The sequence below is a fragment of the Humulus lupulus genome, chromosome 2 (assembly GCF_963169125.1).
Source record: "Humulus lupulus chromosome 2, drHumLupu1.1, whole genome shotgun sequence".
Classification (NCBI taxonomy): domain Eukaryota; kingdom Viridiplantae; phylum Streptophyta; class Magnoliopsida; order Rosales; family Cannabaceae; genus Humulus; species Humulus lupulus.
In genome coordinates, this window is record NC_084794.1 from 288,377,851 (window position 1) to 288,446,831 (window position 68,981).

At 32.7% G+C, this 68,981-nt stretch overlaps 3 protein-coding genes, 1 long non-coding RNA gene and 2 other non-coding genes across 6 annotated transcripts; 3 read left to right on the top strand and 3 right to left on the bottom strand.

Moving 5' to 3' along the window:
* Positions 1 to 20,978: 20,978 nt before the first annotated feature.
* On the bottom strand, positions 20,979 to 22,176 carry LOC133819691 (uncharacterized). The gene is made up of 2 exons (XR_009886415.1): positions 22,055 to 22,176; positions 20,979 to 21,428 (listed from the first exon to the last, which is right to left on the bottom strand). It is a non-coding gene; the product is annotated as an uncharacterized LOC133819691 (long non-coding RNA).
* Positions 21,422 to 22,916, top strand: LOC133819690 (myb-related protein 305-like). Its single transcript, XM_062252992.1, has 3 exons — positions 21,422 to 21,639; positions 21,857 to 21,986; positions 22,079 to 22,916. The coding sequence occupies exons 1-3, from the start codon at positions 21,483 to 21,485 to the stop codon at positions 22,611 to 22,613; spliced, it is 822 nt and encodes a 273-aa protein (XP_062108976.1). The 5' UTR covers positions 21,422 to 21,482; the 3' UTR covers positions 22,614 to 22,916.
* Positions 22,917 to 27,213: 4,297 nt separating this feature from the next.
* Positions 27,214 to 29,454, top strand: LOC133819692 (pentatricopeptide repeat-containing protein At3g12770-like). The gene has a single exon (XM_062252993.1). It carries the CDS (start codon positions 27,434 to 27,436, stop codon positions 29,294 to 29,296), a length of 1,863 nt encoding a protein of 620 aa, XP_062108977.1. The 5' UTR covers positions 27,214 to 27,433; the 3' UTR covers positions 29,297 to 29,454.
* A 26,361-nt stretch (positions 29,455 to 55,815) lies between these two features.
* Positions 55,816 to 58,144, top strand: LOC133819693 (haloacid dehalogenase-like hydrolase domain-containing protein At2g33255). Its single transcript, XM_062252994.1, has 5 exons — positions 55,816 to 56,353; positions 56,511 to 56,553; positions 56,811 to 56,871; positions 56,950 to 57,084; positions 57,725 to 58,144. Exons 1-5 carry the CDS (start codon positions 55,906 to 55,908, stop codon positions 57,887 to 57,889), a joined length of 852 nt encoding a protein of 283 aa, XP_062108978.1. The 5' UTR covers positions 55,816 to 55,905; the 3' UTR covers positions 57,890 to 58,144.
* On the bottom strand, positions 57,543 to 57,615 carry TRNAK-CUU (transfer RNA lysine (anticodon CUU)). The gene has a single exon. It is a non-coding gene; the product is annotated as a tRNA-Lys (tRNA).
* A 99-nt stretch (positions 58,145 to 58,243) lies between the features above and the next one.
* On the bottom strand, positions 58,244 to 58,316 carry TRNAK-CUU (transfer RNA lysine (anticodon CUU)). The gene has a single exon. It is a non-coding gene; the product is annotated as a tRNA-Lys (tRNA).
* Positions 58,317 to 68,981: the final 10,665 nt, after the last annotated feature.

The following is a 68,981-nucleotide window of genomic DNA, read 5'->3' on the forward strand; positions in this document are numbered from 1 at the left end:
TTAAACAATGCTTAACTCGCTAAACGAGTCATTTGGTTATAAACGTGCATCTAGGTGTTATTAATAGGCTAAGATGAAAATCTTGATTAAAATGAATGGATATATTTTATTTAAAACATTAAACTGTACATGAGCCCATAAAAGTGTTTACAAAGTTATTTACAATCCAAAATGGTCATTACAGTGTAAAAATTACAACACGCCGACCTAAGCGGCAAAAATAGGGTTAACCCCTAGTTCCTTTGAGAAACATCTTGCCCGTGGTGGTCAAGCGATTGCATATGTACACATCACCACCTAAGATCTCCACTCAAGGCCGGGTGAGCTTTTCTTTCCTTTTACCTGCACCACATAGCACCCGTGAGCTAAGGCTCAGCAAGAAAACTTATTACTGCATGTATGTAATATCAATAAATGATTCTTGTAATCATTCTGGGGCTTGTAGCCCTAATCAGATAGTGAGTCACACTTTGGACTCCGCACCCTAATCAAATAAGTGACTATTAAGTCATACTCTGAATAGATGACTAATAAGTCTATCTCTGGATAGATGACTAATAAGTTTATCTCTGAATAGATGACTAATAAGTCTTTCTCTAGGGATCTGCACCCTAAGCCATGTGACGTTCAGTCACCTGAGCCTTTTTGTAACGCCCTAAACTCCAGGAACCGTTACGGTGCACATTGCAAACAGTGCTAAACTCGCTAATCGAGTTATTTGGCCATAAGCGTGTAACTAAGTATGATTAGCGGTTTAGGGATTAAAAATTTCGGTTAAGATTTAACGTTTCACTAGAGCGTTTATTATATACAATGGGATCCCAAAAATATAATTTAAAGGTTTATTACAACAAAATATTTACAACCAGCCGATATAAGCGGCAAAACAGGGTTTAACCCTAGTTCCTCTCCTTACAAACCTCGGCCGTGGCGGACGAGCAGCTGCATATGTACACATCGTCACCTAAGCTCTCCAACTCAAGGATGGTCCAGCTTTCTTTTGCCTTTACCTGCACCACATAGCACCCATGAGCCGAAGCCCGACAAGAAAACTTAATATGCTCATAAACAATCATATCATGATATCAAATCATATTTGACATGCCTAGCAACATAGTTTTATTCAAGCATGCAAATAAGTTCAAACAATGCTGGGGAATCAAGGATAAGAAATCCTGCCCTCCTGATTGGATGACTATCAAGTCAATCCTAATCAGATGAGTGTTTCAACACTTGAGGTTCTGGTAAACCATACCGAGTGACCAACAAGCAAGTCACTACAGGACTCAGTACCCAAAGCCATGCAAATGATGATCAGAATGATCATACAGAGCTCATAGTTCTGAACAGATGAGTGAATATCACTTGGAGGTTCTGTTAACCATACTGAGTGACTAACAAGCAAGTCACTATGGGGCTCGGTGCCCATAGCCATGTAACGAAACCGCTACCTGGGCTTTCCTGCAATGGCTCTAATCAGATGAGTGACTGATGGGTAGTCACTAGCTTAAATAGATGAGTGACTAATGGATAGTCATTAGCTTAAACAGATGAGTGACTGATGGGTAAGTCACACAAGCGCTTTTAGTTTTCATCGAACTTGAGGTCGGTCCGGCATTAATGCTCTCCTGAGTCATTTAATGCAGATGTCGATTAGATCTAATCTTTATTGGCTTGCGTTGAACACGCTAAGGCCGTCCTGACTTATGAGTCAGCACTGTGTGACCAGTGCCCAGTACCACTACCGAACTTGACTAATGAGTCACAGCTTCACATTTGATACTGACACCTTTGCCAATTCTGACTAATTAGTCAGTGCCATGCACAAGTAAGCAATGCTACCAAACATATGTCATATGTCGAATATTCAGACGTAGGGCATTCAGCATGCTTACTTAACAGTTGCTAGCACAACTATGATCATGCACAAACACAGAGACTCAAGCTCTGATCAATCTCACAGTCAATATTCATGGCATGCCCTAATCACATGTTTCGCGTGCATCACATGCATCACACTTAATCATCCAGCATGCCTCAATAATAACCCTATGCAAATGAGCAAGATTGCTAAGCAATCCATATGCTATCAATGTTTACATTTAAACATCCAACATGCATCAAGAATAACCATGCATGTCATTTATGGGGTGCAATTTTCTTACCTTTGATCCAAGCACAGGTTACCAACAAACAAGCCACAAGCACGATCCCGATTCCAAGCCTCTAGTGATAACCTAGTCACAACCATAAATGGTGATCCAATGAGTTAAAGTTCTAAAACCAATCCCAGAACCAAGACCTAGCCTCCAAGACATCAAACCCCACTAATCCAGGTAGTAGGAATGATCCCGAGCCCTAAAACCAAGTTCCCGAGGTCAAAACACTCAAACGGGCTAAAAACCAACCAATGGCTGCGACCCTAGAACCTTGAGCCGCGGCCCCTAACCTCATCAGGAGTAAGGGCCGCAGCACCCCACACACAAGGCTGCGGCGCCCAACAAGGCCCCACCAGCTTCTTCGAACTAGGGCCGCAGCCCAACTTCGGGCCAGCCATTTTTCTTCGTTTTCAACCTTTTAAAACCTCCCAAAAACATACCTAAACACCCCCAAATCCAAAAATCAAAGTTCCCAAACATCCTCATGATCCAAAACCCATAAAACCCAAGCTTCAAACCTAACAAAAACTCATCAAAATACAAAATCCAATTCAAGCTTAAAAACTTTAAAAACTTAAAACTTGAATTACCTTCAATTGAGTTGTTTCCAACTAAATCCTCCGGCTAAAAAGCTTCTAATCTTCCCTAGGATTGCTATGCCTTGATCCTCGCTTGAATCTGAGTCCTAGAACTCAAGTTACCTTCGAAAATGTGATCGGGAAACGAAAAGGAAACTTAGAGGGAGAGAGAACATACAGAACGCTCTTTTATTCTTTTAAAAGGTTACTTCAAGCTTAAGTAGCCTCAACCAAATCCTAAGCTCGGGGTCCCGAAAACACCCCCGAGGACAAAATAGTCAAAACCTCTAGAATTTTCCCATGATCTTACTAACTCCCAATTTATCACAAAATATTTATTCCCATTACCCAATAACCCGGTAATACTCTAAATACCCCTTGACTTACTCTGAGTCAATAATAAATCTCGTTGTGAATTTCCCACTAGCTTACCTCCTAGGATCGTCTTGTGCTGAGTAACCCTAGCATAACCAAACAATAATAAAGCACCACACACATATCACATATATGTCAAATATGCCCAAAATGGCCAAAATATGAAAATCAGCCAATTACTAAAAAATGTGTTCACATGCATATTTAATACACCTAAACATGCATATTATCATTTAATAACACAATAAATCAATTATGGCTCTCCCGCCTCCTAATCAAGGTCCTAAACCTTATTAGGAAATTCGGGGCATTACACTTTTGGCCCTGACTCAATGTAACTAGCCTTTAGACTAGACAAGTGCTTTTAGTTTTCATCGAACTTGGGGTCGGTCAAGCATTTCATGCTCACGGTGATTAGATCTAATCATTTCGGCCTTGTTAAACACATTAATGTCGTTCTTGACTCTTAAGTCAATACCATACGACCAGTGCTCATATCACCGTTGAACTTGACTGATAAGTCACAACTTCACGATCAATACTAAACACCATTGTCGTTTTCTGACTAATAAGTCAATGCCATACATAGATAAGCAAAGTTGTTATGCATTTACTATGCAATCAATGTCAATTTATAAAGCACTCAACATGCTTCATCAATAGTCATGTATGTCACATACTGGGTGCAGTTTTCTTACCTCTGGTTTGAGCTTCAAATAATAAAAGAACGACAATTGAGAATGATCGGTCCTTAAGTCCCTTCACCTAGTCATAACCAATATAAAATTCCATTAATAAAATAAATAATAAAAGGTTTATAATCTAAAACCTTGCTCCCGGGGTCTCGAATCGTACTAAAACAGTTAGTAGATTCGATCCTGAGCCTTAGGAAAAGAAACCCCGAGCCTAAACCGTTGAAAAACTCATCCTTGGCTCAAAAGGAAGGGGCGGGCCACGACTTGGCCTAGTAAGTCGCGGTGCGCCCCCAAGACAGAGAGCATCTTTCTGGGGTACCAGGGGCGGGCCGCAACTTGGCCTAGTGGGTCGCAGCACGCCTGCTTAACAGAGCCCAGGGGAGGCTCTGGCTTGGGTCTAAGTCGCGACTTACATGAACTCGGTCGCGAATTGACCCAGCCAACCCAGCTGCCCTGCCCATTTTCTCAATTCGAACCAGTTCAAACCTTCACCAATTAAATCTCAAAATCACACCAAAGCATTACCACAACATATCCATCAATCAACCAACAAAACCTAAGATTTATAACACTTAAAACCTCATAAAATTCCCAACTACAAAATCCAAAATATCAACTAAAAAACAGAGCAAAAACCAGGAATTATGGCTGGAATCTTACCTTAAACTCATAATTTAATCCCCTTAAATGGTTGAACTAAGGTCGTAAGTCTCCAAACATTGATCTCCTAGCTTGAATCCTCAGGTTAAGCTTCAAAATTCCAAAGGAAAGGAGAGAAAGAGAGATGATCGAGAGGTAGAAGGAAGCTACTCTGTTTTGGCTGCTTAACCCTTCTACAACCAGCCACTTAAGTCTATCTCATGGTCAAAAGACCAAATGCCCTTCAGCCCAATTAACACCTATACAGCCACCTAAGGGCAAAACAGTCATTTCCCACTTATCCCGCTAATCATAATTAACGTCATCCAATTCTCGTTATTCACAATATTCTCAAATAATAATTAAATCATATTCCATTACCCATTCATTCCCGGTAATGTACTAAACATCAAATTACCCCCAGACTTACCCCGAGCCTGAAAATTAATCTCGTTGTGACCAAACTGCTAATCTTGCGTTCTAGGATCGTCTCATGCTGAATAGCTCGAACATATCCACATTATAATGTGGTCTCATCCATAAATCATAAACATGTACATAAATATACAGATATGTAATTATCATCATATAATCATGCATTTAATCACGTAATTGCATAATAAATCAATTATTGTCCTCCTGGCCCCCTAATCCAACCATTAAGCCACATTAGGGAATTTGGGACATTACAATACGATTCCATTAAAGCCCTAGAAAAAGTAAATTTGTTCATCATATCACAAATCATGGTTTGGAATAAAAAAAAGATGAAATAAAGAGGAATAAGAAAAAAAAAAGGGTGAAACTAAGACTGATGATCCATCTTCAATATTCAAAATCCAATCTCTCTTGTATTTTTTTTTCTCTAAAAACTTGTTCTCCACGTTCATATTTACGAAAAATAGGAATTCTCCTTTAATTGGCTTTTAAAAAAAATCATTTATATAGGTAAAATTCGCAACACCACGCTGGATCGTGAAAATTTCACTCTGGCATGCAAAACATTATGCCCAAAGCATTTTTCTCCTAATCTGGCATTACTCAGAAAAACATGCATAACTTTCTCATTTGAACCCCAAATACATCGATTCAAAATGGTATAGAAATATAAGAAAGATATCTACAACTCTTATTGCAAGAGTTATCCCCAAAAAATGACGAGATAATAGTCAAAAACAAGGTTGAAGTTCCAGATTTGTATAAAAATTTACAAACCGAGTCAATATGAGACTTAAACATGAAATGTTAGCTTAACCAAAAACTTCATATTTCTCTTGATATTTTTCATTATAAACATCAAGTTAGTTATTAACAATAAAACTTAAAGAAAATAAACCTAAATCGCACTAAACTAATGCAAATACTAAGAAAAAGTAATGGAAAAAACTCTATTTCATTGAGTTGACAAAGCACATTAGGAGAGAGAGAGAATGAGGAGGGTAAAGGGGATCTTTGATATAAAAAAAGAGGATATTTCAGTATCAATATTGTATAGACTAAGATTTTATGTCTAATAATTTCAAATCTCCTAAGAGTTAGTTTTGCTATTGATATTTTTGTATTTCTCGAAATTTTATTAAGAGATTTTATATTTTTAGACAAATATCTATGATATTAGTAAAAAAAAATCAAATTTCTATTAATATTGAAAATTTCTCATTTAAAAAAAATAGATCTATGGATATACCGATATTTTCAACGCTTGCTCTTAATACAATGTCAAATTAAACATAATATATATAAAAATAATACAATATAATATTATATAATACACTAGAATGTACCAAACATCATCAAAAGTAATTAATTTATAAAAAGAAATTTGCATGTTACATCATTGATCTTCATCTTCCTAACTAGTAGTTTTCATTTGTTATTAATACTTTTGGTCAAGCAAATGAACAAAAGTTGGGGGTGAAGCTTGAAATTACAAGAGAATATTATATATAATTGAAAGATATTTACCATAACAAATATTAGGCCATCTCTTTTGAAAGTAAACAAAATGATTAAGCGCATTAATTTGTATGAGACATAAACACACAAACATATATATAAATATATATTTATCCATATATATAAGCTTAAAGTAGTGAGAACGAAATATGCCAAACTATGTCTACTTCGAACTTTTGGATATTTCGTCACCCCTTATTAATCCAATAAAGTGATATTATACCAAAATAATGACCCCAGAATACTAAAAGAAATTATAATTAAACAAACGTGAAAGATAATAATATACTGGTTAGTCAAACTATATACAAATAGTCAACTTTGATATAGTGTATTTTTTTTTCAACTTCGGTTTTGTGTTTTGTGAATATGAAAACCCTAGATTTTCTTTGCGTTATAATAACTCAAGTACTGTATTATTGTTCATCCAACAAGCAAAAATGTGTGTAATAATTATAATGATTAAGTATGAATAATGTTTACTTATCATTTGACTTTTGAACAACAGTATAATGTGAATAACATTATTAATTATTTAGTCTTTAAAGGGATACATTGCTACTTTCAAACAACAATATTGTACTAAAAAGACTTGTTTGCATACTTTTTATCTATGATCCATTTATAGAAAATAATAAAAATAAGTGTGGTAATCTGTGATTGTTACCGATAATTATTTAATATGAACTTCACATGAATTTAACCGTGTGAAGGGATACAAAAATTTCTTTGTATAAACTTGTTTATGATTTCAATCAAAAAAAAAAAAAAAAAAAACCTCTTCAAACAGAAATAAAAAGAAAAAAAATCAACAAGATTATTTCAATAATCATTAATTATGGATTTCTTAGTCTTATTTATGATCAATTGTTCTTAATATTTTGATGAATTTAGTGTATAAGGATCAATATATATAATATTAATAAATAAATTGGCAACACTTAGGCCATCTCCAATATAATTTTATTTTAAAGTTATTATTTCAACTTAAAATTAAAATAACTTCAACTTAATTGGACTTTATTTGTTATTGTGTATTTGAAGTGGTGTACAGTGCTAGCTCCTTCATATATGAAGTATTATTCATTTGTGTAGTATAAATTCGAAAAATACCATGCTTTATATAGTTAATTAATTTAATTTTTTATTTATTAATTTTTTGTTGGGAATTTTTATTTATTATTTATTTAATTTCATGATTATTAATATATTAATATTTATAATAAAATAAAATTATATATATTACAAGTAACACTAGCTAACAATATTTACATACAAATTACATTTTATTACAAAAATAAATAGTACTAATTAATTAACCAATTAAACAAATATATTAATTTTTTATTTATAATTACTAGTTAAATATAATAATTTGTGAAATAAATTTATTGTTGAGAATTAGTAAAAGTGAAAGAAAAAAATAGAATATATATTTAAAGAAAATTAAATAATGTTATGAGGTAAGTTATGGTATAACACCACTTGATGCGACATACCCGTCAATATTAAATTGTTACATCAATGGCGATATGTAATGTTGGAAACCATATAAGATGCTCATAGCAATAATAAAAAAAAATTGATGAGCAACCAATAAAAAATACATCAACTCAGCTCATGATGTTATCTCGCTTGGAATTCTAAGGGTCTGATTGGTTTGCGATTTGAAAACTGTATTTTTTAAAAGTGAGATTCTGAAATAAAAATCTGAATTTAGTGACTAAAAACATGTTTCTGAAAATGTGATTGGTTCAATGTCTGTAAACTGTTTTTGAGTTTTAAAAAATTGAATCTGTGATTGGTTCAAGTGAATCTGAATATTATTTTAATTTTATATATTCTATATGCATAGGTTGTATGATTTTAAATTTTTCAATAGATTTAATTAAGTAAAATTTAATAATAGTGCATTGATTATATTCATAAAATTGCTTCAGTATATAAGTGTTTTATTGCTTAAGTGTATATATATAGAAGATTTCTCAATGGTTACTACCCATAGAAGAGTACTAACAATTATGATGATGTGACAACACAGTGACTTGGTATAACAAGTCACTAATAGGTAAATATTTTTTTTCTATATTAATTTCAAATTTAGTTATTTTTTATAATAATTAATGTTGTTTCCAACTGATGAGAGATACTAACTATATTTAGAAATTGACATGCATTTGAAAAATGAAAAATTTACAATATTATATTTTTATAATAAATACACGTTTTTCATTAGGTAACCCTTCCAAAAATTTGAAAAAATCAAAATTTATTTTTAGAAATATTAATTAACAATTATAAATATGAACCTTTGATTTTAATTCAATAATTAATATTACCCATATATTTATATATATATACTCGAACAGTAGAGTCAAGTCTTACTAAAAAAATTAGAAAATAGAGAAAACATATATACAGATAAAACATAAAATGATGTTTTATCGTTTTCAAATGTATAGGCAAAATTTTAAAATCAGATTTAGATTTTGTTTTAAAAAATGACTAACCAATCACATGATTATTGTGGGTCCTACATACTTTTAGTATTTGGAAACATAAAATTGATTCCTAACCTGATACCAATCAGGCCCTAAGTTTTTATTTCGAAATATATTTTTTTGGTTGTAGCAATAAGTATAATAGTATTTTAATAATAAAATTGAATCATTCATTTTAATTAATGAATTGAGGATGGTCATTTTTCACTTCATTAAAAATTTTACAACCCGCCCAACTCGAATAAACCGCCCAAACCAACCCGAAAAAACTGCTAAAAAACGCAACCCGAATAAACCGACCAAAATTTAAACCGCCCAATTATTACATTGGTCGGGTTGAAAATAATTATCAACCCGCCCAATATAACACAACCCGCCCAATTAAGAATTTATTATTTTTAATATATTCAAATAAATATATAAATTAATTAAGTTTTGTTTTAATTTTTTTACTATAAATTTAAAATATTGTTTTAAGCTTAAAAATATAAACTTCACACTATTAGTACTAGTATTTAAAAGAAAAAAATTACAAAAATGTTAAAAAAAAAATACCACTTTTGTTTGGGCGGGTTGACCCGACCAACCCACCAAAAAAAAATACCATTTCGATTTGGGCGGGTTAACCCGACCAACCCGCCCAAATTATTGGACGGGTTAAAAAAAACAAATTTCTTAATTGGGCAAGTTACGGGTCACTTTTGCTAACCCGATTATGACATTGGACGGGTAAAAATGTCTTGTAACCCGACCAACCCGCTCAATACTCAGTCCTACTTTAAAGAAGTCAATATGTAAAAAAAGTAGGTAAATAGTTTAAAATCTACATTGGATGCTCTAAATGCATAGGTAAAATACATTTGTACAAACACCAATAATTACAAAGTTAAATGTAGCTAAACTTTAAAGGTGAATGTTAATATTTTTTTTCATCTTTTTTCTTTTCTCTCTCCATTAACTTTTTTTTTTTTTAAATTTCATTGATTTTAACTAAGGGTATTTGCAGCATAAATACATAATATTTCACATTTGTTATATATAAATACTTAATCTTTTATTTTTACTGTAAAAATACTCAATATTCAATATATGCTAAAGATAAATACCTAATATTTTTTCTTTGCGAAAAAAATACATAAAGTTGCTAAAATATTGCTTCAGTAAGTACCTCATTTGTTAAAGCTGTTAAACATGTTAACAAAGCAGAAATTTGTCACTCTGTAATCAGTCAATTTCATCATTTTTTTTTTAAAAAAAGTAATTTAAATTAGAAAAATGAATTAAAAAGACATTTTAAACTAATTCAAATTAAAAAAAAATACATGTTTTGAGGATAAAAATACTCAAATTACGGAGTGATACATATATGGTGAGCCAATACTGAACAACTCTAACAGATGAGATATTGACAAAAGCAATATTTTAGCAACTTTGGGTATTTTTATTGCAAAGGAAAAAGATTAGGTATTTATCTTTAATATATATTGAACATTTGATATTTTTGCCGTAAAAATAAAATATTAAGTATTTAATTGTAACAAGTGTGAAATATTGGTTAGGTATTTATGCCGCAAATACTATTTTAACTAATAAATAATATTTATAAATATAATATTTAAATGATGTAAAAAAATATAGATAAGTTGATATACAGTGTAATATAAAAGTGTGAGGTAAAATAAATAAAAAATAAGATTTTAATAAAATATTTTGGGAGAGGGAGTAAAGGATCCGTTAATATTAATCTAGATCGGATAGAAATCAGCTCTCCTTATCAATATCATATTATCATACATATATAGCACTACACTAAGTTTTATGACATCATGATAAGGTGATAATTACAACATTCAATATAGAAATGCAATATTATATTGTATAGAAATTGTATTATTTTGTATAATATTACTGCGCAACAGAATGATCTATCAAAGGATATCATTTTAATATGCAACATAACTTTTTTTCCAGAAAGAACAATTAAAATATATGAAAAGAGAAATTAAAAAAAAAATCGAAAACAACATGCATGTAGATGAAGAAGAAGAAAAAAGAAGCACATTATAACGAGGTGAGGAGTTGATATGGTATTGATGGTAATGTGTGCCTACCCAAGCGTGTGGCAAGCGTGTACTTAGAAAGTGATGAAAGTAGTAATGAGAAGACTACGCTGAATCCAAAAGAAAGATCGAGATTTAGTTACCCATTTGTTTATATATTTATCTATGTATTTATAGGGCCCTAAAATATAGATGTATAGCATAATAATAATAATCTAAAATCCTTAATCACAGGGTCAAAAAGTTATTAGCACAGAAAGTTGTTTGGATAAATGGTGGTCAAAGTCAAGAGCAAGTACTTGGCTCGAACAAGGCACTGCTGAAAATTAATATTAATTGATCAGTGGTGATCATAGGGAAAGAAAAAAAAAGATAAGGATTAAATTAATGAAGGAATGAAATGTAACACTTATCTAATTGTATAGGAGTAGTTTTGATTAATTACTATATTATTATTATTATGATATCATATATGTTTAAGTATAACCCGACATGATCAGCTGAATTTAGTCGGTTGTAAGTGCATTACAGCCTTATTTGCAATTAATTAGTGCCAAAGATGAGTTAGACGACCATAAGTTTGGCTTGCACTTTTCTCTTCGATCGATCTAAAAGTTGTTGACGTCGATACGACAAGGAGACTTGATCATGTGAAAATAATGGATTATACATATGATGATCATGTGTTTTCGGCTTTGAATCGAATAAAAAAAAAAGGAAATTTTAGTTTCTATGCATCATATTAAGTGTTAATTAAACAATATGCTAGGCATATTAAGTATTTCAAAATTATGTCACTTTTTGTCACTCTACTAAAAATATATTTATCTCTTCCCCTTTCTCTATTCGCATTTCTCTCTTTCCTCTCTCTTTCTTTCGGTTCACTCTCTCTCACCTCACGCCACCACCAACACCACACTAAATATTGCATTTCGAACAGATCTGGGCATAATTTTTTAGTTATTTTTGTAATTTTTTTTAGATCTAAAACTCTGAAATCCGCAGAAAATCGACATTGCTCGATGGGGCCTTCAAAATTAAGATTTTCATGAAGAAAAAAAATGATTTTGCTCGATGGTGGTCGATAGTGGTTCGATGATGCTTGATGCCAGCTTGATGGACTCGATGCAATTCTTGCTTGCAAGAGATATAATTTTTCACTCGGGTGTCTGTTTGGATTTTTTTTTTTTTTGTATTTTTTTCAAGATCTACACGTTTTACATGCTCATATGCATATCTGTAAAGGGTAACACTTGAAAAAAAATACAAAAATCCAAACATACCTCATGTTTAAGACATGTTTTGGTATATTTTCAAGTTTTAAACTTCAAATATGTGAATATGAGAATGTCAAACGTGTAGATGTTGAAAAAAAAAACCCAAAATAAAAAATAAAAAAGTACCTCAAACGGACACTCAAGTGAAAAATTATGTCTATTGCAAGAATCGCATCGAATCCATTGAGCTGGCAGCGAACCACCATCAAACCATCATCGAAACACCATTAAGCAAAGTAGTTTTTTTCTTGAAAATCTTGATTTTGAAGGCCCCATCGATCTGGCATTGAACCACCATCGAGCAATGTCAATTTTCTATAGATTTCAGAGTTTTAGATCTGAAAAAAATCGCAAAAAAAAACTCAAAAATCATGCACAGATTTGTTCGAAATGCAGTATTTATTGTGGTGGTGATGTTGGTGGTGCCGCGAGGAGAGAGAGAATGAACCGAGAGAGAGAGGGAAGAGAAAAGTGAGAAGAGAGAAGAGATAAGAGTATTTTTGGTAGAGTGCCAAAAAGTAGCATTTTTTTTAAATCTTTAATATGTCTAGCATATATTTTAATTGACACTCAATATTAAGGATAGAATGTGAAATTTCCCAAACAAAAATGGCAAAATGTTATAAAAAATTTGACTTTCTCTTCTTACTAATTTTGGAGCACAATATCTCCGTTACAAAATTATTGGAAAACTATGCTCCAAAGTTGAATGTTAACAAAATTGCCCTTGCAGTTTTTACTTTTCCTTCTCTCTCTCTTTTTTCCTTCTCTCTAACCACCACACTTGACACTTCTCCTTCTCTCTCTCCTCTCCATTTTAACGTCAATCAAAATCTCTACCGTTAAAAATACTAACTTCGAGTCTAATAAATCTACGAAAATCTCATTATGTGCTTGATTTTTTGGTTTTATCTAGTAAATTTACAAAAATCTTCAGTCAAAGCACTAATTTATATATTTCAAACGCACAACAAAATGATGCCAAAAAAAAAAAACGAACAAAAAAAAATCTTACTCAAAATTGTTCAAAATATATTAATTAGTGTCTCAAATAAATACACACATAAATATTAGCTTCACAAGACTCTTACCCATAATTTGTCTACTTTAAATAACAACAAGGATGAGAATTTTGTGGGTTTAGGCATGGGACTCAAACTATGTGTTTTTAACTAAAGATTTTGATTGAATCTAGTTGACTAGAGTGAGAGTCCCTAGTGTGGTTGAAGATAGCTAGGGAAGTGTTGTGGGTTGAGAGAAGGAGAAAGGAAAAGGGAAAAGGGAAAATGGCAATGGCAATAATTTTGTTCAAATTTAACTTTGGAGCATAATTTTCCAATAATTTTATAAGGAGTTATGTAATAAATTTGATATATTAATATAATTACTTAATTATTATCTAATTTTGTATTATATATTATTTTGATAATGATATTTTATAATATTTAAATTTATATTATTATAATTATTAAATATCTAGTTTTGTATTAAATATTATTATAATATTTAAATTTATATTAATATAATTAATAAATATTTATTTTCAATTAATTTTAAAGGTATATTTCGTTAAATATTTGTAATATTCCATTAAAGTTAACAAAAAAAAACCGTTAAAACCAATCAAAACCGTTAAATACACACTTTTTATATAGAATATATATTTATATAATTAGAGTGTCCCATATAAAAAATATGTGAATCATTTATAAGAACAAGAGTTATTATAGTAGAAAAATTATGGGTAAGTATCTTATCAACTTATATATGATGTGTACATGTTTAAGACACTAGTTTATATATTTCTAATACTTTTGTGCATGATTTTTTTTCACATTTTTTTGGCATCGTGTTGCGTTATACAAAGTCTTCAAAATACATAAATTAGTGTCTTAAGTCGTAACCAAATTAATTTTCGTGGATTTATTAGACAAAATTAAACAATCATGCCAAAAGTGTTCGAAATTGTGAGAATTTCGTAAGTTTATTGGACTCAAACTTTGTATTTTAGGAGAAGGAAAAGTAAAAATGGCAAGGGAAATTTTGTTCAAATTAATTTTTGGAGCATAATTTCCCAATAATTTTGTAAGGGGATATGTAATGAATTTGGGGTATTGTTATGGATAGAAAGTCAAATTTCCCAATGCTAATTATATCATTTTGTGTTTTTGATGCTAGCTTAGCATAGACATTAGAATTAAGAGTAGGTAAGAATCCATCTAAAAATTAATTAGTGATATATAAATGGGTTAACTAATGTTCTTATAATAAATGACTAACATATTTTTCATATCTTATTAAAAAAAAAAACATATTTTTCATATGGGACACTTTAACAATATAAATATAAAAATTAAACTTTTGAGTACTTCATGATAAAGAAAGATGGGTTTTACTTCAATTTTAGTTCAATTCTAAATTTAAATATATATATTTTTTTAGAAATATAATAATAACTTTTATGTTACAAAAAAAGTTAATCATATATTTGATTTTGATTAAAAAAAATTCTAGCTATATTGTGACAGTCAAAATCCCGTGATCCGCAGGGGAAAGACCAGGTAAAAGCTGTACAATCTTATATCGCCTGGAGAAGGTCAAGTGTGATGATTCTAAGACTGTGTAGGTATGAGACTACACAGTTGAAGATGGCTTAAATGGATTGATGAGTACTACCTATATCAACAAGATGCGTCTTCTTTTTGGTAGCCCATCACTTGAGAACTCCAAAGTTAAGTGTGCTTGACCTGAAGCAATTTTATGATGGGTGACCTCCTGGGAAGTTTTCCCAGGAAGCGTGCGAGTGAGGACAAAGCAAGCTGAAAATACTTGTGTTGGTTTGTAGGACCAGTTGTTATTCCAGAAACAATCATTGTGGCATGGGGCGTTACATATATTTAACAAGTTTGTGATAAATATGTATATTTATGTTAGAACAATAATAAAAATATAACACTAAAAAAAGTTTGACTAAAGTCACTTGTAGGATTAATTTTTGTTGGTTTTATAGCAAACAACTATTATTAATTTCTTTAAAAAAAAACATATGTTTTAGACTAAGACAGTGCTTTTCTTCAAATATACTAGTTAGTTATGTCAATTGTTTTCACTTGCTTTGAGACATTGTAATGTCAAAATCTATACTCAATTTGGTTAAACAAAATAATGATGAACAAATAAAAAGTAAAAGGGTTTACATTTGCAGCCAAATAATGATGAACAAAATAATGATGAACAAATAAAAAGTAAAAGGGTTTACATTTGCAGCCAAATTTGATGTCAAACTTGTACCTATGTCACATGTAACAATAATAATGTTATATTAAGAAGAAACCAATAGCTATGTTGTTTTGCATTTGTTAGGAGGAAAGATCTTTATTATATAAGAGGCAGGTATGGTCAAAGGAAATTGAGACTTAATTTGACCCATTTGATTTGCACTTGTGAGGGGTTTTAAAGTCTAATATGATATTATCAATCTCATCTTTATGATTTGATTACTTTTTACCCACCTAGATAGCTACGGTCAACACCCAAAGACCCAAGTCAAATATATGTATATTTCAACTTGGGTCATCTTATGTGTGTTTCTGCACTACACCAATAATACCACTAATTAATAATCTTCTCTTAATTATATGTAGTTTTATCTACCTCTCATATATTATCTTCTTCAAGTGAGCTTTTCTAGCATGGTGTTACAGCAATAGTTTTCTTCTGTTATAGTAAAGAGGTTTTTACCTTTTACTGAGTATAAAAATCACATGGAATAGGTTTTCACCTACCAAAAAAAAGTGCATAAAAAAATGATCTTTGTTTAAGTGATTCTCCACCTAACTTGCAACTCTATATATAGTCTTTTTTTCACTTTAATTTTTTTGGCTTTAAATTATTGACACGTTAAGGAAAAATATAATTTATATTTTCCCATAAAATAGAAGAGAAAATCAATCTTATTATTATTCTGAAGTATTTTATATGTATAAAAAAAGTATGCACTTTTTTATTCTTTTGATAAATTATTATATGATCTTGAGAATACGTTATGATAACTATTAAAAATTAATGTTCTGATTAGTATGCTGATATAATTAGAATATTTGAGACAAAGGGATTTTTTTTTTTAATGCCCACTTTTTTGTAAAGGGCATGATTGTATAAGCAGAAAAATAGAAGAAGAAGAAGCAAGCTTTTATATATACTATGTTTTATATTCCTTAATTGTCTTTTGGAACTGTACTTCTATATGATGCTTTTTTTTTAGTGCTTTTCAGTTCTTTTTTTCTTCTTCTTTTGCTTAGAGACTAAACCAATCCAATCAAGTAACATCAAATAGAGCAATAAATAAAAATTAAATACAGAAGCATCTTTATTAGTAATATCATAAAGAAGAGATTGGTGTGAAAGAGAATCCAGTTAATACTGATTTATATATATATTTATATGAAGCCCCACCAATATGAGCTTCTATAATCTAATTCCATTCTCTTTCTGTCAAACCATACAATTCTATTTGTACAGCAAGACTATTAGAATTTAATCTTGATTGATGGTTTATTAATTTTTTTTTTAAATGGCTCAGGTAAGAAGAAACAAAAGTTGAATACCAATCACCAAATTAAGTTCAATCATATGAAATATATTTCTAGTTACTAGAATGATTAGGACTATTATGACAATATGAACCGCTACTAGGCTTGTTTAGTCTTTTTGTCTAATTTTTCTGTCCTACCAGTAGATAAATACTATGTTCTATATATTTATTTTAAGAGCTATTGAAATTCTTAACATGAGATTATTATTTATTCACTAATGAGACAATGATTTCTATCTCAAAAAAGTTGAAATAGGAAATATATTGATAGTTTCTGTATTTACTTTCTACCAAATTGTCCATTTATATCAAAACACAGGCTGTTACATCAAGCCATGGTTAATTTCAGAGTCTAATTTATAGATAAATTTTAACCCTTTGTCAAGAACAAAAAAATCTAAGTTTAAGTAGTAAAAACAGTTGAGCCAATAATAATCACAACATGTAAAGCCACTATAAACAAATAAATATATTATTGTACAAATCCCACTATGACAAAGACTAGTCTAGCAATATGCATGGTTCCCATGCTTATCCTACTACTACCTGTAAAGATTAAAAAAAAATTATAATAATAAAAAAAATCTTAACATTTGGATACAACTATATATACATTGATGATAAAAATCTTGACCGTACCAAATACTAATTCACTAAGACTACACATACAAACATAACTAAGATCATGGAAATCATACTTTTAAGCCACACTTTCTATAGTTTTCTTCTTTAATAAAAATAAATTAGAAGAGAGATTATCCTTTTGTAGAAGCATGGTAATTTCTGACTAGTTGAAAATCTAATAATGGTAATTAACAATATATTTATCATTTTTTTTTTGTACTGGATTCTTCTGCATATGCTTTTTTTTCCCTACAATTCCTTAGCAGAACAATAATTGAAAAAAAAATTATTAATTAAAGCTGCTGTGCTAACCAATGGGGCCTTTTCTCTCAAATTTTGTACAGCGAGACAATGGAAGATATGTAATTATAGGGTGTTTTTATGGTTGGGCTAGGAAAAGGGCTTTACTCGTGGGTTCTTTTGTATTCCCGACTCGTGAATAGTTTTCGGTGTGATTTTTTTTATAACTGTGTATATTGTAGTTATTTAGAGCATTCTGCAAATTTTTAGAAAATTCTGAATAATTTACAATACCAAAAACTAAATTCAAACATGTTGTTTCCATACACATAAAAAAAATTAATCACGCATTTAACAATCTGTTTTTAAACTAATTTTCAGCACTGTAAATTATTCGGAATTTTCTGAAAACTTGCAGAATGTTTTAAATAACTACAATATATACGGTCATAAAAAAAATCGCGCTGAAAATTATTCACAGATCGATAACATAAAAAAATCACACCGACCCCTACCATAAAAATTCCATATAATTATAATACAAATCGAAACATAGAAAAAGCAGCTTTACAAAAGCACAACGATATTTACATAAGTTGAAAGAGATTGTTTATATATATATATATATATATAATATTCTATTCTATATGCTGATTATATAAGATCATCATATAAACCCTAGATGAATTTAAGACAGCCAACAAATAATATATACCAATACCATTACCAGATGTCAACTTGTTATTGGTTGATTATTATGCTGTGCACATGAGTATAGTGACATGGCAAGCCATGTATGGTGAATAATTTCCTCATTATTACTATTAGGAGTTAATTTGGCTAATTAATTGATAAATTGATCATATTTAATAAGCTATGTATATAGCATAGAACCAAGTACTAATATATATACCTATTTTTGTTGATAGATCATGGATTTGATAGTGCTTAGGAGCGTGAACTATGAATACATTAAATAATTAAGAAAAAATATGCACTCATATGGAGGCTGATTAAAATATTAATTTGTAAGATTCTGGCACTAATTATTTACCAAAGGTTGTGTTAATTTGGATTTTTTTCAACTACAAAAGGGACAAGGGTGCATATTAAAAATTGATGGTTAGTATTGAGTTGATTAAATTGATGTATTAATTTGGTGAACAGATTATTAAACAAAATTAAGAAAATCTAAGCATGATGATCAAGATTAGTGAAGTAGGGCCTTGAGCAAGTTGCATGGAATCCATGTCGATGAATCTCATTTTATTTTATTAGCTTTGATGGGAAGCAAATCTTGTAGTGAGATACCATAGCATATAAGATGAAGATCATGTAATCATACTAATTATAGTATCGTATCTATTATTATTATTATTATTAGTATTGTTTTTCCTCTAAATAAACTATATAAAGTTAAAACAATAACTAGTGAAACTCCTACTCAACACATGTTAACACACACAAAAATCAAGGAAAAATTATAAAAAAAAAATCAAAGGGTATATAGATGAACACTGCCAAATTTCCACACGTATCAATGAGTTAGTATATAAGTTTAGTATAATAAAATAAAATAGTTTCTAGAAACTTATGAAGGTGCAACATTCCTTACAATAAAGAAGAAATTACAAAAGTGGCAATGAGTTAATAATAAAAAGAGAAATGGGACTTATTATAACCCCACATCATCTCCAAAATGTTATCCTAATCTGCTATGAAAAGACATTTAGAAATATAATAACATAAAAACAAAAACAAAAAAGTAATATAACAAGAAACCCTCCACACGGTGATCTTCTTTTCTAGCTTTTTAAGAAGGAACACACATATGCTTAGCTGTTAAACAAAAAAAAATTAAACTAATTAATTATAGAGTCTCTCACTTTTCTTGATTATCCGTACTAAACACGGATTAGCAGTGTCCGATTCAAATAATTAATTCTTGGGAAATCTCAAACGATACTATGACTAATACAAATGGTTTTGGCTCTTCATGGAAACTAAGGTTGGTGGCTGCTGTAGTCCCCCGAAACAAAATCAGAATTGAGATTGTATTTGATGACACTTGTGCAAAAAGACATTAATATTGGTAAACCAAGACTCAAAGTGGTCTATTTTTGCTCTTGTTAATGTATGATATTTGGATATAGATATATAGGAAACATCACATAAATATAGATATATATATATGTTTTGGACAATTTTTCTATAAGATCTTCACTTTAAGCCCTATCGGTAGGACTTTCAGTGTTTCTCAACCCGTGAACAGTTTTCGGCGCGATTTTTTTTTATGATCGCATATATTGTAGCTATTTAGAGCATCCTGCAAATTTTCAGAAAATTCCAAATAATTTACAGTACCAAAAACTAGATTCAAACATATTGTTTTCCACGGCATAAAAAAAATTAGTCACGCGTGCAACAACATGTTTGAACCTAGTTTTCAGTAATGTAAATTATTCAGAATTTTCTGAAAATTTACAGAATGTTTTAAATAGTTATAATATATATGGTCATAAAAAAAATTGCGCCGAAAACTATTCATGGATTTAGAACACTGAAAGTCCTACTGATAAAGCTTAAAATACATAGCTTGGTAACTTCAATCCTCGTCACCAAATATTATATAGCTTTCACAAGATTTGAAGGATTAACTATGATGAGGAAAAAAAAGTTTACTATCACAGCTCATCACAGTCCACTCAAGTAACTAAATTAATAAACAAATAAAGAAAGATTTGAAGTACCATAGCATAGCATAGCATAACATGCATCTAAAATTTGGTGTTGTCATTAAGCATTACCATTTCAAAAAAATCAGGAAAAGATAACACGTGTCCCTAATGACGTTTCAAAACCATCAATATTTATCTATATTTTAATTCCCCCAATACCAAAAATGGCATCCAACAAATCATATTTTAGTAAGATTTTAAGAGGACTACATCTACATGTGTCTATCCTCCTAAAGAAGAAAGCAAATTCAACAACTGTTGAAAACCCATTGGTCCTCTTGTAATTTTCAAGTTAAACAATTCCACCACCCACTAATTGTATATTTTATGCTTATTTTCTTAGGTTATGCTATATAGGGTCTAAAATTAAAAAAATAAATAAATAATAGAAAACACTCTTATAGTGTCTAAATGCATAAGCCCTATGTGAATACGTGGCCTCAAAACATATGATTTTATTTTCTCTTTTGTCTCACTTTGGCATCATACAAATACTAAAGTAATAGATTTATATCCTTTGTTAAACTTTGTCACCCAATGTCTTGGCAGATCTTTATTAATTGGATTCCCAAAATGACCTCATATAGGAGTCAAATATTGTCTTGTACAGCATCACATCTTATAAGCCACTCGATTCAATAATATAATGACAAGATCATCACCAGTTCAAGGGTCAGGATTCATAGATTGCCAAAACATGTTAATAAAGTTGTTGAACACTAACCCTGTGATAAGCTAGACCCCACAAAAAAGTGAGAATGTGCAGAGTATATTTTGGTCATTTCACCAAGTTGTGTGATGGAATTTAAAGAAAGATCACCATGTATGTACCTTAAACAGTAGAAAAGATAGGGATGATTTGAAAATGACAGCAAAATGACTGATGGGAAAAAGTAATGCCTTTGCTGCCAATATAAATATGTAGCAAACACTTACACCATTTGCCATAGAATTTGGAAGACAGCAAAACCTTTACCTAAGCATCCATATCACTGCAATAACCAAAAAAAAAAGAAGCTTTGTGTTTAGTTTTTTATTATCTCTACATGTATTGGGGAGCCATGGCTGGTCATATGGGTTGGGGTATATTAGAAGAGGAGGGCTGGAGGAAAGGTCCTTGGACTGCTGAGGAAGATAGATTGCTTATTGAGTATGTGAGGCTCCATGGTGAGGGAAGGTGGAACTCTGTGGCTAGGCTTGCAGGTAATAAAATAATCATCTTTTATATACCATATCACTCATACATATAAGTGACTACTAAGAAAGAAGCATAGTATTGGTTAAAATTGGATATGGTTTATAATTTTATTACTATATTAACAAAAGATGGAAAGTTCAACAGTAAACATGATAAAGTAGCTATATAGTTGCCAAGCTTATTCATGATAAGGTTCTAATTTCATTAGTGGTTCATATGCAGGACTGAAAAGGAATGGAAAGAGCTGTAGATTGAGGTGGGTGAATTATTTGAGGCCAGACCTTAAGAGGGGTCAGATAACTCCACATGAAGAGAGCATAATTCTTGAGCTTCATGCTCGATGGGGAAACAGGTAAACAAGTTATGAATAACTAAAAAAGACTTGATTCACTTTTTCTTATTATTAACAGAAAAGCTTACTAGTGTGAAACTTGAATGCTTTAGGTGGTCAACAATAGCGAGAAGCTTGCCTGGAAGAACTGACAATGAGATCAAGAACTATTGGAGAACCCATTTCAAGAAAAAGCAAGCAAAAGTTACTTCTGATGCCTCGGAAAAGGCGAAAGCTCGCCTCTTAAAGAGGCAGCAATTTCATCAACAACAGCTTCATCAGCAGCAGCAACAGCAGCAGCAGCTGCATCATCAGCAACTCAATCAAATGGACTTGAAGAGAATCATGGCTTTACTCGATGGTGATAACGAGCACAACAAGTCTGCACAAGCTGTACCTCAACTCAGGCAAGAAATCACCACTGCGGCATTTCCTCAAACAGCTGATGAGCAAAGCTTCCTTTACACCATGCTGAACGAGAACAACAATGTGTCAGCTGTCCCTGAGGCACCCATTACTGAGGACATTCTCTGGGATGGGTTATGGAACTTGGATGACTTCCATGGCAATGGTGCTGTTAACTTCAATGCAAACTGTTCTACTGCCAAAGCTAATACTCTGCACAACTTGGTGGTACCCTTCTGTTGACTCAGCTCTTGATTTAGTCAACGCTTAGCCTTGTAAGATTATTACTATGAGAAAGGCTCCAATTAGTGAGGAGCTTTCAACTATTATTTGCAATATTAATTTTGGTGTGAAAACTTTTTGGGTTGTGAACTATACAATCCAGACAAAGCTGCCTTATTATGTCCAATCTCAATAAAAAAAATTCCCAATTTTGCATGAAAAAAAAATTAATAAATGTACTTAATTAGGCTTTTAACAAATGATTATTCTGTGTTTAGTGATTAATAGACTCGTTTCTTCTTCTTTTTTTTTTATATAATAATTGTAAACTATATCAAATATCAATTATTCTCTTATTAAGGCAGTAAATCTTGTACTTTTTTCTCGAGAATCAAACAGAGGACAAATCTTATTATATACCTTGAAGAGAAAATAAGCTAAGCCTAAGAAAAACAAAGAGGGTGAAAACGACATCGTATAAGAACATAAGTGTGTTACGAACAAAGTACATCATTGATTACGGAATGACCTTTTATTTTAATTTTAATTTTAATTTTCTGTGAAACAATGGACAAAACTTTTTTATATGCTTCTAATGATATCTGTGTTCCCCATTATTCTTTATACTACTCTTAAAATAACAAAAAATACTATAGTCTTTTTTTTAATAAATTTATTAACATCAATTATTAATATACGTATCAGATAAGAACTAGATTTTGATTCTATTCATTATGATTATTTTATTGTGTTCTATCTTTTGTGAATTTTATTATTTTATATATTCTTGTCCACAATCTCTCTTGTTCAGAATCATTAGCTGATCTTTTCTCACACAAAAAAGAAGAAAAAAAAATCATGTACGTGTGATATAAATATATATATAAATATAAAGAATTGTATAATAATGTGCAAGAAGCCAAGATTTATTGTTTGTATTTTTTTACAACGTATATAATAATAGATACTTTGATCATTTTAACAATATTGTTTAATAATACCATTAAGAAAAGTAATAATTACTTAATTCTAGCTATTCCCTAAGGATTAAAATATGTTCATATTATGTAGAGAAATAGAAAAAACAGGAATTAAGTGGGTATCTAAACAATATGAAAATCAAATCCTAGGGAGATTCTTTAAATATTTAACTAGTTAAAATTTACTTTAAGAAAAGAATATATTAAGAAAGAGAAATAAATCTTTTTTTTTTTTGGTTATTCTTCTCCGTATTGAAAATAGAATGTCTTAACTTATACGAGAAAGTAGTTGTAGCCCAAAGGTGGTACGAAAATAATTAAGCAAAAACAGCATATCAAAATGCATTCATATTCATGGTCCCAAGTCGAATTGAAAGACCATTCCCATAATAAAATAGCCTTTTTCAAATAATCTTCTTCTCCTTAAATGATTATATTATTGAAAAATTTTATGGTAGAACCTTTAAAAAGAACTCTATCAATGGGATTATTTTGGTTCTCAACTCGTGGATGGTTTTCGGTGCAATTTTTTTTATAATCGTATATATTGTAATTACTTAGAGTATCTTGCAAATTTTTAAAAAATTCTAAATAATTTACAGTGTCGAAAATTAGTTTAAAAACATATTGTTGCACGCGTGACTAATTTTTTTATATCCGTGAAAAAAAAATATGTTTGAACCTAATTTTCGGCATTGTAAATTATTCAGAATTTTCTTAAAATTTGTAGAATGTTCAAAATAACTACAATACACACGATCATAAAAAAAAATCACACCAAAAATTATTTACGGGATAGAAATACAAAATAATCTCACCAATGAGGCTCTTTTTAAAACCCCTACCATAAAATCCTCGTTGTGGGACAAAAATTCGTATATATTATTATTATTATTATATATTTGGGACAAAAATTCTTATGTAGTAATACTTAAATTTTTAAATAAATATTTTTGTGGTGGAATTTCTAGCTGTTAATGTTTATTTGGTGCACTGTTGGTCATTGATTGCCAAGGATCACGCGTTTGCACCAAATTAGATAAAAAAAAAATACTACATACAAATTTAAGTGCTATAGATAAAAAAAATTGCAGCAAATTTCCCTATTTTATATTATTATTATTTTTAACTAATTTTGTGTTTTATAAATAATTTTACTTTTAATTATATAATTTTGTTATCATTTTATATGTATAAATATACATAGAACTGTAGATTAATATTAACTTATCTAAATGTAGTAACATTTGTAATTTGTATATTTATACTATAAAATATACAACTATTTTACACCTTATATGACATTTTTTTTATCATTTTTTTATAATAATAAGATTTCCATTTTATTTAAGTTGGTATGGCCTTTTAGGTTTTTCAAACATATGAGATTTTTTTCCATACATGTAACTTATATCATAATAAAGTTATTATTGTACTCGATTTTAGGCATGGTGACATGTCAAAAAAAATGCTATATTAAGGATCTCGAACCTGTTAGCTATTTCATTCAATGAAAAGATGAACAAAACTTATAACTTTCATGTTCTCACAAATTAGGCACACATGTGCTAGCAAACCTGTTCTCATAATGTAAGCTACTTACGCTAACAAGAGGAGTTTGGTCACCGGTAACAATATTTTATTCTTGTTCATTTTAAATAGCTTATAGTATACTAACATAGATGCGTGATTGCAAACCCTTGATAGTCTTCATCAGTTCGTTCATGATAGGTTACCAAACGCTAACAGGATTGAAAGCGGAAAACGAAAGTCACTAGTTACCCGAGATACAATTAAATTAAGTTGGTTATAACTTTGTATGTATTATTTACGGGCTAAGCTCAATAGCTTAGGCCCAACCCTCAAATGTAACTCTAAACTCCTCACTGTAAATAAAAGGAGAACGGATTTGAATAGGGGGAGGCAACTCTTAGTGCCTATAGACTGAGAAATTCCTTTATTGTTCAAATTAGTCCTTATGTAATCAAAGTGAAGGAGGACCATAGAATAATCGGCGATGCAAGTTTGCCGGAAACTATGATTCTCCAAACTCAAATATCAATAAACATCATAGTATTTATTTCTTTCAAATCTCAATTCTTGAATCCATGCTCTAAGATCTCTAAATTGACGAAAAATCGAGTCAACAGTTATATTATGTGAAAATATGAAAGTTAATTAGTAAAAAAATAATCATATTATAAGATAGTTTTTTAAAAACTTATGTTAGAAAAAATTATTAATATGAAAAAACATATTTATTAAAGCCAGTTACTCAATAATTATATTTATGGAAATTCAAAATTTCCCTAAAATAAAGTGTGTAGCTATTTTGGGGGAAAAGTTGAGAACTACCAATTTTTAGGAGTAGTCAACTAAAATTAGACACTAAATATATTTATTTAAACTTTACTCATTATTATCATGAGACTTCCCAAATTACTCTTATTATTCTAAGTGTTGTTGTAATGTGTATTATATGTGTTATATTATAGTTAAATTGGAAATGCATTCTAATTGTAGTGTGTCATATATATGTGTGTCAACTATATTTATAGGAATGTATTCAATCTATGAAAAATTATTCTTTAAAATATAAAAATCAAGGCTTAAAATGTAAACCATAAATCTTAAAATGTAAACAACAATCATTTAAAATATAAACATTATAAGACATAAAATCTAAATCACGATCCTTTAAAATTTTAACATCAAGGCTTAAAATCTAAATCACAACTCTTCAAAATGTAAACCACAAAGACTAAATATAAACAATTACTCTTTAAAATTTAAATCGCGACTTGTAAAAAGTTAAACCATAAGGCTTAAAGTTAAACTACTAGACTTAAAATCTAAACCACGACTATACAAAATATAAATCATAATCTTTTAAAATCTAAGTCACGATTATTTAAAATTTAAACTACTACTCTTTAAAATTTAAACCACCACAAGGCTTCAAATTTAAACCATAAGGCTTAAAATTTTAAAACACAAGGCTTAAAATTTAAACTATGACATTTTAAAATTTAAACCACAATACTTAAAAGTTAAACCACTAGGCTTAAAATCTAAACAACGATCGTATAAATATAAACCATGATCCTTAAAAATCTAAATCACGACTCTTTAAAATTTAAATCACTAGTCTTTAAAATTTAAACCACAAGACTTAAAATTTAAACTACGACTCTTTAAAATTTAAACCACAATACTTAAAATTTAAACAAAAACTCTTTAAAATTTAAACCACAAGACTTAAAAGTTAAACCACGCGATTAAAATCTAAATTGCGACCATATAAAATATAAACTATGATCTTTTAAAATCTAAACCACACATATTTAAAATTTAAACCCTTAGTCTTTAAAATTTAAACTACAGGACTTAAAATTTAAACCACAAGACTTAAAATTTAAATCACGACTCCTTAAAATATAAACTACAATACTTAAAATTTAAACCACACGATTTAAAAGTTAAACCACGCAATTAAAATCTAAACCGCGACCATATCAAATCTAAACCACATTCCTTTCAAATCTAAATCATCACACCATAAATTTTAAATCCCTACACTCAACAATTTAAACCACAAGTCCATCAAGCCGAAGCCCATTAAGTACAATTTCTTCCTAAATGCAGCCGTTATTCTCTCTACCTCTGCTTACCTCCGAGTCCCTAGTCCACCGCCACCGGCGTCTCCCGTGACCGTCCTTACCTGCCGCCGGGACGGCTATGAAGCTTTAAATTCTTCCTAATTTAACTATTAAGAAATCAGTATGAATTTCAAATTAGACTGAGCTCTAAAGCAATTTTTTTTTCTACTGATCGTCCCGCCAAAACTATAACTGAGTTCTGATGAACTTGTCATACCGTAATTGCACTTCTGCGGCGGCGTTCGACCAGGTTCTGAGTCTTCTCCGTTATATTAAGCTCTCAATCGTCAAAAAGTCACTGAAACTCAATCAAAAATCCCATGCTCGAGTTCTCATTCTTGGGCTCTCACAAAACCCTTTTCTCGCCACAAAGCTAATGTCTGCGTACTCCGCTTTTGGCAACTTAATCGATTCACAGCTCGTTTTTCAGATGTCTAAGCACAAGAATGTATATTTATGGAATACTTTGATTAATGGGTATGTGAGAAATAGTGAATATACTGAGGCTTTTGAGTATTTTAAAGAAATGTGTCACGGTGATTTGTTTCCGGATGATTATACACTTGCAACTATGGCGAAAGTTTCCGGCGAGATGGGAAACTTGGTCGCTGGGAAGTTGGTTCATGGGAGGAGCGTAAGAGTTGGGTTTGTTTTTGATATTGTTGTTTCGAATTCCTTAATGTCGATGTATAGTAAGTGTTTAAATTTTGGTGATTGTCGGAAGGTGTTCGATGAAATGCCTCTAAGAAATGTCGGTTCTTGGAGTGTGCTTTTAGCAGGGTATGTTGGTTGTGGGAAGCAGAGTTTCGATCAAGAATTGTTGGAACTTATTAAATGTATGCAGATTGATGGGCTGAAGCCTGACGGGTTTACCGTTTCTAGTATTTTGCCTTTGTGTGGTGTTGATTCCAGGAAATGGCCAGATTATGGTGGGGAGCTTCATTGCTATATTGTAAGGAATGGACTCTACTCTGAATTGGGCTCTGATGTTCATCTTGGATGCTGTTTAATTGATATGTATTTGAAGAGTGGTAGAATTGTCGAGGGTAGACGAGTTTTTAACCAAATGAACTGTAGAAATGTATATACTTGGACTGCAATTATCAATGGTTACACAAAGAATGGAGCTTCAGATGAAGCTTTAAATCTTTTCCATGAGATGCAAGTAAAAGATGGAATAGAACCTAATAGAGTATCACTTCTAAGTGTTCTCCCTGCTTGTAACTCTCATGCTTGTTTAAGAGGTGGCAAACAAATTCATGGATTTGCAATCAGGAAACTACTGAATCATGATGTATCTTTATGCAATGCTTTGATCGATATGTATTCGAAGTGTGGGAGCTTGGATCTTGCAAGACGAGTTTTCGAGGATGAATCCTTCTGTAAAGATGCAATCTCTTGGACTTCAATGATTTCTGGATACGGATTGCATGGAAGGGGCAAGGAAGCTCTGTCATTGTATGATAAAATGGTTCTTCAAGGGATCAGACTAGATACAATAACAGTTGTGGGGATACTTTCAGCTTGTGGCCGATCAGGTTTGATAGATGAAGGCCTTAAAATCTATGACTCGGTGGTTAATGAACATGGAATTAAACCAACAGTTGAGATCTGTGCTTGTGTTGTAGACATGCTAGGCCGATCGGGCCAGCTTGATCGTGCATTAGACTTCATCCGAGGAATGACTGTACAACCTGGACCAAGTGTTTGGGGGGCTCTTGTTGCTGCTTCTGTTTTACATGGAAACTCTAAGATGCAAGAGCTAGCTTATAGATTTCTTATTGAACTAGAACCCAAGAATCCCTCAAATTTTATTTCGCTATCGAATTTGTATGCTTCTTCAAAACAATGGGATGTTGTAGCTGAAGTAAGAACAAAGATGAAAGAAAGAGGCATGAGGAAGGAACCTGGGTGTAGTTGGATTAGCATTAATAGCACCACTCATTGTTTCTACGTTGCTGATAAAGTTCATCCCTGTTCACACTTAATCTATGAGATGCTTGAGAACCTTATATTTGTAATAAAGGGAGCAAATCACTCTTCTGATAATGAAATTCAAACATAGATTTTGGCCATATATAAGTAAAGTGATGATGATTTTGGATCTTGGGATAATTGCTACGCAACATATGTTGCCATCCTGAGATTACAATTACTGGTTTAATGGCTGTGCTTGAATATGTATCATTTTGCATCAGATGATTTTGCAAGTATTTGGAGAACGATTGACTGTCATATTTGCTTCAAGTAAAATTTGCAATACGTGAAGAAAATTGAACCTAGCACAATTTATGTACAAAAATTCAATTTATTGATCAAGAATATAATACATTTCATTTTAAATATTAAAAACAATGATAAAAATAATAATCAATTGATAAATCACAAAAATAAAACCATAAAACAAAAGAGAACATTAAATATGAAGGAACAAAAATACGAGACTATTTGGTTATAGATTTTGTATAAAAATAGGATGCATTATGTTATATAGTGTAGACTTTATTTTATGTTTATGAGTTTAGTTTGATGTCTTTAGACTTCTAATTATTAATAAACGTCTAGTTAATTCAACTATTGATATTATAGTTGTAATGATAAACGGGATGCATTTCCTAACGAGACAAAATCATGTCCATTTTATGACTAAAATAACTGATAGTAAAAATACTTAAGTTTTTTCAAATTAGCACTTTAATACCTAAGTTTCTTTTTTGACAGCAAAAATATCTTCCGTCAGTATTTCTTGACAATGTAGGTACATCACCGTTATATGCCACTTGAATTGCCAGATGTCAAGTTTTGGTAGGGCCACGTTATTTAAAATTGCCTTAGTCACATTTTGCCTTCCACTTCATTGATTTTAGCTTTGCTATGGATGCTAAATCACCATCTTTTATAGCCATGTCACCAATTTGATTAACAAAAATATTTAAAGATTTTCTTTTACGGCTATTTAGGATTTTTGTCCCTCGAACTATGACCAATGTATTATTGTGCCCCCTCATTTTTTCGAACTGTTAAAAATTAATCCCGAACTATTCACAATGTTGTAAAGTAGGACTTTTGTTAAGTTTTTGTTATATTATTTTATAATATAATGTTTTAAATTAAAAAAATGTGACAAAGAGTGTCACATATTGTAACATATAAACACATTTGGTGTTACAAATTTGTAACTCCCAATTAGTGCCCATTATTGTGTAGATTTGTTGTTACACACTTTTGAGTTGAATTTCTTAAAGTCATAAGTGAAATAACTGTTAGATATAAGATTTTAACTTCAATGTTGTGTTTGGGGGTTACAAAATCAATTGAGAGTGATTTGGAACCGTTTGGAAAAACAACAAAAAATTGTGTGCTGAAAATGGCTAGTGGCGGCGGCCAGAGGTATTGGTGGCCGCAGCCTGGGGGACAGAGACCAGTGGTCGCAGCCACTGATACTAATGGCAATGGCTAGTGAGGCTGACACTCAAATTGGATTTTTAGTTTTTCCCAATTTGAACGGTTCTAACATCCTAAGAAACTCTAAAATCTCCATTTTAATTCCATAAACATCCAATTAAACATTGGTAACAGCCATGGGGTTGGAGGAATTTAAAATTCAAAATGTGTCTCTAAACTCTATAAATAAGAGCATATTGCTCACTTGTAAGACACAATTTTATATCCATTAGAGCACTTGGCTAGAAAACACCTAGATGCTTGATAATTCAAGAAAACTATTTCCAAAATTGTGAAAGTTCCCTTAGTGCTTGAGTTAGGGGGAAATACGCTTTTTGGACAAAGGTTTCAAACCTTGTTCAAGTTGGTGATCCCCAACTCTTTTTACTTTGGTTGTGTGAATGAGAGTTTCTTGTTCTTTGTTCTTGTTTTTACATTTTCTACTATTGATTTTCTTCTTATATATTTACTTGTATTTCTTGTTTAGAGTTGTAATCCTTTCATTTCTTTTATTTCAAACGCTATTACTCTATTTGTATCTTTTGTTTAGAGTTGTATTTCTCTACTCTCTTTTTTTTTCTCTAATGTTTCTCTTATTTATTTGCAATTTTAGTCATAGAGTTGTAATTTTATTTAATCAATATTAGTTTATTTGTATTATTTTGTCTAGAGTTGTAATAGTTTTTACCATTTCCATTGAAGCAATATATATTTTCCTAACAGTTTTATCATATGTAGCTAACAGATTGATGACGTGGCTATTTGGTCATTGACTTGTCATTGCCACACCAGCGTCATGTGTATAATTTAAAATTAAAAATAATTTAAAATTAAAAAATATATATTTCTTATAAAAAAAAATTAAATATTTTTTCTTTTTAATTCTTAAAAGATTAATTTTTTGATAAATTCTTAAAATATTAATTAAATAAAATTTTGAAAATTTTATTTAATTAATCTAATAAGAATTTATTAAAAAATTAATCTTTTAAGAATTAAAAAATAATAATTTTTTTAAAAAGAAATATATTTTTTTTAATTTTAAATTATTTTGCATTTTAAATTATAGTCATTGACTAAATAGCGATGTTATCAATATGTTAGCCACATAAAATAAAATTTAACAGAAGTCTCACTTTACAACATTGTGAATAATTTGGGCATAATTTTTAACTGATCATAGTTCGGGGGAAAAAAAATCTTAAATAACCTTCTTTCATCTAATAAATTAAAACACTATTAATCCATTATGTGTTCACTGTTCATGTTCTTCAACATCAATCTTAATCTTCAACCAATAAGAATCATATGCATTTTTAATGCAATCAATGTCCACATATAGAGTACTCAACATGCCTCAATAATAACCATGCATGTCACATACTGGGTGCAGTTTTCTTACCTTTGGTTTAAGCGAGAAATAATTAAAGAACGACCATTGAGAACGATCAATCATTTGATCATTTAGCAGTCACCTAATCATAACCAAATATGGAATCCCATCAATAAAATCAACATTGAAAGGTTCATGATCTAAACCTCACTCCCAGGACCTCAAATTATACTCAAACGATTAGTAGATTCGATCCCGAGCCTTAAGGATTGAAACCCCAAGCCAAAAACCCTCAAAAGTTCCCAAAATAGGACCCTGGAAAAACAGGATAGCAGTACAGCGCTGCCCCCTAGCACCTAGGCGCTACAAGCAGGGATGAATGGCCCTGGCTAGCGCTGTAGCGCTAGAACCAGGCTGATCATCCCTGGTTTTTCCTCCTTCGATTTCTCCACTTTCCAACCTTCAAAACTTGATTCCAAACTCCATCCAAACTCATAAAAGAACCCAAAAACCAAACATACAAGTCCTAGGCATCATAACCCAATCAATCTTTGCCAAAAACTCCCATCAATTCTCACTATCCAAATCAAAGTTTCAGCTGAAAATCAAATGGAAAACAGAGCAAGAACTAGAGTTTCTATAGTTAGAATCTTACCTCACGCTCAATATGGAACCCTCTTCAATGGTGGAACACAACCCTAGACCCTCAAGGTTTGATTCCCTAGCTTGATTCCTCAAATGGAGTTAAAAAAATTCAAAGGAAAAGGAGAAGAAAAATGATCAGGAGAAGATGAGGATGATGCTCTGTTTTGGTTCAGCTTAAGTCCTTCCACAGCCTTCTACTTAGTTCACATATAACCTTAGGTCAAAAGACAAAAATACCCCTAGGTCATTTAATTCCATCTTAAGGCTACCAAGGGTAAAACCATCATTTCCCACCTATCTCGTTAATTATAATTAACGTCCTCCAATTCCCATTATTTCCAATATTCTCAAATGCTAATAAGTCATATCCCATTACCCTTTAATTCCCGGTAATGTACTAATCCTCAAATTGCCCTGAGACTCACCCCGAACCCCGAAATTAACCCTGTTATGACCAAACCGTTAATTAGTATTCAAATATCGTCTCATGCCGAATAGCTCGAACAAATCCACATTATAATGTGGCCTTATAATAATTCATCAACATGCATGAAAATATACAAGTATGCCCTCAACGGGCCAAATTACCAAAATACCATTATAATGAAAAGTGGACCCATATGCATGCATTTATCATCATATAATAATATAACTCACATAATCATGCATATAATCATTTAATGGCATAATAAATCAATTATGGACCTCCCGACCTCCTAATCAAGGCCCTAAGCCTTATTAGAAAATTTGGGTCATTACAACTATCCCCTCCTTATAGAAATTTCGTCCTCGAAATTTATATGAAACGCCCGGAATATAAATTCTGTACATCTGATTCTAGTTCCCAGGTCGAGTCGTTCCCTCAACCTCAGTGTTTCCTTATAATACCTTAACCCAAGATACAACTTTGTTCCTCAGAACCCTATTCTTTCTATCTCATATCCGAGCTGGCTACCCTTTACAGGATAACTTAACCTCAATCTCCAGATTCTCATAACTCAACATATGAGTCTCTTCTAACCCATGTCCTCAACATGGAAATATAAAATACACTGTATACGACCAACAGTGCCAAAGATAAGGTCAATCCATAGGCAACTTGACCGATCTTATCCAGAATTCCCAATGGTCACAGTAATCTCGGGCTCAACCTGTTGGATTAGCTTATACAGGATCTTTATTTATTTTCATGTATATCTAATATTAAACAAATTAATACGAGATAGCCTAAAACATGTTTCTAAAATTGAATTCAAAGAGAAACAAATAATATAATACTTACAGTATACGCAGCGGAATTAAGAGTCCTTCCTTCAGTTTCTCTAACTTTTGTATCCTTTCTGTCGCAGAGTATTATCAAGAAACTGAACGATCTTCTATTTTCTTCACAATCTTCCAATGTATCCTTAGAACCACCTAGACTAGTGTGGGCAATTCTCAACACATGAGATAGATATAGAGAGAAGAAAAGAAAATAACAAAGAGGTTTAGAAAATGACTTGTGTTTAGAGAGAATCTAAAACTATCAGAAAATCTGACTTGTGACTTATCAAACTTATTTCTCTCTAAGCACTCCTTTTATAGACTCAATTAGGTAGTTTAATTTAATTAAAAAACCAATAAATAACAGTCATTTTAAAGCCCTAGGTCGAAATTATCATGGGCTATAGGCCCGTGAAATTTCCCATTTGATTATAAGTCCATTGGACTTAAAATCAATGCCTGTATTATTTTCTATTGATTTAATTAATTAAATAATTATTTAAATCATTTATCAAATTAATTATTTATAATTTGAACCTTGATTTAAATTTATTTATTAATTTAGATACTAATTTATCTTAATTAATAAATCTGCCATAATTTCTATTTTCTTCTCAAAATTACACAACTCTGTGAAACTATCCAAAATTGACCTGGTCAACTTTGATAATTCTAATTGATGATTAAATCAATTAATTGAGACTATCTAGATGATTTTATCCAAGGTACAATGGGGACCATGGGCCTATGAAATCAAGCTCCAATAAGTTATCATAAATCTAACAAATAAATTTACTAACATATTAATTCCTCGTGACTCCACTATAGACTTGGAATTGCACTCTTGAATTCATAGAATGCTCTATAACAAATATAGATACGCTATTAATTATCCATTGTTACAACCATAATTGTCACTCAATCCTCTATAGACGGTCTACAATGAGATAGGACTAAAATACTGTTTTATCCCTCATTGTATTTTATCCTTAAAACACTTAGTTCCTTGTAAATGATATTTCAGTAAACTAATTTAATTACTGAAATGAGATCTCTATCATTTAACACCTTGAATCAAACTAAAAGGAAACCATCATTTCACTTCTTCATCAGAAGCTATAGATGTTCATATCTATGATTAACACTCCCACTCAATTATAGTACCGAGTTCCCAAGATGTAAGTATGGGCTAGTTCGTAGGGTAAGCTGGTAATGAACAAGTCAAAGAACTCAAATAATACAATCAGTTAGAATACTAACCACTCAGAATTGAGATTGAATTAACCTATGGTCAACTATATGATATGACTAGAATAGATAATAACGGTATGTTTACTTATCTTATCAACTGTCAATATCAGTCTTGTCCGATGTAACAAATACATTCGATCTTATCTACTTTGCTAATGTTCTGGAAAGAACATAACACTGTAATGTGTAAGTAGATCATATCATAGATTGGCAAGTCAGTGTAAATCTGTTGCACGAACTAATCTTAGGACTAACTTATTTTGAACATATAATCATATTTATATTCTACTATGATTACGTCACTATAAATAATATTAGCTATATGCTCGGGATTTAATAGAAGTTTATATTAAACAAATAATCATGAAAATAAAACATGTGAGCAAAGTGATTGACCAAGTCAAAAAATGATTTCTATTCTTTTATTAATAATAAAATGAGATTACAAAGAATTTGGGTTTTAATTAGGGCATAAAACCCCCAACACAACCCGCCCTTATTTCCTCATCCATTTCCATGGTGATACTCTAAGGAAGATACAGTTTTCCACTAGGAACTTCATGTTCCTGTATTTCAAATCAACATCACTCTTCCATTTACTCTGAGAAGTGAGCATCCAAGCTCTAACATTTTCAATAACCTTAATGATCCTCTAAACTACCTTAGGATCCAGATATAATATCTCACCCATCTCATCCCAATGAATGGGCGATATACATGCTTTACCATATAGCAACTCATAAGTTGCTTCTTCAATAACTGGATAACTTTCTCTCTTTCTGATTTATCATCTGTCTGAGGATAATAAACTGTATTGAATTCCAATTGTATACTCATTGAATTCTGCAATCTTTCTTAAGACTTGGAAGTAACAATAGAGTCCTCTTCTAATAAGATTGACCTCGAATTCCATGATGCGTACTACCTCTCTCACACAAAGATCTGAATACTGATCAGCTGTCTTACTTGTCCTTACTGATAGAAATGAGCTCACTTTAAATACTAGTCCATAATGACCTAAACCAACTCATGCAGACTCACTATCCTGGGCAGCCCCACCGTGAAACCTATCACAATGTTTTCTTACTTCCACTATGGAATGCACAAAGGCTGTAATGACCTTACTGGTTTCTGATACTTTGTCTTGAGTTGTTAATAGGTTAAGAACTTTGCCACGTATTCCATTATGTCCATCTCCATCCCAAGCCACTACTATAAAGCTTTCATATCTTGACACATCTTTCATAATGTTTGGATGAAGAGAATAAGAGAGTAGTATGAGATTCACCCAGAATCCTTCATTTAATCCCAATGTCCATCGGATCCCAAGTCCGATCCCTTTTTACCACAATAAACTCATACCTGACACTATAAAATCCTTGACTAATCCAGCTAAGACATTCTCTTTTAACTTTCCCCCTTCTATGGGTCACTTTATTGTTTTCCTTTAATCCTCTCTAAAAGAGTAATTCAACCATAATGTTGGCCAACTGACCCATCAGTAACTCTGGTCTAGTTCTGGTCACATCATTTAACTAACATGAGGCATAGGCAATCACTTTTTCCTATCAATAAGATTTCATAATATCCTTCAAACTGGAATCGATCTGTAAGAAGACTCAGAACCCTTCCACGAAATACATATAATATCATACCCGTCCAAGGAAACTCTTGCCTTCTAAGGCGTTCCTTGACCTTGGCCAATCTCTAACTGAGAGTATACCACAATACCATCGATAAATATGATCATAAATCCAATTTAGATAATCATTGAATACTCTATTCATCTAATCCATCAAAATAACTCAGCACTCCCAATGCCCATATCTAATATAAAAACAGTCTTCTGCATATCCTTCTCCCTGATCTCTAGCTGGTAATAACCAAATCAAAGATCCACCTTGGAGAATACCATCTTACTCAATAACTGAGCCTTTAGGTCTTACAGCTTCACTGAAGTCGTTCAATACAGTGCCCTAGACCTAATTTTGTCCCTGACACCAATCCAATCACCATTTATCTCTTTGTGTAAATACAATCCTAACAAATCCATTGGAAACATATCCAGAAACTTACAAACTAATCCAGTCTGTCCTGATCCCACCAGCACAATCTAAGTGGTATCCACCACACTAGCTAGGAGTTCTATGCATCCTCCTGCAATAGATCTCTAGCTCTAAATACAGATGTCATAAGCATACAAAATCCATGCACAGTGCCAACTACCACAAGGGTTTCCCACTCTTAAACCCAAGAGTTACTATCATTTCCTTGCAATCTATCATCGTCCCATACTTGATTAACCAATCCATATCTAGGATCATACTGAAATCAGTCATAACCAATTCTATCAAAACAATTAATGAGTCCTTTCCACCATAATCTAACTCATCACAACATAACCATGCAATCTGCATAACAAGTCTATGCTTCTCTAGATGCAACAAGCAAATAACAACATGGCACCAAAGCTAGTCAGCACATAATGGGAAAATTGAGTGTTCTCTTGTCGTGTTAATTTTTAGCATTCAGATGGCCTACTTGAATGTCTTTTGATAGTAGTTGGAAGTTATTTGTATGGATTTGAAAGTTCTTATTTATGTTTTGTTGTATTTTTCCATTTATGGTGATGTTTTGGATGACTTATCCTGACTAAATCTTTAATGTTATTTATTTAATGCTATCATGTCTCTTCCTAACAACTTGTTTAAAAAAGTCAAGAACACTTTTTAAAAAATGAACAAAAAGTTAAATCATGTAGACAAATATAAAGGAACTTTAATACATTTAATACTCATAAAAAAGTTACAATCAAGATCATTTCCTCCTCATCATTTAAACCATATGTGGTAACAAATAAAAAAGGACAACTAATGATGCCAAATTAGTTATCCTAATGCCAAGGTATTTCCAAATGCATGATATGCATGGATCACCAATAATGGCTTCATACACCATATGAAATGAGTCTATGAATCTTTATTCTAATGATAATAATTAGAAGTAGTACAAAGGCGGAAAGTTTTCCATGATATCTAGTCAATTTGAACGACATCTGGATCGTCAAGGTCCAAGTCGCCTAAGTCAGCAGCCCTCTCAGCGTGCTCCTCAACTTCCCTTAGTTTCTCGATGCAAGCTTGTGCAGCCTCCACTATGGCGTACAACATGCCAGCTAGCTCTAGAGACGCAAGATGTCCTTTCTTTGCATGCAAACCACCAACACCACGCAGACGTCGGTCTCGAGCTCGGAGTGACTCTTGAATGATGCAATTTGTACATCCACCTGTACCAGCCGAACGGAGACGCCTACTACGGACTGAAGCAGGAGTTGAACGACAACCACTTTTCGACCCAGATGGACTGTTCATCATCACAGTTCGGGTGGGGGTCGTGAAGTCTTCAGACGACATCTATAGTGAATAACCACACAGCTCGAGGATACTTTACAACAAGAGTGAAAATCTTCCTAGTTCTATATTAGGGTATAGCTGCAATAATCACTTGTTGGTCCATTTTATATCACCACTAGATTTTTTATAATGTATTTTTATTTTAGTAACGTATCAGGTAAAGCCATGTTTGATTGAATAGAAAGATAGGGTTCATTTAATAAACATGGGTTAATAGAATGTATTTGAGTTTATTGCTTTGAGTTCAGAGAAAGGTTAACTCTATTTTTCCTTTAAAAATACACACTCCATTCTGCTATCATGTTGTCTTTTATGTTCAACATAGGTAATACTAAGTATTTATTTTAGTCTGAGTCTGAAGTATTTTATTTTCTATCCAGTAGAAATTAAACATTGTATTATCATAAAAGAGGAAACCCTTGCATTTCATGAAGCATGCATGAGAAAAGCAAACAAAATAGGATAACATGTTAAAAGTAAATTTATAAAGTAGATAACTAATGTAAAGAATATTATATTCAACATATATGATTTCAACAAATTTCTTGTCTTATGCGTACAGGAAGGACAATTTATATTCTATTGCACGTTTAATTAGTAAGTCATTATGTACATCTACTTATAGTTGAATGCATGCATTCGTTATATTATACAAAATAATTAGATAGGTAAAATAATAGCAATAAAAAATATTCTTATACTTATCCATGAAAACCAATAGAAGATTGTCAATTGATCTATAAGATTTGGACCAAGACATGCATTAGTGTGATTAACACCGTCTCGGCACTATTTTGGGTGCACCAGCTTCCATGCAACTCAATACGGGTGACCGAGGGACTCGTTAGGGTGATTACACTAGATCTGGACTCATTTTGATTCACCGAGATAAGTGTTCGGGTCAGGAGTGTCGAGCTGGACTCACTCAGATGCACTGAGTCACGCATTAGTGTAATTAACACCGTCTTGACACTATTTCGGGTGCACCGGCTTCCATGCAACTCAATACGGGAGACCGAGGGACTCGTGAGGGTGATTACACAAGATCTGGACTCATTTTGATTCACCGAGACAAGGGTTCAGGTCAGGAGTGCCGAGCTGGACTTGCTCGGATGCACCGAGTCACGCATTAGTGTGATTAACACCGTCTCAGCGCTATTTTGAGTGCACCAACATCCATGCAAATCATAACGGGTGACCGAGGGGCTCGTTAGGGTGATTACACAAGATCTGGACTCATTTCGATTCACCGAGACAAGGGTTCGGGTCTGTAACGCCCCAACCCCTGGGACCGTTACGGTGTGCCTTGTAAACAGTGCTAAACTCGCTAACCGAGTCATTTGGCCAAAATCGTGAACTAAGTATAATTAGCAGTTTAGGGATTAAAAACTTTGGTAAGGATATAACGTTTCACTAGAACGTTTAACATATACATTGGGATCCTGAAAATATAAATTTCAGAGTTTATTACAGAAAATATTTACAACAGGCCGTTCTAAGCGGCAAAACAGGGTTCAACCCTAGTTCCACTTTAAACCTCGGCCGTGGTGGTCGAGCAGCTGCATATGTACACGTCATCACCTAAGCTCTCCAACTCAAGGATGGTCTAGCTTCCTCTTGCCTTTACTTGCACCACATAGCACCCGTGAGCCGAAGCCCAGCAAGAAAACATAACACTATACATAAGCATTATCAATTGATTATCATTATAATCAGACGGAGCATAAAGCTTCCAAACCAATGAGTGAACGTCATATGATTCAAGAGGGAGGGTGGCTGTTAGGTAAGCCACTAGCCTCCAAGCACTTATTTCATTCATCGACCCTTGGGGTCGGTTAGGCATTAATGCTCTTTGAGCCATTCAATGCTAATGGTCGATTAGATCTAATCTCCATTGGCTTGCGTGAACCACGCTAAGACCACTCTGACTAATCAGTCAGCGCTAAGTGACCAGTGACCAGTATCACTACCGAACTTGACTAATCAGTCACAGCTTCACAGCTGGTACTAACACCTTTGCCAATTCTGGGTGACCAGTGTCCAGTATCATTGTCGAACTTGACTAATCAGCCACAGCTTCACAGCTGGTACTAACACCTTTGCCAATTCTGAGTAACGAGTCAGTGCAACGTGACCAGTGCCCAGTACCACTGCCGAACTTGACTAATCAGTCACAGCCTCACAGTTGATACCAGCACCTTTGCCAAATCTGACTAATTAGTCAGTGCCATGCACAAGTAAGCAATGCTATCAATGTGTATCATATGCCAGTTATCCAAGAGTAGGGCATTTAGCATGCTTACTAAACAGTTGCTAGCATAATCATGATCATGCACAAATTCAGAGACTCAAGCTCTGGCCAATCTCATATTCATCATTCATGGCATGCCCTAATCACATGTTTCTCGTGCATCACATGCATCACATTTAACCAACCAGCATGCCTCAATATTAATCATATGCAAATGGGCAAGATCGCCAAGCATTCTTTATGCTATCAATGTTTACATTTAAACATCCAACATGCATCAATCATAGCCATGCATGTCACACACGGGGTGTAGTTTTCTTACCTTGGGTTCGAGCGAGAATTAATAAAAGAACGACCTTTGAGAACGATCAACTTTTAATCCTTTAGCGGTCACCTAGTCATAACCAAACATATAGAATACCATTAATAAAATGAATAATAAAATGTTCCCAGCCAAAACCTAACCTCCGGGACCTCAAATACCACTCAACCGGGTAGTAGGTTCAACCCCGAGGCCTAAGGCTTGAATCCCCAAGCTAAAAACCCCATTCTGGCAAAAATGACCTTAAGGGCCGCGGCCCTCCTTGGCCATGCCGCGGCCCGCCCCTCAGACAGAGGCGCCCAAACCAAGTTTACACCAAGGGCCGCGACTCTCCCTGCCCATGCCGCGGCGCAACCTCCAGTTCAGCCAAAACCCCTGTTTTTCTTTCCCTACGATTTCTCTTGGAACCAATCCATCAAACCCAGTTTAAACACCACTCAAACCTCCATTATAATCCATAAACTTGTTCCATACCACACCCTTAGCAAAACCCAAGACAAACCCCAATTAAAACTTCCATCAATTCAAACCTTCTACAAGTGATTCACAAGCCAAAAGCTAAAACTCAAAACAGAGTATGCACCAGAAATTAATGATAGAAACTTACCTCCAACACGATTTGAATCCTTCCCAATGGCTGTACTCAAGCTAAACCTCCCCAAGCTTGACTCCCTAGCTTGCTTCCTCAAGATAGGCTCTCAAAACTCAAAGAAAAGGGTGAAGGAAGACTTGTACGGGAAGGAAGGGAGAAGGAGAGGATAGGCTCTGTTTCTGTTCTGTTTCCACAGCTTTCCTATGTTATATATATCCAAAACCCAAAATGACCAAAATACCCTTAAGCCAACAAAAGCCTCTAAACCATTTCAAGGATAAAATTGGTACTTTCCGCCTATCCCGTTAATCATAATTAACGCTTCCCAACTCCCACTAATCTCCATATTCTCAAATACCAATAAATCACATCCCATTACCCTTTAATTCCCGGTAATGCTCTAATCTTTAAATATCACCCCGAGACTCACCCCGAGCCCCGAACTTAAACTCGTTATGACTAGACCGAACACTTACATCTCATGATCGTCTCATGTCGAAAAGCTCGAACCAATCCACATACAATGTGGTAAAATTATAATTAATCTCAACCATGCACCCAAATTATACAATTACGCCCACAGTGGCCAAATTACCAAAATGCCCTTGCATTTAAAATATGAGCCCATATGCATGCATTCACCATCATATAATAATATAATTCACGTAAACATGCATATAATCAGTAAATATCATAATAAATCAATTATGGCCCTCCCGGCCTCCTAATCAAGGTCCTAAACCTTATTAGGAAATTTGGGGCATTACAGGGTCAGGAGTGCCGAGCTGGAATCTCTCGGATGCACCGAGTCACGCATTAGTGTGATTAACACCGTCTCGGCGCAATTTCGAGTGCACCGACATCCATGCAAATCATTACGCATTAGTGTGATTAACACCGTCTCGACTTTAGTTTATGTTATACATATGCTATATAGATTCCAATAATGTTTATCTATTCTAAAAAGTGACATGATTCATTGGAAGTTTTTTACATATAAATACAAATGGAAAGAATACAATAAATGAACGTAATAAAGATATTCCTTATGGAAACACACATAACCAATATTTTATAATGATCTTTAATAGTTAGGTTCTATAAACAAATTAATTAGTCCAAACCATAAGCTCTTGATTATAACCAATATGTGATATTCATTTTGATTATAATCTAACTAGAGACCAAATACAATAACACAAATTGTATGGCTGCATACCATAACCCAATATCATCCACACCATGTCTTTATAGCAATGAAATCCATCCACACCATGACCCATTATGAAAAAAAAACAAGACAAAACAATACAGAACTACAACAGATTGATTAGTTTCATATCTAGTTAAACATACATACACATAGAAAGAAGTCCAACGCAGAGAGGTTTAATAACATGCTACTATTGTTTCAACATTCTTAATGGTCATAAATGCTACAAGTCCAAAACTGAATAGTGTATCATACCACTCCACCCAGAAGAGGAATATAGTTCCAAAAGACAACAGTAGCAGTAGGTAAAGTTAATAATTACTGTCATGTTTAATACTTAAGGCAAAAACATGTCAAAGTAATTCACAAAAGCAGTAGTGTTAACTTGTTTTCTAATCATAAAGTTTACATGCAACAAAATACTTAGAAGCATTCCAAGTCCTAGACGACACGGCAGGTATCATGTTTGCACGCTTAGCTTTCTTTGTTGAAAAACGCTCGTCGGGTTTGTCTTTGCTAGGACTGCCTAGAGATTTAGATGGTGGACCATTTTTCTCATCCAAAGAAATTCTAGTGTCTCCACTACCTAGCCCAATTTCAAACTCAAAATGGTCCTCACTTTCCCTAAGCACTTGCTCCATATTTTGATTCAGCTCGTGGAGAACAATCTCATTGCCAAAACGGTATCGCTCAGCCATGGTATCAAACTGGATACAAGTAAACAGTAAATACAAGTGTTAACAATTATAATTTCACTCATTTGTTGATATAAATCAAAATAATGTACGCTCGTACCTCATACACTGTCCCGTTCCCATTTCCAAGTGCTTCCATATATTTCATAACATAAAGACTAGTATCATACTCAGAATTCTGCTGGGGCAGACCATTCTCAAATGTGATGGAAAATGTCTTGAATGAAAAACCTGGATCCTGTATGGAATGTATGTCATATTTGAACAGCTCATCCATAGTAGCCAGCTGAAAAATGTCATGAAATAAGTATTAGAAATGCACAAAATAAACTCTAGTCAAAATAATCAATGCATAAATGATCAATTGAGGTATATGCATATACCATTTCTTTGGTGTGTTCCAATTTTTCATCCTTTTCCTCTTTAGTTTGTTTAGGATCCCAAATTTAAACTGCTTTTCGACCCATGATCATCCTCGCCAGGAAACAGTTTGACACAATAGGACTATTATTAGTGAAAATAGGGACTAGAATCTGAAAATCAAATTGTGAATCAACAAACGTGATATACTTTATATCAATTAACAATGATTTCAAATATTTTATGTCCAGAAACTTTCAAAGTAGGGATAATATAACCTCTCGACATAGGCGAAATTTTCCAAAATGAAATTCCTTCCACTTGTTTTCAAACGCAGCCCATCGAACAGGGTAATAAGGCCCGAGCTATTCTTACTGTAAAATTTAAATTTAACAAATGGAAATTAGATGTTTCTTAGCATCTAAGATACAATATTTCAGACAATAGAACACACCCAAAAAAAAATCTATAGGTTCATTACCGAAATATCTGTTGGCATAAACCAGATCAAAGGACAAGAATCGAGAAGGTATTTTTGGCGTTCCTTAAAAGTCATGATCCGTGGATAGGCCGATATTATCTGAAAATAAACATTTAGTCCACTAAACTACCTTAGAACTAAACATTCAATGCAAAAAAAAATGAAGTAAATAAGAAAACTTAAAATGGTCATTCAATCATACAAAGCAACAGTTATCATTACAAAACAATTATTCATTTAATTGAACCAATTTATACCTCTTTGCGCACCCTGTTATGAGGCTGAATTGACCTCATGCATTCCCTATCCAATTTAAGCTCGTGATAATCACAAACTACATAACTGCATTGTAACGCCCCAAACTCCAGGGACCGTTACGGTGTGCCTTGTAAACAGTGCTAAACTCGCTAATCGAGTCATTTGGCCAAAATCGTGATCTAGGTATGATTAGCGGTTTAGGGATTAAAACTTTGGTTAGGAGATAACGTTTCACTAGAACGTTTAATATATACATTGGGATCCCAAAAATAAAGTTTCAGAGTTTATTACAGAAAATATATACAACAGACCGTACTAAGCGGCAAAACAGGGTTCAACCCTAGTTCCACTTTGAACCTCAGCCGTGGCGGACGAGCAGCTGCATATGTACACATCATCACCTAAGCTCTCCAACTCAAGGATGGTCCAGCTTCCTCTTGCCTTTACCTGCACCATGTAGCACCCGTGAGCCAAAGCCCAGCAAGAAAACACAATAAGGCATGATATAATATCAACAACGATCATAATAACCATTCAGGACTATCAGTCCAAGCAATATAGGTGACAATAGCCAAAAGTCACAATAATGAGCATCGCTCCCTCTAGCCATGTGACGATAGGGTCACCAGGGCTTAACTGGTAAGTGATTCTTTCTTAAGTTTGATTAGGACAGGTGCAAGGTGATTAGTCACCAACATAACCTTCCTCACGACTCTAGAGTCGAAACTATGGACAACGTCCCTTAGCCATGTGACAAACAGTCACCGGGGTCATATACCTTGGCTATAGTCATCTGGTCGTAGACCAGGCAAGCGCTTATAGTTCTCATTGACCTTCCGGTCAGTCCAGCATTAATACCCCATATGAGTCATTCAATGCCGACCTTGATTAGATCTAATCTTTATTTGGCCCGGCGTTTGCAACGCACTGCCACCTCTGACCCTTGGGTCGGTAAAACACGACCAGTGCTCAGCCCGTGGTGAACTTAACTAATAAGTCACAGCTTCACAAACGGATCTGGCACCATTGTCGATTCTGACTAATAAGTCAGCGCCATACACAGGTAAGCCATGCCACCAAACATATACCACATGTCCAATATCCAATAACAAGGTATTCAGCATGCTTACTTAACAGATATTAGTACAATTAGGACTATGCATTAACACAGAGGCTCAAGCTCTGAACGATATCACACCCAGTATACAAAGCATGTCCTAATCACATGTTTCTTATGCATCATATGCAATTTATCCAACAATCCAACATGCACCAATAACAGCCATGCATGTCACATTTAATAGTCAACCAACATGCATCAAGAACAGCCATGCATGTCATACATAATAATCAACCGACATGCATCAATAATAACCACGCATGTCATACTCAATAATCAACCAACATGCATCATAATAACCATGCATGTCACATATACACAGGGTGCAGTTTTCTTACCTCCGGTTCGAGTAGAAGTTAAAACAAGAATGACCCTTGAGAACGATCGGTCCTTAATCCTTTGACGGTCACCTAGCCATAACCAAAACGATCTCCAATTAATGAAAATTACCAAAGATAGGGTCTTAACCCAAACCCCACTCTCGGGACCTCGAAACATGCCCTCACAGTGAGTAGATTCGATCCCAGGCCTTAAGGATTGAAACCCCAAGCCAAAAGCCCTTAAAAACACCCAAAACAGGGTTCTGAAGGAACAGGGTAGCGCTACAGCGCTGCCCTTCTAGCGCCCCAGCGCTCAAGACAGAATCACAAACCGCCCAACTGAGCCCTGTGTAGCGCTATAGCGCCCTCTGATGGGCGCTGTAGCGCTACCCCCAGACAGCACCACCCCTGAAACTTCCTTCTTCGACTTCCTCAATTCTAACTCGATTCTAATGCTTCCAAACCCCATTTTTGGTGCCAAATGAACCCAAAAACCATCCCCACATGTCCTAGGGACCACAACCCCAAGAACCCTAGCCAAAACTCCAACCAATTCCCAAGTTTCCAACTCAAAAACCAGCTGAAACTTAACATAGAAAACAGAGCAAAATCAAGAGTTCTAGTGGCTAGAAACTCACCTTAATCTCAGCAACACACCCTCTTCAATGGTGGAGCACAACCCTAGCTTGGCTAAGCTTGGTTCCTTAGCTTAATTCCTCAAACTGAGCTTGAAAATCCAAAGAGAAAAGAGGAAGAAAATCTATCGGGAGAGAAGGAAAAGAAGCTCTGTTTTTCCCCTGTATTTCCACAGCTTTCTAACACTTAAAAGCTTATATAAATCCTTAGGGTCAAAAGACCATAATGCCCTTAAGCCAAATAAACCCCTTTAAAAGCTTCCAAGGGTAAAACCGTCATTTCCCGCCTATCTCGTTAATTATAATTAACGCTCCCCAATTCCCGCTATTCTCAATATTCCCAAATACCAATAAATCATATCCCATTACCCTTTAATTCCCGGTAATGTTCTAATCATAAAATTCACCCCGAGACTCACCCCGAGCCCCGGACTTAAACCCGTTATGACTAGACCGAACACTTACATCTCATGATCGTCTCATGCCAAATAGCTCGAACCAATCCACCTTATAATGTGGCTATATTAATTAATCACAACCATGCACCCAAAATATACAATTACGCCCACAGTGGCCAAATTACCAAATTACCCTCATAATTAATATATGAACCCTTATGCATGCATTCATCATCATATAATAATATAATTCACGTAGACATGCATATAATCATTAAATACTATAATAAATCAATTATGGCCCTCCCGGCCTCCTAATCAAGGTCCTAAACCTTATTAGGAAATTTGGGGCATTACATGCATCCAATGAAAATGAAAATCAGCTTAATTATTTTCATATAATAAACACACTAGACAGTAATAATTTTAGGAATTAACGAAACTTACGAATCTTGTAGTTCCGGATTATAGATGGACTCTGCCAACTTGAACATCTGCAAGGAGATCGATGAAGACAACTTGAAAGGCCATGCTACAAGACCTTCACTTGACTGAAACTTCTCATAACCTTCATTCCCCCAATTCTTCGGTTCAGCAGGTAGTTTGAAATGGTCATTGCTAGCATTCCGGAACTCATCGATCACATTGGTCAGGTCCATAATGGGAGGAAATCCAGCTCCCTCAGTGTCTTTTTCTGCATTATCTTTAGCAGTATGGTCGTCCTATTTGGGAGGGCCATCCACAACCACACTGTTTGCAATGAAGTTCTTCATCGCCCTTGAAACCATTACCTTAATGACCTCTGGTAAGCCCTCAACTAAGGCAACCAAGGAATCCATTTGACAACATAGCTTGGTAACCTTCTCCATCAATAATTTAATAACATCATTATATGAGGTAGACAGACTAGTATCATTGTCATTCAGGACATCCATGAGTTTGATCTGGTATCAAAAGACAACATTAGCCAACATAAAATACAAGAAACTTAATAAAATAAAATAAAGGAAATATGAGAAGGTTCTTACAGTTTTGCACCCACTATAACCACCATTGTGACAAATATGATTCTTCACCCTTTTGCAAGAAGCATCATTCCGAAATTTAATTTGAGGAACACTCCAGTCAACATAAACTTTGGGCACATCAATATGGTTAAAGTACAAAAGCTATAAAGTAAAATAAATATGGGTCAGTAACCAATTAAACAATGTATGCAAAGTAAAGTTAAATAAAATATGATAAAGTAGATAAGTTAGATATTAAAGAGAATGACTACCTGAAGAAAAGCAGCGCATCCGTTTATGTGATATGTAGAATTAGCGTGTTGTACGAGTGGTCGACCCAGTTGTATGACCGAATCTTGGTGGCATCACTTACTTCATTTATGTAACTGGCTCGAATATCTGGTCCAGCACCAGGGACCAAGATGCTGCCAACAATCATAAGAATGAAATTCCCTAGGAAAAAATCATCAGCCAACTTGTAATTATTAAGACTTCTCTCCAAATATGAAAGAGAGATTCGAGGTTTGCCACACGAAATCCTAGCCTTCAGATCCTTATCACAGACTCTTTCATCAACTTCAATGGGCAAGTGACCATTCAGAATGTCCATTACACATTGTAAAATCCTACTCGATAATAAAATCTTCTGGCCATACAGATTGAAACAGTTACTACCCACATCAACCCCCTGAACAAGCCACTGAACTAGTGGACTGTACACATGTGGAAAATCAACATTTAAATATGAACCAAACCCTGCCGCTACTACCATTGCTTTTTATTCATTAGATAAGCAACTCACTATTCTAACTACCCATTCAAAGGAACATCTTGTGACTATGTCACATGAATCAACCTCTAAACAAACCTCATCTTCTCCAGACTTGCTAGAAGAAGTTGTATTAATTGCTTTTTTTTTCCCAGAATTCATTGGGTAGGCTGTATTGAAAGCAGCCATCCACTTTCCAGCCAGCTCATTCTGCATCTACACGAAACCAAATAATACAATTAATCATTGCTAATAAATAACACATGAGAAATACAAAGTGTGGTTATATTCCAAGTACAGTATCATACCCCAGCGAGCTGAATTCGATTCTGCTCTCTTATAGTGGCCTCCATTTTTCGGGCTGTCTCTGTTGCCATTTTCTCAATTGTAACACTCCTAATAGAATAGAACATAGTAAACATTAAATACAAAATAATGTGGCCAGTTAATCAATACTCAACAGACTAATTGAAAAAGACAATGGTAACAAATACTCACATTAAATCAGTCACATTGTCCTTCTTAGTAGCGACCCTTTCGTTCTTAACCACACCCTTCTTAGCCAACTTATCATTACTAGCCACAACACCGTGCTTTCGTTTAATCGTCATTTGAAAAATGATCAATAATTTATGACTAGCACAGGGATTCAGGCAACAACTAAATAATTTAGCCTGCAAAAAGTCAAGAATTAGCTCCAAAATTAAGGACAATTCTACTTGTAAACTTATACAACCTCTAGTTCATATAATAAATTATTCCTCACTATTTTATTGGAGTTGCCAGCATTTTGAAAATATATATATATTAGTTTTTTTTTAATAATTTGTCCCCAATAAATTGCTACTTACAAAAGATACATTTAACAAGTATAGATTACAATTTAACAACAAAGAGAGGATAATACTACAGTAATGGATATTTACTAACATTTTAGTGGATATCTTTTATAGTTTTTAAGCCTTGCATAAGCATCAAGCTGTGAATGTGGAAATTGTGAGTTGACTAGCTAAGAAAATGAGCCGAGGCACGAATATTGGGCAGTCAAAACAAGTTGCAATGGGAGCATTTATGAAGCGTTAAGATAATTAAATAGGCTTTCTCTGTTTTCAGACATAATTTGGAGAGTATTTGTTATTTTTAGTCTTGAAAAATGGAAACAAAGATATTACGTGATGAGTTAGTTAAAGTTTTGATTATGATTATAAAAAGAGGTTGTGGAGATTAAAAAATTTACGAGAAATTAGGGTGTTACATATATAATGAATTTAAAGAATGCTGTAATATGGGAGCGGTTCATGCATAGACTTAGTTATCTTCAATTGATATACTAGCGGTTCACTCTTGAGAATGTAAAGTCAATTCCAATTAGTACTTGTAATAAGAACTTTTCAAATCACCTACTTCAATTGCATAATTGTATAATATAAATATACATATAAATAGTAAACTCTAACATGCTCTCATAATTTTCTTGGGTCCAATAATAGATTAGAAGACCATAGCCATTCTTCCATAGTTTCTTCTTCATAACAATTATCATATGCATAATAATGAGTAACATAAAATTTCTCTTCTGGGACCTTTTTATCATAAAGACCAACCACAACTTTCAAACAATGTCAAGACACAGTATGGTGCACTCAGGCATCAAAACCCAATTATCAAAATGTTTAAAATATTTTACTATTTTTGACTTTGTTAAATAATAACTTAATAACAACACACTTTAGTTTTATACTTTTATAAAACAACAAGAAAATACACTAGTAATAATAAGGAACTTAACTAACCATGATATACATACATATCCTTTTCATTTGTTTTCTGAAATTGATATTAACACATAGCCAATTTAGTTGTGTTAAGCTATTCATTTTTTCTCTGTTCACTACTAGAAATATAGGCTTTTACTTCGTTTTTTACACATAGAATATAAAAAAACTGAAGTAAAAGTCTTTCAATGGGTTTTTACTTCGCTTTTGGGAATGGTAGTACATAAAAAAAGGCTATTACTTCGGTTTCTTAAAAAAACGAAGTTAAAATAGAAAATAGACAAGGGTCATGTTTGGTTTGCACACTAAAAGTGGAGCAAACCAAACGCGGCCCTGAAGGCTTTTACTTCGGTTCTTATATAAAAATGGAAGTAGAAAGAGTACTTTCTACTTCGGTTCTTATATAAGAACCGAAGTAAAAGAGTTTTAATACCCTTAATATATAGCTCCCACCCCTCATTCGTCTCTCTGAAGCAAAAAATCCCAAACGCCAAACCCAGAAAACCTCCATTGTTGTCATACTCCCACGAGGGCTTCATTAAATATACCATTTTTTATGTTTTTTTTACCATTTGAAACCATTTTTCTTACTTAAAAACAGAAATATTAGTTCTATTTTTATTTTTGAGGGAGAAAATAAAGACTTTGGGTGTGGGTATTTTTAGGGTTCGAAAATAGGTATTGTTATTGGACTTTGACTGGTTTTCTTACATTAAAATAAGTTCTTGAGCTTCAAAAAAGGCGCGAATCACTAAATCTTTGTTTGTATGATTTTTTTTTATTTTCTATATTATTTTCAGATTTTTTTTTCTTATAGATTTAATGTGTTTATTATATAGAGGTTTTAGAGTTGCTAATATTGATTTAGAGGTTATTTTTAGCATCAAAGAAGATTTGTTACCTTAAAACTTTGTTTGTGTTAATTTTTTTTATATTATTCCGAATTTAATACTTATTTTTTAGTATATTTGTGTTATATTTTTTTATTTATTTTGTTATTTTATATAATTTTATTAATTATATATATTAGTAAAATTTAAAAATTGTTGTGACTTGCTATTTAAATTTCTAAGCATAGCTTCAATATGTAATGTTGTTGCCAATGTTAGAACTTGAAATGTTTGGATTATTAGTGACATTTGTTTTTTATTTTCTATAACTAGCTAGCTTGATATGTTGTTTGATGATTATGTAACTAGTTTAATTAATTATGTAATTGATTTTTATTTGTTTTTGTTTAAGCTTTTTAGTAGGGTTGGTGATTTAGTTGCCAATTTGGTATTGATTTTGGGTGACTTCAAGAGTAATATTGGAGGTGAGTAATCTTTAAATTTTATTTATTACTATTGCAATATTTATTTATAAAATTAGAGTTAAATCATGCATGTTTTACTTTAGTGAAGTAGGTTATGGGAAATTTGTTGTTGGCGGTGATATAAGGATGGAATTATGTATGCTGATTTTGTGTTTGTTTGTGTTGAATTTATATATAACTATAAAATTGGTATATGCTACAAAAACAAAGGAAACTCTGCCAATTTTTTATAGATTTTATTAGTTGTTTTCCTTTTTCAATTCATACACTATGCCGAGATATTTTGTGTGTTATTTACAGGTTTTTAAATTTTTTGAGATGTCAAAATGCAGTTGTTATGCTGCCGAAATTTTGTAAGACTTAGGAAAATTTAATAATTAAACTTCAATTATGTTTGATGTCCTAGATAAAAGAACTAGAAGTGGAAGATGTAGATAGATATGAAATTTGGATAAGAGCGCGAGAAACGAAGAAGACTCTTGTCGAAGATAATTTGGACAACAAAATTGAAGAAAGAGTTGTAAGTGTTTTAAAGCAAAGTAGGAATTTTTTTAAGTGTTGTTACAAGTTACTAATTTAATCTATCATTAGTTTGTTTCGTAGAATGAACTAAATGACAAAGTTACTAGTGGTCAAATTGTCGCCAAGGGTCGGGAGGACATTTTGCCAATCCAACAAGAATAGTTAAGCTGATTGATGACTTAAATTTATTAGTAAGACTATTTTGTTTATACATAGATTTAGTTTTATGTGAATGTATATATAAATGTTTAGGCTATTTTACTTAATTACAATTATGTAAATGTATATATGAATGATTAGGTTATTCTACTTAACAATTATGTGAATGTATAAATATTTAATTTTATAAGAATTTTAATTCTAAGTGTATAAATTTTGTGATTTTTATTTCTGTTATAAATTAAATGAAAATTAACCAATTCCAATTGTAAAAATATATATAACTATAAATTCATATAATTAGACTCTTTAAAAAAATTAAGGCAAAAAAGAAAATATAAAAATAGAATTGGGTCATTTAAACATAATTAGAAATAATTATTAAAGGGGGGGGTGGGCTTTCTACTTCGGTTATTATGTAAAAACCGAAGTAGAAAGTGGGGATTTTACTTCGATTTTTACATAATAACTGAAGTAGAAAGTCTATTTTTTACTTCGGTTTTTAACTACTTTTTACTTCGCTCTGAACTACTGCGGTTGCAAATTTTAGCGAAAACCAAAGTAAATCCAGCTTAAAAACCGAAGTAAAAGCCATTTTTTCTTGTTGTGGTTCTAAGTTCTTTTTGTCTTCAAGATTTTTAAAGTTTTTCAAAACTTTTTTTCCATTATCATTTTTATCACATGCAATGATGAGAAAGTAGAGAAGCCAAATACTTTTGAAGACACACCACACCTAGATCACACACCACACATAGATAGTATAGTTGCTAGTGCTTATGAACTAATGAATTGCACAAACAAGTTTCAAGACCATGGAATCAAATACAACACCACACCCAACAAAGGGAGCAATTATGCATTATTAGCACTAAATATGTTTTAGCCAAAACATTAAAACCAAGACTCCATTATCAGAAATTTTGAACATAGAAAATGAATAGAAAGCACAAACAATTTTTCACCCAAAAACTATTCAAAATAATCACATTTACACTAAAGATCATTGACAAAATAGCATACAAAGAACAAACACAGATTTTGTACCTCAAGAACAACAAATGCTACTTTCTTCACTGTGGGTTTAATGACAGAACACCCTGCCAATAAATGTATCTGTTTCACAAACAACAACAAGAAAAGGTTGAAAAAAAAACAGAGTGTTAGTTTTTTATCAGAAGAGGTTAGTAGAACTTTTCAAAGAGATTAGAGGGTTTTAAAACAACTAACCTAGAATACGTACTTCAATATACTTAAAATCTTAGTTCATTTCTCTTTTCTCCGTCGGAGGTTCAACGTCGGAGGACCCAATCAAGCCATGCACAATAGTCGTTTCCGAGCAACGGAAGAAATTTTGGAAAGAATGATGAGTTCTGGTTTTGTTTCACAAGGTTAATATGAGAGTAATGGTAAAGAGAGAAGATGGAGTTGATTTAAACAGGGGAGAAGTGACCGGTTGCCTTACTCCATCAATACCCCTACTAAAACTAGACTATAACTTATAGAAACTGACACGGGAACAGTCTCTTTTGCAGAGCACGCCCTAGCTGTTGATTACTTCAACAACTCAGATTAAAAAATCATTACCAACCTATCACTGTTGGATCAATTAAAACTAGATCAACGACTCATATTAAAAAACAAAACTTGTTCTGTCTCCGTACAAAGCAGGACGGAATCGGGGCCCTATATGGAATCAGAGATAAAGGTATACAAATCACATATGAAATTATTGAATTAATTTGACAAAATTTTATTTCAGTCTTTGTATTTAGAGCAATTCCAATGGAAGTTGCTCAAAGGAGTGCTTGTCAGTCATGGGATAAGTGGTGGGGTAGGCTGATGATGTGGAAGAGTTTGATTTAAAAGAAAACTAGCAACGTTGCCCAACAGTAGCAACGTTGCTTTCATTTTTTTTATTAATTTTTTTTTTTAATTGGTTAATCTTAATAGAAAAGTCTTGATTTGACAATTTAAACATTTCTGTTGTAGTTGCTGTTAGGGTATAGTGTGCAGTACTGTAGAATATATCTACTTTTGATTCACGTGCATTGGACTAAGATATTTGTAACAAGTTTGGTACATATACTACTACACACACAGTCCACACCAATCAGTCAAATCACTTTATTTTGTACTCAATAGTGGCAGAAAAATACTAACTATAGTCCACAACCTTAGAAAATAAAAAATGAATATAATCATTACTCTGTTATCGTGCTTTCCTCCGAGATCATATATTTTTAATAAAAAATATAGGATAATTTTATGGTAGCCACTTTAAAAAGGGTTTTTTTTTTTGTGTTTTTCATCTGTGAATAGTTTTTGGTGCGATTTTTTTTTATGATCATGTATATTGTAGTTATTTAGAACATCCTGCAAAATTTCAAAAAATTCCGAATAATTTACAGTGCCAAAAACTAGTATAAAAACAGGTTGTTGTACGCGTGAGTAATTTTTTTATACGCGTGGAAAATAGCATGTTTGAACTTAGTTTTCGGCACTGTAAATTATTCAAAATTTTTTGAAAATTTGCAAGAAGCTCTAAATAACTACAATATACACAGTCGTAAAAAATCACGCCGAAAATTATTCACAGGTTAAGAATACAAAAGAACCCCACCGATAGGACTCTTTTTGAAGGCCCTACCAAAGAAATTTCCAATATTTTATAATATTAATTTATATACTTTCTCGATTTTATAATATAAGAATTATAAAAAGTATTAGGAGATTGAAAAAATAAAACACATTAATTATAAAAATACTAATATACTAATCTAGTAGTATGTACACAAAAATTATAATTTTTTATTATTATAAAAAAATTATAATTTTCTTACTCAAATTATATTATTTAAATATAATAAATAAATATAAATTTGTACTATTATAATAACCCCTATATTTACAATTTAAAAGTGTATTTACCGTGAAGCACCATAATGATTCTTCAAATAATTTCCTACTTAGATTAAGTTCTGTCGTTTATAAATTAAGATCATACATCGGGTATAATAGCCAATATTAAATTAATAAAATAGTCAACTCAAACTCAAACTCAAACTGAAGCAAATTACAAATTTTCTTTTCCAATTTCCAACCCTTTCCCACCAAGCAAACAGTTCGAACAGACTTAATGCCATCTTGTGTCTGTTCACTTCCTTCAACAACCCAAAAATGTCTAACTCCTTTACCCAACTGTCCAAATCCAATTCCCTTTAAATACTCTCCAACCATGCCACTCCACTTATCCAAAGCCATTTCCTTCCTATTCTTAAGCCCCAAATTCAAATCCCCAATTCCCATGGCCACTCTCTCATCCATCTCTTCCACTCCCAAAGCTCGCCTCAGGGGAGTCGTTTTCGACATGGATGGCACACTTACCGTCCCGGCCATCGATTTTCAGGCAATGTACCAAGCGGTTCTCGGCGAGGACGAGTATCTGAGAATTAGGGCGGAGAGTCCTTCTGGGATCGATATCTTGCACCAGATCGAGAATTGGAGCCCCAAGAAGCAGCAGAAGGCGTACGAAACCATCGCCGATTTCGAGCGCCAGGGTCTGGATCGCCTTCAGATCATGCCGGGTATGAATGATTGTCCGTCTTCTTTGTTGATTCATGTTTCTCTGTTTGTTTGGAGGGAGAATTTGGATTATAATACGAACCCTATTTTCTCCATTTCCAATCTCATTTCATTTCAGGAATTAGATAATTGAGTTTTGTGTATTGAACAATGGCGCAGGTGCAGCGGAGCTTTGTGGGTATCTTGATTCTAAACGCATAAGGTCTGCTGTGTTGATATGTTAATGGCTGCTTCAGTAGTTAATTATTTATTTTCTTTCCTTATTCCAAAAGCTTTTTTCTTGGCAAAAGCTTCCAAATATGGTAGTTTGAATGGATCATGTTTCCATAATTTGATCTCCATCCAAGTATATAACTTTTGAATTCAAGTTGTTACCATTTGTGGTACAATGAGACTGAATGTGTAGCTTTGGTGATTGTTTACATGCCCTTATTCAACGATGGTATTTGCATATACCAGGAGAGGTTTAATCACTCGCAATGTTATGACTGCAGTGGATTTGTTTCATCAACGTTTTGGGGTAACACTTTCTTGTTGTCATTTTTTGAGAGGATCAAATTGTGATTTTCTTTTGTTACATTTATCTTCCTTGCTGCAGATAAAATTCTCTCCCGCGCTTAGTCGAGAATTTCGTCCTTGCAAACCAGACCCAGCTCCACTGCTTCACATATGCTCAGTTTGGGATGTTAAACCTGGTGAAGTGATGATGGTTGGTGATAGTCTTAAAGATGATGTATGTAATCTTGGCCTCATATTTTGGAAACTATTCCCTTTTTTGCATTATCATTCTTGATAGGTTGTTTGTTTAACAGTATCTTTCACTGTGGTACACGATGGTAAAGAGCATGTGAAAGAATGAATAATTAGATTAACACTAACAATCTAAAAGGCGCGCATAGGGACTTGTTTCTTACATTTCTAGCCAGGAATAGAAAGCACCAGTGCATCATCACATGTACTCAAAGTCTCACATTTCTCACTTCTATCATGAATGATATGCCATTGTACTTTATTTTTAATAAACATGTTTTGTTTTGTTAATAATAATTTTTGTGCAGAGCAGAAGGCTGTTTTTCAGTTCAGTCATTAATTTACTTTGTTTCTTTTAAATTTCCGAGGTATTAAATACACATAAAGAAATCACTTAAACCAAGATGAAGATTCAAAGTTGAGAAAAAATAAAAATAAAGTCGCCCACCGTGGGGCTCGAACCCACGACCACAAGGTTAAGAGCCTTGCGCTCTACCAACTGAGCTAGACGGGCTTGTTGTTCTCTTATCCCAGTTCCTCTTATTACGTTTACAAATGTAATAAGATTATCAACCCTTTTAGCTGACTGAGACTTTGGCTAAAGATCGTAGAACTTTTCACAGGTAAGGTGCGGCAAGGAAGCTGGAGCGTTTACATGCTTGCTCGACGAAACGGGAAGGTATGACTCGCCAGAATATGCCAATGTGGATCACAAACCAGATTTCAAAGTGTCTTCCCTTGCTGAAATCCACACACTATTGGAAACAAATTTTCATCTTGCACCTTGATCTTCCATTAAAGCTGTTTCTACTTGCTTTTCAATGCTTGATAGGAAAGCAAAGCGTTAATATTCTAGGTAGGTAGTTGATATTTTGATTCTGGGAACATTTTGAGCTGAGGAAAATCCCAGGAACTCATTGGATGTACTTTGGGGACGGTGGTATTTTGTAGCCATTATGCAAACACAATTGTACGGAAGGATGTTGTAAGCGTAATTGTGTAGCTGTATACGTATTATAAATGCATGTTTTTCCGTTCAGTCATATTCTGCTACGTATATATTAAAAATTACTAGGTGAGTGAGTGGTTGTTTGGAACTTGAACCAAATAAAAAGATTGAAACTTTATATAAAGACAAGTTTCGCCCACCGTGGGGCTCGAACCCACGACCACAAGGTTAAGAGCCTTGCGCTCTACCAACTGAGCTAGACGGGCTTGGGCTATAACGTGTCTTAATTTTTATATTCAACTTAAATTTTCACCTTCTTTTAACTTATCATGTGGAAATTTGAATGACCAAATACTTAATTACACCGATGATGGACACCATGGCTTTCTAATCTTTTCATATTTCTCTTCTCTCTCTCCTTTTAAGAAAGCCAGTAGAGAACAATATATGGAAGAGTTCGATAACCTACTTATACTAATATATGATTAGTTGATATGTATGTAAATATATTATGAACTTGGTCTTAGCGTCTGTTCTAGTAACATACAATGGTCATGTTGACAGTGAATCTTGTCAATAAAAAATGATAGTTTATAGGGTTAAACCTAAAATATATTAGCTTACTTCCATTTGAGAGTTGTGTTTCGGTGTACTTTTTTTATAGAGTTTTTGCTTACAAGGGTCTGAGATCCCTTATACTCTTGCGACCCCCTTTATTTATACAAAGGTCGAAGCTATCTGTATCTCTCCAAAACAAGGAATTAGTTACTTGATTTTTGCTAAAAATTGTTTGAAATTATCTAATTAAGTCATGTATCATTACTTATAACTAAGTTTGTTATTTAAACGATTTACTCAATCAATGTTGTTTAAGGCATTTCATGCTAATTGCACTATACTTTATTATGATTTTCTCTCTATTGAGCTTCATCTGTTCGTGTCCCCACTCAGAACTAGCTACTCTTCTTACTCGAAGTTACACACCAGCTCATTATTCCTTCTGCATTCGAACTGCCTGCAGAAGTGTTCCATGTACAACTTATCTTAATTATACTCAAGAATGTCTCATTCTATGAGTTGAAGCTCGAATCATCATTACAACAAAAACGCCTTTCAACATTGTTTTTTTGCGTCAGTTTTGCACACTCACCATCACAATTGATCAAATTAGCTCAGTAGCATCGATTTTAAACTGGCTCTAATTTTTGTTAATTGCGTTGGTACACTAACCGACGTTGTTAGTAAAGACTAAAGAATCGATGCTTCTGATATCAATCGCGACAGTTCTAAACTGACGTTGTTGATATCAATCGTGACGGTTCTGATATCAATAGCATTGGTTCTAAACCGACGCTAATGGACTAATTATATAAAAGGAAAAAGACCAAAAGATGGGTCGAAGTTCATTATCCCTCAAAACTCTAAGGTCTATCTATAATCCTTTCATTCTCTACTACCAGTCGCCCCTGTCTAATTTCTCTCTCTTATTCTTTCTCTCTTCTCTCCCTCCCCCTCGTTCTCAATATATCTTTCACTCTCACTCGTCTATATTTTTTTCTTGTGTTTGTAGATGGTGGCTTGGGGTAGTTATGGTAGTTTGAGGCAATGGTGGGTTTGGGTGTTCGTAGCTCTCAGCATCAATGGCTCATGGTGGTGCTCGCGTGGTGGTGGTGGTTTGTGGGTTTCAGTAGGGCGACGAGAATCAAAGATTAGTGGGTTCGGGTGTTCCTTTTTTTTCAGTTTTGCAGGTGGTGGTGCTCTCGTTGTGGTGGTGGTTCACGATGGTGGTGGTTCGGGGTTTAGGGGGCTCGACATCCATTTGTAAGCTCTCTCTCTCACTCACTCTCTATCTCTCACTTGAACTTTCTTTCAATCTAAGTTCGTGAATATGGTGGTTTGATGTGATGAAAATGAGGCTAAGTATTAGATTTGGGATTTTTTTTTGTAATCAAACTTCAAATCTGCTTTTTTTGTGTGTATAAATCTCAGATTTGGTTCACTATGCATTGGTTTGTAATTTGGATTGTATATTTTTTGTTTTATTTTTGGGTATATAATGGCATTGTGATTGAGTTTTCTATTTTGATTTGTATTTGGTATCAATGTTGATGCTAATTATAGTTAAAAATTGATCTAATACTTTTTTTTTCTAAGAGACAGTATAAAACTGACACTATTTATATCAATAACGTCGGTTCTAAACCGACACTTCTGAATGTATCAATCGTGACACCTTCTACAACGTCGATTTTGAAATCGACGCTATAGGCAGTTGCTTTGGTTCTCCATCGATACTAAATCTCTTATTTTTAGCAGTGCATCCATGCGTTGGATACTTCATATTGCTCGTGAAATTCCTATTTATGCAAACAACTTGATTGATATCACAATTACCCTATTACTCCACATGGCTTCTAGGATATGCCTTTATTGCATTCTGAGTGGGTTCCCCCCTCTCCTTTTTTCTCAATATTATTGCATGTGCAACAATTGTTTCCTACCAACTTTATTATTCTTTCTCATGTTTACATGTGGGGTGAGTGGGCTCCCCCCTCCCCCTTTTTTTCAATATTATTGCATGTGCAACAATTGTTTCCTACCAACTTTATTATTCTTTCTCATGTTTACATGTGAGGAGAGTGGGTACAACAACATATTTCCTCTTTTTCCTCCTCCCTATCATCAAAATCACATAATCTCCAAAATTCTACCCTATCAAAATATAATAAATCTCCAATATTCCCAACCCTAATACACCATTTCAAGCTAATCTATACCAAAAAAAAAAATCCATAAATATGTTCTTTACCATAGTTTTAGTCATCACAATTTTTTTCTTATTGAGCTTGCAATGACCTTTTTAATCAGTTTTCAAATACAAAAAAATAAGAAAACAAAATAATTTGTGTTGATCAAAATAATAAGGAAATAGTTGATTGCCTCTATCACCAAACAAAGATTGTAAAGTAAATCGATCACAAATAGATTCTCTCAAGGCCCCCAGAATATCCTACCATATGTTGCCTCTCAGATTCAGTAGTATCCGGAGAAAACAAAATATCAAAACTTCTTTTACATTTGAGTCCAACTCACACGAGTGGCTTTTTGATTGCTCCCACAAGTAGTAGTTGCTGGATTAGGCTTATACAGGATCTTTATTTATTTTCATGTATATCTAATATTAAACAAATTAATATGAGATAGCCTAAAACATGTTTCTAAAATTGAATTCAAAGATAAACAAATAATATAATACTTACAGTATATGCAACGGAATTAAGAGTCATTCCTTCAGTTTCTCTAACTCTTGTATCCTTTCTGTCGCAGAGTATTATCAAGAAACTGAACCGATCTTCTATTTTCTTCACAATCTTCCAATGTATCCTTAGAACCACCTAGACTAGTGTGGGCAATTCTCAACACATGATATAGATATAGAGAGAAGAAGAGAAAATAACAAAGTGGCTTAGAAAATGACTTGTGTTTAGAGAGAATCTAAAACTATCAGAAAATCTGACTTCTGACTTATCAAACTTCTTGTTTTGACTTCTCTCTAAGCACTCCTTTTATAGACTCAATTAGGCCATTTAATTTAATTAAAAAATCAATAAAATAATAGCCATTTTGAAGCCCTAGGTCGAAATTATCATGAGCTATAGGCCCGTGAAATTTCCCATTTGATTATAAGCCCATTGGACTTAAAATCAAGGCTTGTATTATTTTCTATTGATTTAATTAATTAAATAATTATTTAATTCCTTTATCAAATTAATTATTTATAATTTGAACATTGATTTAAACTTATTTATTAATTTAGATACCAATTTATCTTAATTAATAAATCTGCCATAATTTCTCTTTTCTTCTCAAAATTACACAACTCTGTGAAACTATCCAAAATTGACTTGGTCAACTTTGATAATTCTAATTGATGATTAAATCAATTAATTGAGACTATCTAGATGATTTTATCCAAGGTACAATGGGGACCATGGGCCTATGAAATCAAGCTCCAATAAGTTATCATAAATCTAACAAATAAATTTACTAACTTATTAATTCCTCGTGACTCCACTATAAACTTGGAATTGCACTCTTGAATTCATAGAACGCTCTATAACAAATATAGATACGCTATTAATTATCCATTGTTACAACCATAATTGTCACTCAATCCTCTATAGACGGTCTACAATGAGATAGGACTAAAATACCATTTTATCCCTCATTGTATTTTATCCTTAAAACACTTAGTTCCTTGTAAATGATATTTCAGTAAACTAATTTAATTACTGAAATGAGATCTCTATCATTTAACACCTTGAACCAAACTAAAAGGAAACCATCATTTCACTTCTTCATCAGAAGCTATAGATGTTCATATCTATGATTAACACTCCCACTCAATTATAGTACCGAGTTCCCAAGATGTAAGTATGGGCTAGTCCGTAGGGTAAGCTGGTAACGAACAAGTCAAAGAACTCAAATAATACAATCAGTTAGAATACTAACCACTCAGAATTGAGATTGAATTGACCTATGGTCAACTATATGATATGACTAGAATAGATAATAACGGTATGTTTACTTATCTTATCAACTGTCAATATCGGTCCAGTCCGATGTAACAAATACATCCGATCTTATCTACTTTACTAGTGTTCTGGAAAGAACATAACACTGTAATGTGTAAGTAGATCATTTCGTAGATTGGCAAGTCAGTGTAAATCCGCTGCACTGACTAATCTTAGGACTAACTTCTTTTGAACATATAATCATATTTATATTCCACTGTGATTACGTCACTATAAATAAGATTAGCTATATGCTCAGGATTTAATAGAAGTTTATATTAAACAAATAATCATGAAAATAAAATATGTGAGCAAAGTGATTGACCAAGTCAAAAAAATGATTTCTATTCTTTTATTGATAATAAAATGAGATTACAAAGAATTTGGGTTTTAATTAGGGCAATAAAACCCCAACAGTAGCACCTTGTATCTAAATAAGTCTTCAAGAGACTTTATTCAATTTACTACCTCCTCAATATGCACATTATCTTGAATTTATAATCTTGATTTTGGGCCTGATAATGATGAGGATTAGGAATTAATTTATTGTGGTTCATAAAGATTCCATTCCAACATGACATTGTTGCCATCAACAACAACTCTAGATAATGTTGTTCTGATCGTAGAGGAGAAACTTCAGACAGACACAACGGCGGGGAGTTCGGGGTAGCTAGTCCTAGCATGATCTATTGATTTATTAGATATACAATAAATTTAAGGGATGTTTGTGGCATATATACTCAATGTTTTCGTGTTTATACACTTATATATTCAAAAAATAATAATTCGATGGTGAAATCACCCAATGTTATTTTTTCCTTGCTCCATTGAGTGTTTATAAGAATCATTGGGATGACATGTGTCATGCTATCATTCGTCTACCTCATAATTTAAAAAAAAAAAGTAATTTAAATATTATTTAAAATAAAAATTAAATTCAAAATATTAATTTAATTATAAAAATTAATTAAATGATTTTTTTTCTTTTTCATTTCCTTACACGACCACCTCTCTCTTCAACCAATTTGATCTTTTCGTCTTCTTTGTTCTTCTAATCACCCAAATGCTTAAAGTTTGAAGCCCAAAAACCTCCCCTCTCTCCGATCACAACAACCAATCTCGATCACCTCTATCTTCTTCCTTGTTTTTTCACCAAATCAGCCAATCCCATGCTTAAAGCTTCAAGCTTAGAAGAGAGACGTGCGACTTGGGCTACAACAATGGATTCATGACGCCCTGGGCTGGAGATGGCTTGGGCGACGGTGACTTGGAGACGCGGAGGCATTGACGGACGACAAAGGTCAAGGTTTTGGGTCTAGGTTCTTTGTGGCATCAACGACGAAGGAACATGTTTTGGACGCCGGGTATCGACGATGAAAATTGGGGTTCTTGGTCAAAAATTTGAAGTGAGTAGCTCCTCTTTGTTGTTGTTCATTTATTTTTTTTCTACATTTTTGGATTATTGTTATACAAATTTGATTTTGACTAGGATCTATTAATGTGATTTTATGGTGGGTTGGTTAATTTGATATTGATTTTGATTAATTTTCATTGTGATTTTTATTGCATTTCAATTTGAGTTTAGGTTTGGTTTAGTATTGCTAGTTTTCTTTGTTCACTATTGAGAAAATTTTTGGGGAATTTTGTTTTGTTTTCTGGGTATTTAAGCTATTAGAAACCTAAAGTTCATTATTGGTAGAAATGGAGGAAGGGGGAGAAGAAAGTGAGGGAGAGAAACAGAGAGAGATATCAAGAGAGAAAAAATTAATTATATATTTTGTATATTTTTCTTATTTTTAAAATCAATTAATAAAATTTGAACAGAAATTATGAAGTTGACGAATAATAACATGACAAGTGTCATCACAATGATCCTTATTAATATTTAACGAAGCTGATGGTGACAGCTACAAGAAAAATGTAACTTTGGGTGGTTTTACAATAATTTTTTTTTGGGTATATAAGTGTATAAACACGAAAATATTGGATATTCATGCTGTAAATAACCCTAAATTTAATTTATATATTTTTAAAATAATTTTACACCAAATGAATCATAAACAACCACATGACTATTTTGGTGAGAGCTATACTGGGGCTAGCAACACGAGCCACATTGCCCTAGATATTTTTTAAGGTAAAATGATTTCCCTCCAATGTAGCCCGCCTAATTTTTTGTGCTCTATAGGTTACCTAATTTTTTGGCTGAATCAGAAAATGTTGACAATCATTTCTTGTCAGAAAGCCAAAACATATCGATCATAAAAAAATGGCACATCTTTCGAGACGACACAAACAATGATAAACACGATGAACGAGTGATCTATACGCTCAAATTACCAACACAAAGTTAAGCAGACATCAAACATAGATTATGTGCTTGTTTGTTTGGATGATGAATGCAAATGGTATATTTGTTCTTTCAAATTAAGAAATACAAGCTTCTACAAGGTACGGAAGTTTGAGTCAGACCATACATACTTCTTAAACAAACTTGTTTCAGACCACCCATAAGTGAAAACAAGTTTATTAGTGCATGCATCAAACATAGGCTAATTGATCCAAAAATAATGTTCACACTGTTGTTTTTTATTGATCAAATCAAAGATTATACGCAGCGGAACAACAATCAAATTGTTAATTTAATCCCATAAGATTTCTAGATCTACATCTTCACATGCATATATATATATTGAATCAAAGACATGAATAGAAAAATTACCTCAGGTCCTTCCTTGCTTCTATCTTTTTGTATGGCTAATCCTTGAGATCTCACACCAAGATCTTCCAAAATGTTCTCAGCACACAAAGAACGAGTGTGGGCTCGCTATACAAACAATAAGCAAAAAACTATTTATCAGATGTTCTCAACACATGAGATCTGATAAAGTTTGGATCTAGGTTTTGTGAATAACAGTGAGACTTCTAGATATTTTTCTATCCCTGAAAAGTTACGTTCTGAAAAAACTGATATCTTATAATTAATATATCTAATATATTAAAATAAAATCTTAGTTATTTTAAACAATTTGAAAATAACTAATCAGTTATCAGATTTTTGTTTAAATAATAATATTTTAATCAAATTACAATATCTCATTATTTATTTAATATTTAAATAACTAAATGTGGAACCTAGAAACTAATTACAGTCTCTTATGTGTGTAGCACAGTGACTGTTGTTGAACCCAAAATGGGTATGTTTTAAAAATTTATAACTCGCAAGTGCACGAATCGTTTCGGAATATAATGTTCATGTAAGTACGAGGTCGAACCCATGAAAGTTGACTAACATCAAAAGAAACTATTTCAAACAAAGCAAGAATATTCTAACCTAGTTCCAAATATTTGATGAGATTTTGTTTTAGAAAAATAAAAGACAAGTAATAAAAAGATTTAAGATTAAATAAAAAAATAGTTTTCAAATGAGATATGTAAAATAAGATTATTAAGATATTAGAATCCACAAAATGCAAGTTCAATAGTATTTATAAGTATATTGATTCCCAAGTTTAGATATAGTTGAAATAAATCACACTATATTTTTTTCAAAATACATTTTCTATTCAAGCACAAGTTACTTTAAAAAATGTAGGATTTTTCTTCACTTATATAAGATATAATTTCTAAGCATTAGTTGTGTTACAAGCTAATGAAACTATAAAAAATCAAAGAGATTATGTTTAGGAAAAATATGATACTTATGCTCTAAGAATTAGATGTGAACAATTTAATGAAAAACATTTAATCAAAGAATATCATATTTTTGCATAATGAAGAACTAAGTGTAATATGTTTTAACAATCAACACTAGATGAAAAATGCATATCTTTGATAGAAAAATCCATAAACAATGTTGTACTAATGGGAAATCAACATACAACAAAAAATACTATCTAGTTACATTTTGCTTCATCATCATCTTAATAACCTTTGAAAAAGATTAGAAGCTTATAACTAGATAAAAATTACAAAATAACATACTTAACATGCTCTTCAAAAGATGAAAATGGTAGAGAGAAAATAGTGAAAAAAATAGAGAAAAATATGTGTAGAAGATGTTGAAAAGATGAAGAAGAAGAGCCCCCCAAATGGTCTTACAAGACTCTATTTATAGGCAAAATATGGAGATTAAATTAATCAAATTAAAATAAATAAATTGATTAATTTAATTGTGTTGGGAAGTGGTATTGGGAAGTGGTAGGATAAATAGAGTAAGTGTAAGAGTTTTGGAAAGATGAAATGTTTGGTTGGGTAAAAGATTAGTGAAAAGCTAGGGTAAAAAAATAAATTAGGAATGTTTATTTAGGTAAGAAAAATAGGGAAGAGTGAATTGATATTTGAGTGAAAAATATTGAGAATAAAAATGTGAGTTTTGGGACTTTTTGTGGCTGTGGTCTTTGGTTGGGTAAAAGATTGTGGCTGTCTTGGGCCGAACTGGGTCACGGCTGGGCTTTGCTGGAGCTTCAGGCGGCTCATGGGGGCTGGAATGCTTTGGGCCAAGTGGCAGGCGTGAGGTTGGTGAATGAAGCTGCTGGAGCTTGCTGAATGTGGTGGATTGGTGATATCTGAAGGAAAATGGGTGGTCACGTTGGGGTGATTTGGCTGCTGAAGGCGTGAAGACTCAAGTGTGCTGGGAAGAGAGGCTGCACGTGGAGGCTGATGGCTGCTTAGAGGTGGGCCGGGCCTGGGCTTCGGGCCTGGCTGGGCAGTGGGCCTTGACACTTTTAATTCTCCTCTTTCAGTTTTGCCATTTTTTCTTTATTTTCTTTATTCTCCAAACACAACAAAGATACAACATAATTCCTACACCATAAAAAAAATTAAATCAAATAACAATCAAATATTTTCACTTATAAATAAATCATATTAATTATTTGAAAATACTTAATTAAAACTTAATTTAATTTATCAATAAAGATCAACAAAATTGCACTTTTATTTTACTTCTAACTAAACTACATTAATTACACATAATTTAAACTACAACATATTATAATAAAATATCTAAAAATCTAAAAAATTACAATAAGACTAATAAATGTAAAATTACTTAAAAACTTAATAAATCAATTAAGAACTCAAGAACTAAGCAACAATTATCACATAAAAGTGGTAAAATAACTCTATTTTGTAGAGTTATCAACTGTGTGCTACACGTGTACCACATGCCAATGATGACATGTGATTTTTCCCAATTTTTATTATTATTTAAATACCAAAAATCCCAACAATAAATTAATTATATTTTTGTTAAATCAAATAATTATGTTTGATACATAGAAAAATATTTTACTTATCACATAAGTCCTTTTTGCCCATTTTTGTATTTATCTTTGTCAGTGATTGTTTGAGCCATTCAGAGGACCATGGACCTATAACATTAAGCTCCAATAAATAAACTAAATAATTAAACTTTTTAATTATAATAGTTAATTTATTAATTCTGATATTACTCCACCATAAATTCAGAATTGCACTCTTTATGTTATAGATATACTTTTACATAAATATTTTCTTAAGTCGTCCATTGATATAACCATCTTACAATAGTTCAACCCTCTAATTAATTAGTTCATAAATTAGAATGGAAGAATTACCATTTTACCTTTCTAATTTACTTCTTATTCCTTAAGTACCATTAATTCACTAGTGAATAATTAATCTATAATCTAATTATAGATTTGAGCTCAAAATCATTCAGTTCCAGAATTAACCCTTAAGGGAACTAATATACGATCCGTTAGGAAAGATTAGATTCCGTATTGTTGATACATATTCCCAACCATCCATGATATTAAATCTCCAAAACAAAAATTATTAGCCTCATTCTCTGAAGAGACCTTAACGAATTAATCAAAATATTTGATAAACATGAACAGGAGTTCATGAGCACTCAGGATTTAGGTTGATCTATAAATGATCATCAGTTATGATATGAATTACAAGTCTTTATTGTTAAATGATTTTTTGGATAAAGACTTTAATTCATATCGGTCCATGTCATATATAATCATATTATATAAAACACATTTACCGAGATGTCTTACCACATCAATAATCCGAATCTAGATTATTTGTATCATTATGATACTCAGTAAACCGTACTTACAACTCCAATTAAATAATTCCATAACTTTAATTTGTTGTTGTTAACTATTTTTATTCATTCATGTGATCTTAATTCTCTCGTACTAATACAAGATCACATCCTCAATAATGAATATAGAATTTTTCTGATATTTACAAAATTATTCAAACAATAATTTAACAATCTAAATATAACAATAATAATAAATCATTGTATTTATTTATTCACAGAAAAACAAATGTCTTTACATGTTTTTAGGATACACT

Bases quoted from the DNA above. Each gene is read 5' to 3' on its own strand.
- LOC133819690 (XM_062252992.1), top strand. From the start codon at position 21,483: ATGTATTGGGGAGCCATGGCTGGTCATATGGGTTGGGGTATATTAGAA. The intron at 21,640-21,856 runs GTAATAAAATAA...GTTCATATGCAG, and splicing joins CTCTGTGGCTAGGCTTGCAG to GACTGAAAAGGAATGGAAAG. The intron at 21,987-22,078 runs GTAAACAAGTTA...TGAATGCTTTAG, and splicing joins CATGCTCGATGGGGAAACAG to GTGGTCAACAATAGCGAGAA.
- LOC133819692 (XM_062252993.1), top strand. From the start codon at position 27,434: ATGAACTTGTCATACCGTAATTGCACTTCTGCGGCGGCGTTCGACCAG.
- LOC133819693 (XM_062252994.1), top strand. From the start codon at position 55,906: ATGCCATCTTGTGTCTGTTCACTTCCTTCAACAACCCAAAAATGTCTA. The intron at 56,554-56,810 runs GTCTGCTGTGTT...TGCATATACCAG, and splicing joins CTTGATTCTAAACGCATAAG to GAGAGGTTTAATCACTCGCA. The intron at 56,872-56,949 runs GTAACACTTTCT...TCCTTGCTGCAG, and splicing joins TGTTTCATCAACGTTTTGGG to ATAAAATTCTCTCCCGCGCT.